The 72,089-nt window shown below is 36.5% G+C and overlaps 1 protein-coding gene, 2 long non-coding RNA genes and 1 pseudogene across 4 annotated transcripts; 3 read left to right on the top strand and 1 right to left on the bottom strand.

The window, feature by feature from the left end:
* The first annotated feature begins 4,532 nt into the window (after positions 1 to 4,532).
* LOC109192177 (basic 7S globulin-like) lies at positions 4,533 to 6,114 on the top strand. The gene has a single exon (XM_019342760.1). It carries the CDS (start codon positions 4,667 to 4,669, stop codon positions 5,858 to 5,860), a length of 1,194 nt encoding a protein of 397 aa, XP_019198305.1. The 5' UTR covers positions 4,533 to 4,666; the 3' UTR covers positions 5,861 to 6,114.
* A 17,684-nt stretch (positions 6,115 to 23,798) lies between these two features.
* On the top strand, positions 23,799 to 34,569 carry LOC109192145 (annotated as a pseudogene).
* An 8,198-nt stretch (positions 34,570 to 42,767) lies between these two features.
* On the bottom strand, positions 42,768 to 60,104 carry LOC109192169. Its single transcript, XR_002056062.1, has 3 exons — positions 60,091 to 60,104; positions 44,791 to 44,794; positions 42,768 to 42,921 (listed from the first exon to the last, which is right to left on the bottom strand). It is a non-coding gene; the product is annotated as an uncharacterized LOC109192169 (long non-coding RNA).
* Positions 46,946 to 48,290, top strand: LOC109192170. 2 transcript variants are annotated; one of them, XR_002056063.1, is made up of 4 exons: positions 46,946 to 46,961; positions 47,074 to 47,136; positions 47,638 to 47,723; positions 48,237 to 48,290. It is a non-coding gene; the product is annotated as an uncharacterized LOC109192170 (long non-coding RNA). The 2 variants fall into 2 exon arrangements; XR_002056064.1 differs by having other exon boundaries at positions 47,633 to 47,723.
* Positions 60,105 to 72,089: the final 11,985 nt, after the last annotated feature.

Below are 72,089 nucleotides of genomic sequence, written 5' to 3'. Positions count from 1 at the left end.
ATTTCACAATTTGTTTGCTTCAGGCAAACCATCATGATGTGAGTCAATTTTGACTTTTGGACAGTAGCATAGCATTAGAAGTAGAAGTTGCAAACTTCATTCATGAGTCATAAGTCACCATAAAAATCAATCCCATTTGAGGTATTCTAGACCTTTATTAAAAACGATCCGATGACCAAGCATATTGCCAAGTAGGAAATGCTCGGAACTCATAAAGTACAAAAAAAAAAAAAAAAAAAAAAAAAAAAAAAAAAAAAAAAAAAACTAAAATTTTGATGTCTTTTAAAAAACAATGACATTCAAAATACTTATTATAATCTGATCATGTACTGCTACAGGAGTACAAGGTGACTATTACATATGACAATGAGACTCACACTATTTTAAATAATTTTTAGTTATGTATTTCTACTAGAATACAACGGATTCTTGTACCATTTGAAAAGGTACTATCCAGGAAGTAAAACCCGTCCAGAAAATTAAACATAGAGAAGTAAATTCTGAATTATCAAATAATTCCGGGTGACCCACGAGAATTAACTTCTCAGATCATGCATCCATTTTGTACATTAATGGATCACAATAATTTATTGATCATAGGATCATACGATCCTTCAGGGATCAACTTAGGCTCTATGAATCTTTTCGATCAAATATTAATAACCGATGGTTTAGACTAAAAGGTGTCAAATAAAATTAGTGCTCTAAGTGTTTACCTTCTGGGCAAAACAATATTGAAAATATGCACTTTTATTGTGTTCAAATACTCACATTTGAAATATTCAAGATTCAAGACTCATGCCATATAATTTTATGATAAAAATTAGCACCATCAATATGCATGAATTTGGACAAATAAATCATTTGACTTCCAAATCATAATTAAGTCAATTTGACATTAGTCATATAAATTGTCGTAGTGCTATTATCCTATAATTAGTGCAATAAATTCGCCTTCTGGGCATCCGTTTAGTGATTGAGGACTTGAGATTAATACAATTGGCTTAACATGCACCCACACCACGTAATGTGCTTTTATGTACTTCAATAAAAGCATTCAAACTTGATTTCAGATTGCAGTACAGAAAATGACTCAATCATAACAAGTTGCATATTAAGAGTTGCATATTAAGACTATCAACAATATTGCACAAGCAAAGCAAAAACCAAACTGACCTCAAAGCTTGCCGCGCTGTTGAATTCCTTCACCTCAACTAATATATCAGTAGTTATCTGCTTCTTGACACATCACCTAGAGTCTAGAGACCCAACATGGCCATGAATTCTCTCGCACCTTTTACAAGTAGCTGAAGCAACTTAACCCCACACCAAAAATAAAATATTTCCAACAGAGAGGTATGTATTCCACATCCTCTCAAATAACCAATAAATCCAATAGGCTCAACCATAAAGAATATCACCTTAAATGTGTGTAATTGACAGCTATTGCGAGCATGTCTAAAGTATATTCTCATTAACAGAGCCACAACCGAGATATTAACACATGTATCCATATGCTAATGGATGTCAAACAATTCAAGCAAAGTACTGTGATTTGCAAGCGTGTTTGGTTCATTTTTCTCTTCTCCAAAATTTCTTCTGCAGAGTCAATGAACTCAGTGCAATCATAAGTTAGCTTAGGAATTTCATCTATCATGGATTCAAGTTGTTTAATAGAAGAAATTTCATCTATCCTAATTCTCAATCAACAAAGCAATTCTTAATGGCCACAAAACTAGCAGCTATAGAATGGTGATGCTCATGAGAAGCAGTTAAGCACAGAGAGGATGCATTAGCCGTACATTTAACACCATTTGCACCAATATTAGGTACAAAAGGTTTGACAAATGTGACAAACAGTAGCAACAGTAAATAAGCAAAACACATAACAATCCTTGATAGTATAAAAAAGTATGAGCAATACACACTGCCAATTAAGATCCAAGTTTGAATTATACAGATAATATCAAAGGACATATCAACTATCACCAATCTGGATCTATATAGATGTTAATCTGTTGTAAATGTTTTCCCAAGACTTTAAGATGAAAAAAAAACATAAATCAATAATTTGATTCTAATGGTCAATAGAATCTAACACAGTTCCTCAACATCAGGATTGGCAATACTGCCTAAATTTTGAACACCATTAGCACTTAAAGGATTAATAACAGCTTAACCCCATTACTAAGCACATTAATATTATTAGAAAACACCAAGTTGAACCAAACTTAAGAGCAGTATCAAAAGTTTAAGAATCAATTTGAACACTATTCAGACCACTGTGAAACGCAGCACCATATTAAACCAACTGGCAAACATTAAATCATGTATATTATGGCCAAAACAACGCAAAAGATATGCTATTATTATTCTTTAAATAACCAAACCTCGCCGGAGTAAGGAAGGTTCTCCGGCTCCTTTCCCGTCCAAGACTTTCACATTGTTTTTCTGTTGGGCCTCCATTTGCTATAGCTTCTATGTCCGCCTCACTTTTGAGGCTACGACGTTCAGACATCAGGGCTCAGGCTACGGTGGTCGGTGCTGCAGCAGTAGCTTCGCGGCGGAGGCGATGGATTCGCTACTCGACAGTCGTCACAATCGGTGGCTACGGCGATGATGATCCGAGGCCATCCCCACCATCAGCTCTAATTCCAGAGTCCCAACAACAATTAATGTGATTGGCACCTATTTAGGCCACAAATCACCCACGATCGATGGCGCCGACGTTGGCAGTGAGGGGCTACGAAAGGGCACCAAAAGAAGCTATTTGGTGACATCTCCTCCCATGGTTCTTCGCTTTGGGATTCTAAAATTCAAGATTCCCATAAATCACTTGCGACATTCGGGATTGAAATCCCATAATATTCAGAATGCAGTAAAATCATTCTAAATAACTTCTAAGTTCATCTAGGATGTAGAGCAAAGTACTGATAATGTGTTGAATAAAAATAATATAAACGCTAGTAAGGAGAAGATGGAATAAAGAATGGAGAGGGAAGGCTGATCTTTCATTCATCTGTCCAACTTCCATTACACATACAATACATATATATAATACCGAATAATGGCATACATAATGAGACATTAATATGTCTGCTACAAACGTTACAAAATAATGGTCATCATTAATAATATTTATAACACTAGATTTAATTTAATTATTTTAATTAAATTAAGGAATGTATCGGGACACCATTGTGTCCAGGTTCATCACTTCATCAAATTTTAAATAATATCAAATTATCCAATTTCCTAAAAATTATATAATTCACATATAATTTTAATGGGCCAAAACCAAGTCTAACTCGCAAATTAGTCAGCCCAATTAATGCAGACGAATCTGGTCCAACTCAATTAAATATTTCACCATCTTAGACCAAACAATCCAATATCCAATTACATTTAATTAAGTAATTAGACCAATTAATTACTTAATAGACCATTTAATTAACCCAATTAAATAAATAACAGTCTAATTAACTCAATTAATATAATTAATTTATCAATCAAATATCCACCACGACCCAATAACATTATTCAAATTTTCAAGACTTAAGTATCTCTTAATTTACACATCACCCTCCAATAATACACAAGACTTCTTTGTTTAGAATTTCACGCTATTGGCTAATTGGTCTTCTTTGTTTATAATTTCAGCATGACTAATAGGTCTTATTTTATTTTTTTTAAAAAAATAGGTCTTCTTTGTTTATAATTTCATATCACTAATTATAACTATTTTTATATGAGTTAATACCCAAAATCGTCCTCGACTATAGTGGTTTTTCTCAATTTCGTCCTAAACGACTTTGGTGACCTAATATCGTCCCAGACTTTTATGTTTCGCTCAATTTCGTCCCATACTTTTGTGTTTTTGCTCAATTTAGTCCCTCATTTGTTATTCTATCCATTTGGTGTTTAATAAATAGACAATTAAGTAATTTTAATATTGGCATCTCTTTACTCATAGACATGTGAACTGCGAAATCCTTTTTTTTTTTTACGAATTAGTCCCAGAATTACTCCTAAAACTGCGAATATAAAATTTGATTTGCAGGTCCGGGAGTAATTCTGGGTGTAATTCGTACAAGAAAGAGGAATTTCACACTTCACAAGTTGAAAGTAAAGAGAGATCAATATTGACATTATTGAATTGTCCCTAAATTTAACACCAATTTGACGGAATAACAAATGAAGGACTAAATTGAGCGAAACACAAAAGTCTGGGACGATATTAGGTCACCAAAGTCGTTTAGGACGAAATTGAGAAAAACCACTATAGTCGAGGACGATTTTGGGTATTAACTCATTTTTATATTAAGCACACCACTATATTATAAAAATCTCTCACCTCAGTTGTGTTGATGGTAGACTTTAAGCGGTAGAGACCTGTGATGTTCATATCACTTATCAGTTTTAAATATCATCGGGAAAGAATGGCATATCCGGATATAGATGGAATCTAGTCAGCATTGGCCTTATCCACACGTTCCTTTTTATTTTTTAGTTTTTTTGAAAGGACACGTTCCTTTTTATTGTTCGTCTTTAATTTATATTTATTGGCCGTGGCGCCCCTCCGCAGACCGTAGTAAGCAGACTGTTCCAAACAACCCTACCTTGCTTTTCTTCTTTCCCTTCTCTCTGGTTTAGCTTCCAATCTTCCATGGCTTACAATCCGAGCCTTCTTTCACTCTTTTCACTCGTTTTCTTGGCTACTATTTCTCTTGCTCAGAGACCCTTTTTCCCACGGGCCATTGTTATTCCGGTTTCCAAAGATTTCCCCACTTCACAATATGTTGCTCAGCTTCAGATGGGCTATAATCTTGCTCCTTTGAAACTGGTTGTCGATGTCGGTGGTCCGTTTCTCTGGGCTGATTGGGCTTCTTCGTCTCAGGGCTCCATCCCCTGTGGCTCTCTCAAGTGCTCCATGGCTAACCCCAAAGGATGCACCAGTAACGAGATCTGCGAGCTTCAATTCGAAAATCCCGTCTCGAAAATGGCCGGATCTGGGGTTTTGAAGGAAGACACCATAGCTGTGGAGCTCATAGATGAGCCCAACGCAGGTTCTTTTCTCTCTCATGTTCCTAATTTCTTGTTTTCGTTTGTCCCGAGTTTCTTGTTCCAAGGCCTGGGTAATGGCGTGAACGGGGTGTTGGGGCTTGGGAATTCTAGGATTTCGTTGCCGTCTCAGCTTGCAAACACTTTTGGTATTCCTAGAAAATTTGCTGTCTGTTTGTCCTCTTCTAATGGTGCCATAATCTCCGGTGACACTACCTATGATGTTTCGAGATCTATGATGTACACCCCTTTGATCTCCCCCCAAAATGGCACCACACAGGAGTACTACATCAACGTGAAATCAATCAAAATTAATGACAGGAAATTGCCCCTCAACACATCCTTGTTGGTCTTGGATCAAGAAGTTGAGGGAGGGACAAGAATCAGCACAGTGGTTCCCTACACAACCTTAAAGACCACAATCTACCACCCATTTCTGGACTCCTATTTGGAATCTGCTGCTTCCATGGGGCTCAGCAGGGTGGACCCTGTGGCACCATTTGAGGTTTGCTTTAGTGGTGTTGGGTCAGATGTTCCAAAGGTGGAGTTTGTGTTGCAGAGTGAGATGGTGAAATGGAGGATGAATTCAATGGTGAAAGTGGGTGATGGGGTGATGTGTTTGGGGTTCTTGGATGGTGGGTTGGGGCAAGGGGCTTCAGTTGTGATTGGAGGGTACCAATTGGAGGATAATCTTTTGGAGTTCAATTTGGGCACTTCTATGCTTGGTTTCACTTCTTTAATGGCAGGCACAAGTTGTTCTCACTTCACAAGATTCTCTATGGAGAGAGATTCAGCTTGATTGCTGGCCAATTTTGGAGAGATATCCCTTGTACAGGTGGATGGATGGATGTAAAATTCCTGTTTTTGTTACATTTGAGAGTCTAATTTCTATGTTTAACTGTTGACTAATATCATGCTTGTGATTGCCCTTTTTGTTACATTTGAGAGTCTAATTTCTATGTATGAGATAAATAGATGAATGTAGAATAAGTCTAAACTCCTCTATGGTTCCTTGTTTTATAATATCTTTGCCTTGAAGTTTTGTTATTGTAAGTTCGTTCTATCATCTCATTTTGAATGATAGCATATTGCAGTTGTTATATTGCATCAAGCAAGCAAAATACATTTATTTCAATTGATAGTTCGTTCAAGGCTTATAAAATTTGGTTATTTAATACCAAATTTTTGTAATTTTTAACAATTACTATATTCAGTTATTTATTTAAATGAAAGTAAAGTTCATCCAAATGCACAAATCACAATTACTTTGAATAACTATCCCACAAATAATATTGCCCCTATTTCATAATTGGAACAATCTCTGTGAGCTGAGTAGTTCGAGAGGTAACTACTTCGAATGGTACCTTTTCGAAAGATATCTAGAAGGTTTGAAAGTGAGTAGTTCGAGAGTTAACTACTCGGAATGGTACCTTTCAAAAGGTACCCGGAAGGTAATGGTACCTTTCGAAAAGTACCTGGAAGGTTACGCGGGCGCATCTTAAGTGTTCAATGAAATGATAAACTACATTGTTTGGTTGGAGGGAATAGCAATTCCCCTCGATTCATTGAATTGCAATTCAATGAATTCATCCCTACAATGACAAGGGAAAAGGAAGGAAATGACATATTTGTCCTTGAATGCTATTATTAATAATATTACACAAGGGTATTTTAGTTTTTATATCACTTTTCTCATTTTCATTATTCTTCCCTACCAAACAATGTAATTATAATTCCTACTTTATTCCCACCTTATTATTTTTCTACCGAATTACAATTATTTTCTCCTTTAATCCAAGGCCCTGTAAGTGTAGTACTAACGCACTTAAGTGTTAAAATGACGCAACTTAAATTTTAAAAATACGCACATTAAATTTTACAATCATGCACCTTAAGTTTTCAACAATACGCAAATTACCATAATGCCACCACATTTTTTTTTAAATTTATCTTATTATGGATTGTTGATTTTGACAAGATCACTGACTATGATTAATGTGCATGCTTCACCTAGCTTTCGCATCTGATCCATTATATATATATGAACTAATGCACATAAAAAAAAAAAAAATCGACTCCCTAATCAAGCAAGTATAATAAAAATGAAGAAAAGAAGACCAAGATTCAAAGCACGGCAGCGACAGTGTAGTGATTATCTCTAAAGTTGGCAGATCTCTTGTGTACTCTGTCATTTGGCCCTATGTTGAACCACTGAATTACCATGATTTACATCCTCTCACATGCTTCGTCAGGCTGGAGTGTGGGAGGCCCTTGGGCCTTGGGTTGAGATTCAATCTTTTGGAAGAAGTATAATAAAAATGAAAATAATAAGGATTGTTTTATTAACTAATAAAAAAATCTAGAGAAAATGGTCAAATAAGCTCCTAAACTTTACCCCAAAAGTCAAGTAGGCCCCTAAACTTTAAAAAAGTGCAATTAAATCCTTAAACATGTCAAATTGAGTCAATGAAATCCATAAATCGATAAATGACTTGTTATTACAGGTTATTTCAATTCCAACGACCGCGATGAATTCCGACAATCGGCGAAAAATTCTGGCGACTGTCGAGGACAAAGTTGTCGCCGGTCGCCGGAATTGAAATGACCTTTAATAACAGGTCATTTATCAATTTTTGGGCTTCATTGACCCAATTTGACATGTTTAAGGGTTTAATTGCATTTTCTTAAAATTATGGGGCTTAATTGACTTTTGGAGTAAAGTTTAGCGACTTATTTGACCATTTTCTCACAAATCTACTAATCTAGTTTTATAGTGTCACGATTGTCATTCATAATTATCTCTTAAAATAACTATTAATTCCTGCATAATTCTATCTTAAACTTCTTGTATGTCTTAATACACTACGTGTATACGTCACCCTTACTTTTATATTGGAGATGACAATATACAATGCTCAATGCCTAGATGTGCAACTTCTTTTTTTCTAATTATTTTTCCCATTTTTTAGTGTCTTTGAAGCACACTATTTTTACTCTGCAAAGGTCCATGAAAGTTGCTTTCTGGTTTAAAGCTTCGACGATGATGCCAACTTGCCAACTCAGTCCAAACCCCAACAAAATGCAGAGGAAATATCAATTTTGTCCCTAAAATAGCAAAATTTAACAAAAGCTTGCCATGTTTTTTAAAAAATCATTTAAATTGTCGGTGATATAATCAATTATTGGAGGTTACCGATTGGCGGGTTATTTTTTGTTCACTGTTGACTAATATATGATTGTGATTGCCCTACTATGCATTTTTGTATCATTTTAGATTCTAATTTCTATGTACAAGATAAATACATCAAAAGTTGATTTCAATTCCGCAACTTTTGAGGTCATCTCACTTTTGATACATAATTTTAATTTTAGTGCCTAATTTTATTACTTTTATCAGTTTTGGTTCTTCCGACCAAATTGACGGTAAAATGTTACTAGATTTTATATTTTAGGAGCAAAATCGACATCTCAATGAAAGATGTTCAATATCTAAACAAAAGAAAAATCATATTAAGAGAAAAAGAAGGGTTTAGTAATCGTCGACGCTATAAATTCTATATATTTATGTTTAGTTTCTATCCGTCTTTCTCATTATTCTCATTGATCAAACACCTATATATATAATTTTACAATGATTTTGTTTAGATATTGAAGATGTTTCATTGGGATAACAATTTTATCAGTAAAAATATAAAATTCGGCAACATTTCGCAGTCAATTTGGTCAAAAGGATCAAAACTGATAAAAATAATAAAGTTAGCACCAAAATTGAAAATTTTTAAAGTTGTGCACCAAAACTGATAGAACCTAAAAATTCGTGGGACCAAAAGGGTAATTAATTCATACATCAATTAGCAACTCATCCGAGTTGATCAGACAATTGACTTCGTACCCACAAGGTTCTAAGTTCAACTCTCTATGGGATTTACACATTAGACTTCTTGGTCTGAACCGGTCACTATGGGCTACCTAAGCTAGTTCATCTCCTTATAGTCTTTTACCAGTTAGATTTACAAAGAAGACTTCATTTAGGTCAGATAGCAACTGTGAGCTTTTTGCAATATAATTCAAAGATAAATAGATTAATGTAGTATGTTTAAACTCCTCTATTGTTAGAGCATCTCCAACATATCTTTGTAGAGGTTTCAATTTTTTTTTTTTTTTTTTGGCACATGGAGGGAGAGGGGAGAAAAAAAGAAAGAAAAGAAGAGAAAAAGAAAAGAAAAGAAAACACGAGTTTCAGAAGAAAAAGAAAAGTAAAATAAGTTATTTATGTGTCAACTGGGCGCACTTAGGGCTGAGCAAACGGTCGGTCAGTTATATAACCGATCGAAAAATTAAAAAATCGATTGCGATTTTTGACCGCTATAACCGACCGAAACCGACCAAAGATAATACTATAACCGACCATTAGTTTCGGTCGGTTTTCGATCGGTAACCGAAAAATCAAAATTTGACAAATTATTCAATAGTTTATACTTATATATACAAGTCTCTAAAAATCAAATACCAAAATATCTCAAGCTTTGGGAGTAGATTCTCAGTAAAAAGAGATTTCAGACTCAAAGCATGAAATATTTAAAATAGATTAAGATTCATGAAGCTATACCTAAGCAAGGTGGGTGACAGAGAATGCATTCTGGATTTCTGGAAAGATTGAGAATGATACAAATCATTTTAATATGGAGTCAGATAAGTATAAACATAACCCAAGGAAAATGTCAAACAATATGATTCTTCATGCATAAATACATGCATTTAAAGTTTAAACGCATTTTTCAAAAAAAAAAAAAAGAAAAGTTTACACGCATTAGTTTTGTCATGCTAGTAATTATGAAGTATTTTTCTCTTTTACTGCAAAGTAGTTTGCTTCTTTCCAAAAATGGCACAAATGCTTGCTATACAATGACTGGTCTACACCCATAAACTGTTTGTTTTGGCTAATTGCTTAACACAATAAATTGTTTCATAACATAGAAGTACAAGCAATTAGAATTTAACACAGTACAATTGATCTCTTGAATACCTAGGGGTTTAAAACAACAATCCATAGTGACACGATATTCTTTTTTCTTTTTTCATAATGGTATTAGTTAATGATAGCCAGTAATTTTCTTTCTTGTTTTCAGATAACGTGATCTGAGCAGAGTGTAAGAGGTTTAACATAGTTACATAGATGTTTTTATACGGAAGCTAGCTAAGTGAAAGAAGGTTTAACATAGATGTTCTCCAAAAATAAAATACCAAAGCTCCAAATATTTAAACTTATATATATAGTCGGTTATCGGTCACCGATCGATAACCGAAAATCTATAACCGCAAAATAATCGAAAAACCGAATAATCGAATTTTTTAAGATCAATAACCGAAACCGACCAAAAACCGACTTTTTCGGTCGGTTCGGTTATCGGTTATCGATTATCGGTCAGTTAACCGATATTTTGCTCACCCCTAGGCATGGTTGCAGTAGGCGCTAGGCGCTAGTCAGGCGGCCGGGCAGCGCCTAGGCGGATTCTAGGCGGCGCTAGGCGGACACCAAAATTTTTTTTTAAAAAATAGTGACAGACTTGTAGTTCGACAATTTTAATGAGGTTGTTTTCAACGTTCACTCAAATAACACATCTAAATAAATGAAATAATGATAATTTATAAGTCATAATAATATTAAAATCAATAATTAATGAAAGACGACATCGGTCAAAATCAAACAAAATTGGTCAAAAACGATCAAAATTAGACGAAATCGGTCGACTCGGCTGAGTTGGCCGAATTGACCAACTTGACTGAGTTGGCCGAGTTTGGCCGCCCAGGCCGCCTAGACGGCCGGCCGAGTTTTGGCCGCCTTTAAGCTAAAACTCTAAGGCTCGGTGCCGCCTAGCGCCTAGGCGCCTAGGCGGCCGAGTTTTGCAACCTTGCCCCTAGGCGCACTTGGTGTGCCTAACGCGCACCAGGCAAGAATTTCTTTTTTATCTTTTTTCTTTTTGCAAGGCCCAAAAAAAACCAATATTACTGCAAATATAAAATTCTCTCTCCCCTACACCTCACCTTATCTTTCTTCCACCCAAATCAAAAAAAAATTTTCTAAAAAAGGTCTCTTGGGGTTGCTCTTACTGATTTTATAATATCTTTGACTTAAAGTTTTGTTATTTTAAGTTCTATCTCATTTTATTTTGAACAATAGCATATTGCAATTGTTTATATTGCACCAAGCAATTGATATGTGGTCATTTTAGGCTAATAAACTTTGACAATTTAATATCAAAATTTTGTATTTTTGACAATTATTATCAATTATTTATTTAAATCAAAGTAAAATTCATCCAAATGCACAATTACTTTATTTGAGAATAACATGCATTAGCACAAATATCAAGGCTCTGTTTGGCAAACCTAGCTGAAAAGCTATAAGCTAGGAGCTGATAGCTGAAAAGGAGCTGAAAGTTGAAAAGCTATAAGCTCGGAGCTGAAAATTGAAGAGCTGTTAAGCTAGCTGTTATGATTGAAAGTGTTTGGTAAAATTAGCTTTTTGATAAGCTGATAAATGTAAAAAGACTAAAAAGGACATCTTTATAAAATTTAAATTAATTTGTTTACATATTAAAATTTAACATTTCGTCTTCCAAAAAAAGTAAACACTTTTTAAAATAAAACTATTAGCATGATCATGATCTAGCATCCCATAATGAAGTAGCAATATTGTTGCGAATCTCCTTCATCTCCATAGAGGTGTGACTTAAATTTTCTTTGATGGAGGTATTACTACTTGAATTTGAGATATTAGAGGTGTGACTTAAATTTTCGTTGACGGCTCTTGTTCAATTTGAGATTGAAGCCATATTGCTAATTTTAAAATAACATTAATAATAATAATAATAATAATAATAACAACAACAACAACAACAACAACAACAACAACAACAACAACAACAACAACAACAACAACAACAACAACAATAATAATAATAATAATAATAATAATAATAATAATAATAATAATAATAATCTATCATTATAATAAAGCACTAAGTTTCTACCTAAAACATCTTCCCGCCTAAAGAATTCGGCGTCGTTTTAATGATAGATAACACAATCAGTCTAATTAATTGTGTTCACATTGCCTTACGCTTTTCAATGTGATACTGCCGGCTAAGATTGTCAATTACCAATGTAATTACACTTTTAATAATGAAAGACTTCTAATTACATTGAGAAACTAACCTATAATCTACATTTATTTACATATATATATATATATATATATATATATATATATATATATATATATATATATATATATATATATATATATAGAAAATTTCAATTTTGGTCCACAGACTATTGGGGTTGTGTTAATTGCAACACTTGACTTTCAAAAATGTTAATTTAGTACTTTGACTATGCAATTTCTATCAATTTTGGTCACGCCGGCCAAATTGCCGGCCAAATCTCACCGGAAAAATTTAATGAGTCAAATACTGAGGGTATTTTAGTCATTTTACACAACACACCTTTCTTCTCCGATGAGCTTCTCCCTCATTTCCGGCCATTTCCGGTGAGAAATTGATAATTTTCTTGCATTCCATCCCCTCCTATTGCCACAAGATCTGACCCACTTCTTCATTCACACACACAATCTGAATTGAAATTGCTCAATTTATCATCCTACTACTCATCTTCCTTAGCGTAAAAATCAGTATTCCATTGATGGTATCCGCCTCTGAGATTTCTTGATTGCTCAATTTATCATCCTACTACCCATCCCCTCCTGGGTTTCTTGATTTCTTGAAATTCCGGCTTGTCGGCGGCGAAATTGCGATCGTATATGCGCTTGTGGCCACAGGGTCGGCAGTCTTCGTCGACGATGACGCCAACGGGGTCGAATCGGACGGTCCTCTTCACCCCATTGTTCATCCTGGGAGTTTTGTTGAGACACAACCACGACGTGGACAGAGGCGGCGGCTTGGGGTCCTCCAGCGACAGTTTAACGGCGGGTTTGGGCTTCAACAGAGAGGCATTGCTCACTTCACTTAGAACATATGCAAATTTGCCTCTACAGGCATATAAAAACAAACAGGGGGCTCATTTTGAAGAACATAAAGTGGAAGAGGGGATCGTATAATTAACGAAGAAGTTGTTCATCGCCGGAAATGGAGAAACTCATCGGAGAAGAAAGGGGTGTTGTGTAAAATGACTAAAATACCCTCGTTATTTGACCCATTAAATTTTTCCGGTGAGATTTGGCCGGCAATTTGACCGGCGTGACCAAAATTGATAGAAATTGCATAGTCAAAGTACTAAATTAACATTTTTGAAAGTCAAGTGTTGCAATTAACACAACCCCAATAGTCAGTGGATCAAAATTGAAATTTAATATATATATATATATATATATATATATATATATATATATATATATATATATATATATATAGATAGATAGATATATACAGATATACACATACATAAAATGCTTCGAAAAAACAATCTCTTTAATGTATTCTTGGGTCTTCAAACGTTTCCAACAAGATTCATAGTTCCAAGACAATATTCAAAATTGGAGAACAAATTTCAGCCTCTATATAAAGCTCCTTCATATCAATATTCACCCCCAAGTTCACCATCTCCCCGGTTTGAACCACCCGCAAATTAGAAACGAAGAACCAAAATCTGTGCGAAGATACCATGCCATCTATGCATATTGCTGTTGAAGAGGAACAACACAGTTGCTTGAAGATTAAGGTGAGGCTTAGAATTGAGAACACCTGCACATTTGTTAAATCTTTGTATACACACACTTAGCACAATGCTGTGAGTTTTAGAAGTGAAATAGTAACTGACAGTTACATGCTTATGGCTTAGGCATCAGACGGTAGTATTCATCATTTGCCTTTTTGTTTAGTTATTTTCATATACAAAGATTATTTCATCAGATGGAAACCAGTGAGACAGTTGTAATTTTCAATGCAAATACACACAACTAACCTATATTGTTGCTATGAAAATATATGACAAAAAGTGGTATGCATATATAAATATATAAGATTTTATTTACAAGCATGAATCACAAAAAGTTTTCAGTTGCAAGCAAGCAAGATGGATAATGCAGTACAAACAGTCTTGAAGAGGCATAAGGGATTTCACAATTTGGTAAGCATACTTGATTTTACCCTAACAAAAAAGTTTCTGTTTTGGCTAAATATTATACAGAGAAAATTTCAATTTTGGTCACATGACTATAGGGGCATTGTTAATTTCAACACCTGACTTTTAAAAGTGTCAATTTAGTACCTTGACTATGTAATTTTTGTCAATTTTGGTCACTCCGGCCAAATTGATGGTCAAATTTGGCCAAAAAAAATTAATCCAACATTTAGTCTATAAAGGATCAAAAGACAATTTTGCCCCTCAGATTATAGACTAAATGTTTCATTAATTTTTTCCAGTCAAATTTGACCGTCAATTCAGCCGGAATGACCAAAATTGACAAATATTACATAGTCAAGGTACTAAATTGACACTTTTGAAAGTCAGGTGCTAAAATTAACAACACCCCTATAGTCATGTGATCAAAATTGAAATTTTCTCATATTATACAATTTTTGCAGGTTGGTGATTTTTATGTTCCGGGGTTTAGGGTTCATGGTTTAGGTTGGTGATTTTTAATTCCATTAGAATAAGTTACTGAGTAACATTTACCTGTGTTGCTCTGGATACCATAGCGAACTCTCATTTTTTAACCCAATATCCTATTACTTCAAAGACACACATCCTGTATATAATAAAAGAACGTTATATAATTGAATAAAATGCATAGTTGAATGAAAGGCATAATTAATCATGTAAATTGCACATGTGCAAGGCAATATAGTTTTTTCGATTTTATATAGTAAATAGTAAATACAGAAACAGTACGTCGATTTTGATGAAAAGAAGAATGCTTTCCAGCCATCTATGTGATGTTTTGCTGTGGGTAGTCCTTACTAGACATTTCGTTCTAATCCTACTGGACATTGGTAACTTTATTCTGTTAAGTTCATGAACTTTTTTTGGGGTGCATGCATCATTGTTTGAAAAACATTCTTCTTTTCATCAAAATTGACAGATTAGAAGTTAAGTTGCAGTTTTTGAATCTCATACTTTAGATAAGTCATTTTACCCCATGATTAATCAAACGACTCTTCATTAAGAAGCTGTGAGAAAAACATTTGTGTTAAGAGGTAAAACAGTCTAAAAGAACTAAAAATTTATAAACACTTATATTTAAGAGCTAAAACGGACTAAAAGAAGATAACAAACACGAAAAGCTTCTAACTGACAATTTTGGATGTTATAGAAAGCTTTTGAAACTCAAACTTACTATTTACAGGTTCAATCTTATATTAAAAACCAGGAATCTTATATTTATCTAATATTAAAATATAGAATGTTTCAGAAAAAAAGTCTGATGGAGTATGATAACAAACATAGATGCCACACAAAAGCACTTCTATATACTGAACAGTTAATAAAAAACAAAACCCTTCAATCAAAATTTTAAGCCTAAAAAATATTACACTTAAAAAAAGGAAAATAAACTTTGTTGTAGGTTTCTGACATTCCAAAGGAATTGGAGTCATTAATTGGAATGCCAATGATATTTAAGATATCACTGAAAATGAGCTAAATGAAGGGAGCCAATCCAGCATATACTGTGACTAGGATTTTAAGGTATGAGATATTAATATCTACTTACTGTTCCAAAATTAAGGACAAACAAGAAAAAGATTTAATCTCGAAAATGATTGATGAGGATGAAGAGGAGGAAGAGGAATCTGATCAGGTAATTTTATTTACTTCACTATTTTTTAGTCTTTATGTGAGATTTTAAATTTTAATCATTTTTTTCTATTTATAGGAAGCTTCAAATGGGGAAAATGAAGTGAACAGCCCTAATAGTGTCTAGCAGTCCCAAATGGCAGAGAGTGAAACTGCAGAAGCTTCTGTTGTGAAGAGATCCCTGTTGGACCAGTTTTCTTCTTCCAACAAGCTTAAGAAGGCCAAGGCTGTGACTGCTCACTAAATGGTTCCTAAGTTCTTAATATTTGATATATTTCAGTAGACAATTGTCCACCTTTGTGTGGTTGTTTTAATTTTTGGATGTTTTTTTGGGGAACCATCAATCATTATAATAAAGCAGCGTCAAGAGTTAGTAATCCAAAGGGTTTAAAAATACTTATCTGTGATGAAAATGTAAAATCTAAAAATACGACTACAAATGTCGTATATAAAGAAGTTTTCAATAATGTCTAATAAATTGGAAATTTGTCTCTACCCTATTTGTTTTTTATATAATACTATATATTCTTTTCAATAATGTCTAATAAATTGGAAATTTGTCTCTACCCTATTTGTTTTTTATATAATACTATATATTCTATTATTTATATATATGGCCGTGCATCGCACGGGTGCAACTACTAGTAATAATAATAATAATAATAATAAGCTAAAGTTTCAACATAATTGTTTAGTAGGAAACAAGACTAAGGAAGGGATTGACGTGAAAGTTGGGATAGGGGAAGAGAAAGGGTTTTAATTCATAAGGTTAAAACATGTCATTACTTTAAAATAATAAGGGTAAAGATGGAAAAAAAGTTAGGAAGCTAGGAGCTTATTTTAAGCTAGGAGCTTGTTTTGGGAACATTACCAAACAGAACTTATAGCTTATTAGTAGCTTAAAATAAGCTATAAGCTCCTAGCTTAGCGTTGCCAAACAGAGCCCAAATGGCCATATCTCATCACCGTAGCTTTCCATCTAACTATGTTCGGTTTTCTAGCGTAACTGCCCCATATATCATTAGGATCGTATAAGAATATGTATTTCTATAATATAAAAAAAAAAAACAAAAAAAAAAGGTGAAATAATCACATTCATACATCTAGATTAATTAATGGTTGGAAAACATAGAGAAAAAAAATAAAAGAAACATTGTAGTAGGATTTTAGTAATTATTACAAACCTATGTTGTATATGAACTGTGACAAGCTTAAGAATACATCTTATGATAATTAAGAGTGCATTCAAGTTTGTTTGCATGGTAAGGTGTGTTCAGAACAAGTGTAAATTAGATTTTGATGATACCAAAAGACTTTTGAAATTATAGTCCCTAATTCGTTATACTCTTCTAAATTTAGGAATATTTAATTTGTTTTCTTTCAATTTGAATAGTTCCGAGGAATTCGAATTGTAACACGAAGAGTTACATTTCGAGCAGTAAACTTAGCTCTCAAACAAGGAGTCCAAGAAGACGAGGACCAACGAAGAGTAGATGAATCAGAAGACCGAAAGGTTACAATGGCTGAAGAGTGGAAGGGCCAACCTTACCAAGCAGTGGGATTCAAAGAGTTAACTTAGAGAATAGTTAACTTATTCGAGTAGTTGGAATGACTATTCGATAATAATCTCTGAAAGATTACAAAAGGGTATGATACAAAGTGTTAACGCGAAAGGTAAGAGTTGATCTCTCGGATCTACTGTTCGAGACATTCTTTGAACGAACAGTTCGAGACATTCTCTGAACGAACAGTTCGAGACCTTAAAAGTCAGAAACTTTATGCAAAATATTACCGAGGAAATTGGAGTCCTAGGTACACATACCAATGAGGATTTTCCTTAAAAGCCTAGACAAAAGGTGCAGTACTAAGAGTAAAGTGCAGCAAGTGAGGGCGTGTCAAATGGCTAGAAAATCTGAAATAAAGTAACCTTTCGTAATATCCACTGATCATTACCCAAGAGTTAAGAGACGTTTGAAATTTATCTCCCTCCAACAGATTTATTTCAAATAGTCTCATAAATACCTTCAATCAAGACTGAAGAAGGTGTTGGTCTTATTATTGAAAAATATAAAGTGATTCAAAGCAGTCTATGAGCTAGAAAACTAACCAGCAAGAGAAGAGAAGAGAAGCTAAAAATTCCAGATCAAGCTCAGACTTTGGGCAACGAGATGTGAGGATTCAAGTTCCAAGTGTACAACAAGTTGGAGGAATCAACAATCTGTGTTGAAAAATTGTATCTCTACTTGGTGAAGTAGAAAGATGCGGAGTAACAAGATGTGACCTGTGAAAAACTGAGAAACTTGAGGCCGACTTTGTGTTCAAGGCTCAAGTGTTCATTTGTACTAAGGAGTTTAGTGCAATCCTCCAAAATGAGTTTTTAAAAAACAGTGGACTAGGCTGGTTGATAGTCAAACCACTAAAACTCTCTCTCTCTCTCTCTCTCTCTCTCTCTATATATATATATATATATATATATATATATATATATATATATATATATATATATATATATATATATATATATATATATATAGAGAGAGAGAGAGAGAGAGAGAGAGAGAGAGTTAATTACCAAAATGGTCCCTTGACTATTGCGAAATTACTGATTTGGTCCTCGATTATCATTCTTACTCAATTAAGTCCTTAACTATGTAAACTTTACTCAGTTTAGTCCTCTAGTACTAACACTGTGAAGTCTCCGTTAGTTTTGAGGACAATGTGTTGGGTAATATGGTTGAAAATTCCCAAAAATAATAATAATCCTACGGAAAGATTAATATTATATGGGAAAACAGAAAAACTGGGAAGGAAAAGGTTGAGTGTTTGGGTATAGGTTTAGCACGAGTTCGAACACAAGGTTCTTTTCCTTAAAACCTTATTTGCTACCTTCCACAAGTGCTAGGAGCGTTGTAGCCTAGGTTTCCCAGGATAAAACGTGCTACGATTCCTTGTTTAAGCACCTAAACAAGGAACCCGGCAAACAAAGCAAAGCTTAGAACACTGGTTGGCTAAAAGAAGAGAGTAGAAGCAGAGTTTTGAGATGAAAAGCTAATGGAATTCCTTGTTGTTTCTCACTGTGTGTAAAATGCTACTGCTCTACCTCTCTTTATATAGGGATGTTGGAGTAATAGCATTCAACATGGCCATTAAATTGGTGTTAAAACCAATTGTGTAACACCTGTAACGGTCACCACTAAGTAGGATTAAACTCAGAATTAAAAATTAGAATTAAAACAGTATTAATTCCGTAACAGATGAGTTTAATCTGTACAACAGGCTGAACTTTCGAGTTTCAGACCGTTGGCCTGGGGTGCAGGTTCACACGAGAGCACACGGACCAGGCAACACGAGAGTACAACTCTCGTGCGCACTGTGGTGCAACCCGAGAGTGCACTACTCTCGTGGTCACAGATGCACGAGAGTTGTGCTCTCGGTGCACCACAACCACCTCTCGTGCTACACATGAGTGTAGGTGCTCTCGGTTCGATTTTGACCGAACCAAGTGGCTATATCAGATGGAAAATGATACCGAAGTTAGGCATAACTTAGCCCGCAACATTCGTGCCTGCAGGTGCCGGCGCACGCGAGCATCAAGCCTCTTCGATATCCTCTAGTTGGATTTTGATTTGCCCCCCCCCCCCCCCCCCCCCCCCCGCGCGAGAGAGCCTCTATGCTATACAATTCTACAAACTTGAAAAGAGCTCATGTATATAAGGGGGGCAAATCTTGTTTCCAAACCAATGTGGGACAAAGTCCTACATTTTCTCTTCATTTTCCAACTTAAATGGGTCTACTTTGAGAATCAATATCTCATTCACCCATTATCCGTTTTGAGCGTACAATATATCAATCTCTTCGTCTTACTACGAAGAACCCGAATCCACTTTGACCCGACCTAAATCAGAAGTGGACCCCACTGATAATTGTACCACAAAATAGCCACTTAATATGCCATTTTATGCCATTTTAAGCTAATTTTTCCAACAATCCCCCACATGAATGAAAATTGATTTTCGGGGTAGTTTTAAAACGGAAACAACTGTGTTCAACGGTCGATCCCTGCATAGTATAGGTAGGGTCACACCCTTTGAACCTTCCCTCGTGAAGATACATTTACTCTACTGACTGTACGGTAGAACGTGATGTCTTTGAACCGACTGCCGTTTGTGTAGACGATGACATATCTCACACAGGAACCTCCAAACCATGCTTTGTTCTCATGATTGTGCCCATTTTGGTCGTGGGTCACCATTCCTGGTTCTGCAAGAGTTTGTGAAGAATTGTGCCCGTCAATTCTCCTTTGAAGCGACCCTCACTTCTCTCTCACATAGGTGATTCTTTCCCGAGTATCCCGCATACTCACATATGTCAACCGAAATTCGAATCACTAAAGCATTTAACATGCTAACCTTGTGCGGGAGCCACTGTTTCTAACGAGGAGTGGTAGGGATCCGAGACCCCCACAGTGACACGCTCCGTTCCATAATTTAGTTGTCCCATTGAACCTAGGTGCCAGCTAGGTTGGGTGTCCACTATAGAACTTTATACCAAGGGCTTTAGACCCATTCCTCGTCTCAACTTCTCCACAGCTACTCTACATAACCCTTTGGTTAGCGGATCCGCTATATTGTCTTCTGACTTTACGTAGTCAATCGAGACAACACCAGTTGTGAGAAGTTGTCTAATGGTATTATGTCTACGACGCACATGTCTAGACTTACCATTATACATATGATTCTGTACTCGTCCAATTGCAGCTTGACTATCGCAATGCACACACATTGGAGGTACAGGTCTTTCCCAATTAGGAATATCCTCTAAAAAATGGCGTAGCCATTCAGCCTCTTCACAATATTTGTCCAAGGCTATCAGCTCAGATTCCATCGTGGATCTAGCTATCACGGTCTGTTTAGAGGATTTCCATGCAACGGCTGCACCGGCTAGTGTAAACACGTAGCCACTCGTGGACTTGGAGTCCTTAATATCGGATATCCAGCTAGCGTCGCTATACCCTTCAAGTACAGTAGGATATCTCCCATAGTGCAGTCCAAGGTCTCGAGTATACCTTAAGTATCTCAGAACCTTCACTATTGCCGTCCAGTGCATGGCACCGGGGTTACTTGTATATCTACTGAGCTTACTAACCGCAAAGGCAATATCCGGCCTAGTACAACTCATTAGATACATCAAACTACCAATAACCCGAGCATATTCTACTTGAGAAATACACTCTCCGTGGTTCTTGGTTAGATGAACGCTTCGATCTAATGGCGTCCTAGTCCCTTGATGATTATCCTTGTTAAAATTTTCAAGGATTTTATCAATATAATGTGATTGGCTTAACACCAGACCATCAGGTCTTCTAATGATTCTAATCCCGAGGATTAAATCAGCCAAACCCATATCCTTCATGTAAAATCTCGCATTTAACATGTTTTTGGTAGACTTGATCATTCGATCGTTACTACCAACGATGAGCATGTCATCTACGTATAAACAAAGAATGACATAACCGTCTATCGTTTCTTTAACGTAGACACATTTGTCACTTTCGTTTATTTTAAACCCATTAGTTAACATCGCATTGCTTAGGCGCTTGTTTTAAACCATACAGCGATTTAACCAACTTACACACTTTCCTTTCTTGGCCCGGAACCACGAACCCTTCGGGTTGTTCCATATAGATTTCCTCATCTAGTTCGCCATTTAGGAAAGCGGTTTTACCGTCCATTTGATGAACTTCCAAATTTCGCAGCGCGGCTATAGCAAGTATCATTCTAATGGAATTTATTCTCGTTACGGGAGAATACGTGTCGAAGTAATCAAGGCCCTCGCGTTGCCTGTAACCCTTGATTACAAGCCTAGCCTTATACTTCTCGATGGAACCATCGGGTTTCATCTTCCTTTTAAAGACCCACTTGGATCCTAAGGGTTTACTACCCGGAGGAAGATCAACAAGTTCCCAAGTGTGATTCTGTAAAATAGAATCCACTTCACTTTTAATAGCCTCTTTCCACATTGGTCCTTTTGTAGAAGTCACGGCTTCTCCGTACGTTCGAGGCTCTTTTTCTATCAAACAAGATAGAAAATCGGGTTCATTTTCTAATAAACAAGTTAGAGTACTCGAATCGTACTCCAACAAGTAAGTTAGAAAATCAGGACCGAATGATTTTCCAACTCTCGCCCGCTTACTGCGTCTTGGCTCGAGCTCGGGTTCTCTCTCGGATTCCCCACTATCATTATCCATAGCTTCGTCAAACGTTCGTTTTGACGAACTCGGTCCCTCATTGGACCTACAAGGAAATACATTTTCAAAGAAAGATGCATTCCTTGATTCTATTATCGTGTTCTCGTGTACGTCCGGATTATGGGACTCGTGTACTAAGAACCGATAAGCACTACTATTATGTGCATAGCCAATAAAGATACAGTCCACTGTCTTAGGACCTATCTTTACTTTCTTAGGTGTTTCCACCAAAACTTTGGCAAGACACCCCCACACTTTCAGGTACTGGTTAGAGATAAACAACCAACGGGAAACGGATATAAGGTTTTAAGATTGTTGGGTAATATGGTTGAAAATTCCCAAAAATAATAATAATCCTACGGAAAGATTAATATTATATGGGAAAACAGAAAAACTGGGAAGGAAAAGGTTGAGTGTTTGGGTATAGGTTTAGCACGAGTTCGAACACAAGGTTCTTTTCCTTAAAACCTTATTTGCTACCTCCCACAAGTGCTAGGAGCATTGTAGCCTAGGTTTCCCAGGATAAAACGTGCTACGATTCCTTGTTTAAGCACCTAAACAAGGAACCCGGCAAACAAAGCAAAGCTTAGAACACTGGTTGGCTAAAAGAAGAGAGTAGAAGCAGAGTTTTGAGATGAAAAGCTAATGGAATTCCTTTTTGTTTCTCACTGTGTGTAAAATGCTACTGCTCTACCTCTCTTTATATAGGGATGTTGGAGTGATAGCATTCAACATGGTCATTAAATTGGTGTTAAAACCAATTGTGAATTAAAAATTGGAATTAAAACAGTATTAATTCCGTAACAGATGAGTTTAATCTGTACAACAGGCTGAACTTTCGGGTTTCAGACCGTTGGGGTGCAGGTTCACACGAGAGCACAAGGACCAGGCAACACGAGAGTCAACTCTCGTGCGCACTGTAGTGCAACCTGAGAGTGCACTACTCTCGTGGTCACAGATGCACGAGAGTTGTGCTCTCGGTGCACCACAACCACCTCTCGTGCTACACACGAGAGTTGTGTTCACCGAACCGAAGTTAGGCATAATAGTCCGCAAGGTGCACCACAACCACCTCTCGTGCTACACACGAGAGTTGTGTTCACCGAACCGAAGTTAGGCATAATAGTCCGCAAGGCCAGCCCATTTCCGGACGACATTCGTGCCCGCAGGTGCCGGCGCACGCAAGCTTGAATCAAGCCTTTTCGATGTCCTCTATTTGGATTTTGATTTGCACCCCCCCACCCGCGCGAGAGAGCCTCTATGCTATACAATTCTACAAGCTTGAAAAGAGCTCATGTATATAAGGGGGGCAAATCTTGTTTCCAAACCAATGTGGGACAAAGTCCTACATTTTCCCTTCATTTCCCAACTTAAATGGGTCTACTTCGAGAATCAATATATCATTCACCCATTATCCGTTTTGAGCGTACAATATATCAATCTCTTCGTCTTACTACGAAGAACCCGAATCCACTTTGACCCGACACAAATCAGAAGTGGACCCCACTGATAATTGTACCACAAAATAGCCACTTAATATGCCATTTTAAGCTAATTTTTCCAACACAATGATATAATTTCACATGTTTCTTTACACAAAGTAGTCCTCTGAATGATGGCAGAGGCGCTCCTCTCTCAGACACTCCCTTCCGTGAATAAAAACTACTATTAAATGATGGCAGAGACGCTCCTCTCTCAGACACTCCCTTCTGTCCCCTTCACTGAATCAACAAAAATGTCCCTCAAATTCTCCACTTCCAACTCTCTCCAAGCCCTGAAGTTTGACAACGCTAGCCGCATTCACTCCCTCGCTTCCTTCGATTTGTGGAGGAGCTCCAACGCTGCCGCGAGGTTCCTGGAGAGGCGTGCTGGACCTGGCGCCGCCGTCAGCGGTGGTGGTTTGGTGATCGTCAATGCATCGAAGCAGGATCCTCTCCATGCAGTTGCGTTCAATCCGTTCGAAGAAGTGAAGAAGGAGCTCGGGCTCGTCTCCATCGATTCTCATGCGTCGCTCGCTCGCCACATGGTCAAGGATGCCCATGAGACCGCCATCAATGATCAAATCAATGTGGAGTACACTATTTCCTATGTGTATCATGCAATGTATGCCTACTTCGACAGGGACAATATTGCTCTCAATGGCATTGCAAGTTTTTCAATGACTTAAGTGAAGATTATTGATGCCTCTCTCTGATTTTGACCGTTAGGAGAAAGGAGATGCATTATATGCAATGGAGCTTGCTTTGTCACTTGATAAGTTAATAAATGAAAAACTGTTGAACTTGCACAAGGTTGCTGATGAGCACAATGATACACAACTGACGGACTTTGTTGAGGAGGAATTTTTGGCTGGGTAGGTGGAATCCATCAAGAAGATTTATGAATATGTAACCCAGCAGCGTTGAGTGGGCAATGGCCATGGTGTTTGGCACTTCGACCATATGCTCAACAGTAATGGCCATGTAGCATGGCGTTGCTAAACAGTGAGGATGAAGAAAGCTTGTGAATGACTGTTTTGCCATTAATTTTGACATTCAACAAACAGAAAATTGAATAGAAGACTAAATTGGATAAAAATTACATAGTTGAAGATTAAATTGTGTAAGAATGATAGTAAAGGACCAAATTGGTAATTACAGCATAGTCGAGGGACCATTTTGGTTATTAACTCATATATATATATATAATATATATATATATATATATATATATATATATATATATATATACATACTTTGCAAGCTTTTAAATACAAGTCTCTGATCCAACCAAACCTAAAATTTGCCAAACTAAAATTCTGCTTAAAAACAAAAAGAGTTCACGTATTTTCATTGTCAAATCCTTTACGAAAAGTTGTTCTAACTTAAGTTTATATAAGTCTAGAATTTCCTTTCAAATAAAAAAAGTCTAGAATTTCTGAATAGTAAAGATTTTCAAAATCTACAAAAGTATATTGACCCCCTCCCCCCACCTCTCTCTAGACTTGTGATTCCAACCCTTCAGATCAACAAGTTGTCTTGTTTTTACACTATCTTGTAATTAAATATCAAAGTTATAATACAAAATAATGGTATATATTTATTTACCAAGTATTTTATTAATACCATGGAAAAAATAAAAAACAGTTTGAAGTCAATCATATTAACTACTTGGCGATGATTTGTTAACAAAGATGTTATTTAAATAACCCAAGAAATTGAAGTGGGAAACTATCCGTAATATCTCTAGACTACATCATAGTTGTTCACTTTAACGGTAAATCGTATTTTTTTTTTGTTAAAATGATTCAAATGTATAAAATTTTACTACCTTATCTAATCTTATTCCTTAAATAAACTAAAGCATTTCTATATCCACAAGAACTCATTCAACAATAATGGTTGAACCAAAGTACCTCAAGCATAACACCTAAAGGACCGGTATACTTTTATGCGGATAATAATATGTAAATGGTAATTAGATAATTATCATATATAGATAAAATTAAAACTCATTATTAAAAATGTCAATGTAGGGCAATAGAACATCGTGACACACTTGGCGCATTGAAAAGATGCCGAGACTACAACAATGCTACAAACAATCTTGCAAATCCATAAATGAAGAAATTTCAAAAATAGCCACTGTTTCACCATTCATTGATCCTGTATGTAAAATACGTATTGTGCATCCTTTAAATATATTAAAACTAATATAAATTTACAATTCATTTCATTTTCTAGACTCAACCTGCTTTGATTAAAGGTAAAATCAGTATCAATTTTGACAATAAAAATACTTAATATAAGATATAACCACAATTTAAAAATGTTTATGCACAAAGTGATAAACTATTTGACTACATGCATTGTGATGAAAAGGTAGCAGTGGGTACTCCAAGATTAGTATCAATTCATCAAAAAAAAAAAAAATTACAAAAAAAAAAAAAGCGCACACACACACAAAAAAAAAAAAAAAAAAAAATCAAGTACTACACTCATTCACACTAATTCCAAAAATATAAAATTTAAAATGAACATGTGTAAATTGGATGTGGAAATTGTTGTTGATATTGGACACATTGCGACATCAGTATTTGGACTACTTTCATAGTAATTGTTCTTACTATCAAGTAAACAAGTTATGGAACTAGAACAAAAGGTACTACTCATGAACCTTCTACAAATATAGTAATTATTAATATTTTGTTCAATACTTTCACATGAGAATCTACGACAGGCATCTCACAACACATGAAACATGTAGGGGAAACAAACTACCACGGCCAAATATCAACAGACATTTGCAAGATCAAGAGTTCATAGTACAACTAAGATCCTAGTCATATACACAACAAGACAAATCCATAGTTTGCTACACCCTAATCTCATTGCATGACGATACCCTCTATGCTACCACCAGTAACCCAATTGCAAATGGCACACTACCAATAAAAAAGGAGAGGACAAGTACTAGAGATGAAGACAATGATAATGCTACCCAAAAGAGAATTACAAAGACTTCGAGAAATTCAAACCAAAAGTAGTATTTATTTAGACTATCATTTTTAGACTTGCGTTTTTACAAAGTTGCAAACATTTATTTTAATGACAATTATAATCAATATCTCATATATTATCTTACATTCATATACTTTGAATTACCGATTTAAATAAACAAATTTAACATTCAATTACCTATATCCATGAACATCTCCTATATAATCTTACATTGATATACTTTGAAATACATATTTAAAAATAAACATTAGGTATTGATGGAATAATTACGGAGCGGACCCAGAGCAAACTAATATGGAGCGGATCAGACCCGATACTGAGTAATCTGCGCACGCGGCATGACGAATCACCCCGGGGTCGGCTTACCACCCCTGAGGTCGGCCAACATGGGCTCGGCACCCCGTGGTTGGTCCACGTAGGCTCGGCCACCACGGGGTCGACCAACATGGGCTCGGCACCTAGGGGTCGGCCCACGTTGGCTCGGCCACCACGGGATCGGCCAACATGGACTCGGCACCCCGGGGTCGGCCCACGTAGGCTCACCCACCACGGGGTCGGCCAACATGGGCTCGACACCCTGAGGTCGGCTCACGTGGGCTCGGCCACCACGGGGTCGGCCAGCGCGGGCTCGGCCACCCGGGGTCGGCCTATGTGAGGTTGGCTCGACCGGGCTCCGGGCTCGGCTGAGGACGAGGTCTCCGCATTGTCCAAGTCATGCGGCGCTTGTTGTGGCCCAAGGCGGTTGGGGTCATCTCCAACGGTTTCTCCGGGGTTGTTATGGTGACAAAGGCTATAAAATCCCTCTTTGATGTCCTAATCAAGGCATCTTGTATCTTTACTTCCTATTGTCTTGTTATTATTATACGTCCTGAACCTCTGTAATAGCGTTACACATTCAGTTAATACAGTATCAGTCCTCGGGACTACATTTGTACCTATATTCACACCCCTATTATCATTTTGACCACATATTCTTTACATTTATTCATTCATTCGGGTTAATTAATCTGGACCCCCGATTTAATTTAATCCATCAGGTATTATTCCATTCGCGTAATACGCGTAAAAAACTAGTTATAACTATAAAGTTGAAATTATTAATTATTGTAAATTGAATAAAATAATAGATGATTTGTAAGAGTGTGGAGGAGTATGACCCACAAAAAAAAGGGGAGAAGAATTGGAGAGAAAATAGGAGATGAGATTATAGAGCTCTACTATGTATATTCTCAAATTCTATTCCCTTACTTTTACTTCATGATATGGCAAACAATGATTGATTATTTTTATCATGTTGGTCTCTAAAAAAGTATTTACATCAAGAATTTTAGAGCGGGAGTAGAAATTTTGAGCAGAAAATTAAAGTACACATAGTATTTTATGAAATTATATGATGATGTGGAAAAGTTGTGTGCAGGAGACAATGGGATAAAATAAAGGTTGTGGATGTCTTTTTTTTTTGAAGCAAATCAATTTAAAGTAGCATTCTTACTTATCTCTTTAAATAACTACTCCGTATTTGAGAAGTGTCACATTAACTTTTAAAAGTGGAGATGGCAATATACAATGCTCTATGCCTTTATGTGCAGCTTCTTATTTAATTTATCTTTATTTTTATTGAGGTCTTTTTCGCAATCATAATTTTAGGGGTCTTTGAAGCGCAACATTTACTCTACAAGTGTCCATGAAAGGTGCTTTTTAGTTTTATTTTAACCCGCAAATTATGCTGTGAGCACGTGCACGCACGATTCTATATTCATAAGTTTTATATTGTAGATTCATAATTTATATATTATAGATTCATAATTTCTATATTGTAAATTTATAAAATTTATACTTTAGATTCCAATTGTTGAACTCTATTTTTCACAAATCAGAGAAGTATATGTTCATAATTGATAACTATACAGTTTAGAAATTATAAATTTACAATTCAGAAATTATGAATCTACAGTACATGTATTATGAATTTGCAGTATAGAAATTATGAATCTATTGTATAGAAATTATGAATCTACTGTATTTAAATTATGAGATTTACGGTTTAAAAATTATGAATCTAAAGTATAAATTTTATGAATATACAATATAGAAATTATGAATCTACAGTATATAAATTATGAATATAAATTATGAATTTATAGTATAGAAATTATGTATATGGACGTGCTCACAGCACAACATTCCATTTTAAGCTTCCACGATAATGCCAAGTTGTCAACTCAATGTCTCAATCCAAACACACAAATAACGAAAAGAACCAGAAATATCACATTTGTCCCCCAAAATTTAATATTGACTTTGCCAGTTTGCCCATGTTAAAAAAAAATCATTTAAATTGTCATACCTTCAATCATTTTATTTTAATAACCCAGACATCACAACTTACATCAAACTATATTTTGGAGTTTGGACTCCCGTGACCCGCCCTTAGAGTGATTTGAAAAGATAAATTGTGAGTCACTCAAATAATTTCATAGATCTCTGTATAGTAGCCTGGACTCCCAAAATGTTGCCCTTAGAGCTATTGGATCGGAAGAGGTAAACCACAACCCGTTCAGACAATTCTCTAGATCCTTACCGCCTATACACTCTATACACAAGAAATCTTCACCATATTGGTACCCCACCACAAGTGCCAGCAGGATTCAAACTCCACCACACTATTGGAGCGAGACTAAATAATCATTGAAGGTTACCAATTACCGTATTACCTTTTGAAGTGGGTTAATTTGTTTAGACTTTTTTAAATTTGAAAATTGAATTAAACTTTTTTTTAAAAAATAATAAAAATCAAATGCCTATTTTAGTCATAATTCGTTTTTAAATTTTTTATTTTCTTTATTAGGAAACGTGACCACAATATTACAAGTTTGACTCCCCATGCATATTAGTATTCTTGGTTTGAGCAGGTCAACTATGAACAACCTAGACTGGTTTACCTTCTTATGGTCATTTACTTATTAGGGTCACCTTCTTGGTTTGAACTAGTTATGGACAACCTAAGTTGGTTTACCTCATTATGGTTCTTTACCGACTGGGCTGCGGTCACAATGTGAGGTTTATCTAGTGCAAACCCTCAATTACTGGCTCTGCGTTTTTCTAGTTACGCAAGAATGTGGAAATGACACATGTGACATGTTGAAGATGACATGCGTAATGAGTGAGTAGTCAAAGGTTGTTCAGGACCGAACCAGCCCTGAATTTACCCGGAAAAAAATTGGGCACGGGTTTCACCAGACCTAGCCTGAACCGGGACGAGCTTGTACATGGTTGATCCAAGTCTTATTAAAAAAAGCTCAAGGACTAGCTCGAAACTGGCCTATGACCAAGTCAAAGCAGGACTTAGGCCCGGACCCAAGCATGGACTTTGGCCCATATGAGTTTAATTAAGAAATAAAGTGTTTTCAATTTATTTAGATAATGTTTCTCATAACACTAGATATATAGACTTTTTTTTTTTTTTTTTTTTTTTTTTTAAATTTCAAACCTTACATTTACCTATTAATGGTCAATTATTGCTTGATAGATGTGTTGGTCCCGGTTGGGTGGTGAAAAGTCTAGAGGGATGTGGTGAATAGACTTTTCAAACTTTTTAATCTTTTTATAATACTTTACTAGATTAGCTCTAAGTGAATTAGACTTATGCAATACGTAAGAGTAATAAGTAAGATATATATATATATATATATATATATATATATATATATATATATATATATATATATATATATATATATAGGTAGAGGATCAAATGAGGTCATATTGCTATATGAGGTTTGTGGTCAAATCTTGACGCTTGATTTTAGTTAGATCTATGGCTATTATTTTTTGGTTTATTTTTAGGATGATTTTATTTCATTGTTGCCGCCACTTTGGTGGGGTGTTTTTTGTCTTTTTATTTTTTCCTTCCTTTAATTATTTATTTTATTTTGGGTGATTGCATGTTTGTAGTTGGCTTAAATAAGGCAATTAAGATTTTTATTGATTCCATCATATTTGTACCGTGTGTTTATATATTGTTGGCCTAGTTCTCTGGTTTCAGTTGTGTTGCTTTGTGTTTTATCAGTCTATATTGTCTCTTCTGTATCTCTGTGTGTTTTTTTTCGCGGTGGTGGCTATGGATTCTCCAGGTGTGTATTTTATTTGTCTCCAATATATTTTTGTTGTGCACCGTTTAATGTTGTTGTTGTCTATCTTTTTGTATTCCTGTATTAGTTATTTTGGTGTGTTATTGCTGGGGTTGATATGGGTGTTGACTCTTCGTTTTTCCGTATTTTTTTATTCGTTTCCGTACGTGTGGGTGTTGCTGATTATCTGTTGTAGGTGTGGACTTGTTTCAATGTATATTGTTTGTGCGTCGTTGTTTTGTATTTTTGTGCGTAGTTATGTATTTCCTTTGTAGTTGTTAGGTGTGGGTGTTGTGGGCTTATTTCAGTTTTTGTGTTTGTATGCTTGCAGTATTTAAGTTCATCGTGTTGTATAATATTGTTGATGTTTTTTTAATGTATTTATTATTATGCTCATTTTTTTTTGCGTTTGGAAATTGTTTCTTATATACATATACGACGGGTGTATTTTTTTGGGGTAAATATGTTTTTCGTTTGTGGTGGCTGTGTTTTTCTTTTTTTCACTTCATTTTTTCATTTTGATCTTTTTTGCAATTTTTTATTACTGGGTTGTTGTTTTGTACAATTTCGATGATTATTAGTATTCATTTGGGTTTGACTTTTCTTTTTTCTTTTCAAATACGTATAGTGTTTGATATTGGTTTGTATATTGAAAATTCTGTTTAGTGTGGCGGGGTGGTGGTGTGGGATTTAGTTTTAAATTAGGTTTTTCTCATTTTTATTTTTATTTTTATTATTATTATTATTATTATTATTATTATTATTATTATTATTATTATTATTATTATTATTATTATTATTATTTTGTATTTGGTGTTGTAGTGTTTGTTTACGCACTGTGCTTATATGGGAGTTTTCATTGTGCAGACAGTAGGTTATCTTTATTATTATTTTTTTTTGGTTTGTTGTTTCCTGGTTTTAGTCTTATTTTGTACCTACCTGGCTTTAATTTTTATTTAGGTTGTTATCGTTTTTTTTTTTTTTTTTTTTTTTTTCATTTGGTGTTTGGTGGGGGGGGGGGGGGGGGGGGGATTAGGTACGCAGTGTGCATTCATGGGAGTTGTCTTTGTGCAGGCAGTTTGCTCATGTTTTCTGATATGTTCCGCGTTTATGTTACATGTTTGTAGTCTTGTTTTGTACCTATTTGGATTTTTTTTTAAAGGTTATTAACGTTTTTTTTTGTTTGTCTGTTTTCCTTTTGTTCATATAGTTGTTGTTTACGCAGTGTGCATGTATGGCCGTTTTAATTGTGCACACAGTTTGTTTTGTTTTTTTTTTTTTTTTTTTTTTGGGTATGTTGGGCATTTATTCACATGTTATTAGTCATGTTTTTGTTTTTTAGTCGTGTATTGGGGTTTTCATTGTGCTCACATTTTTTTTGGCCATGTTGTGCATTTTTGAAACGTTTTTAATCATGTTGTTTACCTAGTTTTTGTGCTTGATGTTTGTGCAGTTCGTTCGAGTTCTCTCCAGGATTGTGTTATGGACGTGTCTGCCGATGGGACGAAGTATTGGAATCCTTCGTGTGATGAGGCTGTTCGGCCTTTTGAGGGTCAGCTTTTTCCTTCTCTTGATCATGGTATTGCTTTTTATAGGCATTATGCGTCTGTCGTTGGGTTTGTTGTTCGCCGTAGTTCCAAGCGTAGGGATAGGCACAGTGTTGTCGTAAAAAATGTGTTAGTTTGTTCCCGTGAGGGGTTCAAGCAATCTGCTGATGTGGTAGGGGTTGGGAATGATGAGTCTGATGATGCGCGTTTGGTTCAAAAGTGCCGTCGTGTTTCTAATCGAGTGGGTTGCAATGCGAAGTTGGTACTCAAGATGGTTGACAATGGTTGTTTTGTTGTTCATTTCATTGAACTCCGTCATAATCATTGTTTGTGTTCGGATGTTGCTAAGCCTTTTCTAAGGGGTAATCGTAAAATGAGTTTTCAACAACAGGTTTTTGTTATTAATTGTGCAAGGGCCAACATTGGGCCTAATAGGTCGTTTCGGTTGTCTAGGGAGCTTGTTGGGTCGTATCCTAATATTGGTGCGACATGTGTTGATTTTAAAAATTTAAAGCGTGATTTGATGGCATACATTGGTAGTTCGAATGCTAATGTTGTTGTGAACAAGTATGTTAAGAAGGTTGATACTTGCCCCGACTATTTCTTTCGATATGATTTGGATTCTGAGAATCAGTTACGGAGGTTGTTTTTGGTTGACCCTATTGCAAAGCAGAATTTTGCAGCTTTTGGTGATGTAGTGTCGTTTGATGCGACATATGGAACGAATAGGTATGATTCATATCTTTTAACAAATATTTACGTCACTTTTTTTTTCAATATTAATATGCTTTTTCTGTTTTTGTTTTTCTTTTTTTTTTTGGGCTGCATGTTTTTTTGTTTCTCCATTGTGTTACGTTTTTCATTTTTTGTTTTTATACAGGTATGGTATGGTATTCGTCCCTTTTACCGGTGTTGACAATCACAAAAAAGGTGTGACATTTGCTATGGGCTTGATTTCTCGCGAGGATGTGGACTCGTATGTTTGGCTCCTGGAACAGTTCAAGACTGCAATGGGCCGTGTTCTCAGTTGCACTATCACGGATCAAGATCCATCGATGCGTGTTGCAGTCCCTCGGGTGTTTAGTACTACTCGCCACAGGTTTTGTATGTGGCATATATTGTCAAAGGTTGGCGAGAAGGTCGGTAATGTTTTAGCTAAAGACAAGGAGTTTCGATCTGCTTTGAATGATGTTGTTTGGAATGAGATGTTGTCTGTGGAGGATTTTGAGCACGGGTGGATTCATGTTATGGAAAAATATAACCTCATTGAGCACCGTTGGTTTTGTCTTATGTATGATTTGAGATCGTTTTGGATCCCTGCATTTTTTAATGATGTTTTCATGGGTGGTTTGCTCCGCACAACATCTAGGTCGGAGGCTGCAAATAGCGTGTTTGGTAGTTGCACAAACCATCATGCTAGTTTGTCGGAGTTGATCAACAATCTTGAAGGAGCAATTGATGCCCAATGTCAGACGCAGGCCAAACTAAATGCGGATTGTGAGGGACATTTTCCTGTGTGCAAGACACCATTGTTGATTGAGAGGCATGCAGCTGCAGTTTATACTATAAATGTCTTTTATGATGTTCAGGCTGAGGTTATTGCAGGTTCTTTTTCGTGTCGTATGGTGAGTTCAAATGTCGATGGGATGGTAACCCGTTTTGAGGTTCAAGATGATGAAGATTTGGTGCCGCACATGGTGTTGTTTGACTGTTCTAATACCGGCGTTGAGTGCACGTGTAATTTGTTTACACGGAGGGGTTTACTTTGTCGTCATATTTTTTGGGTTTTCAAGGAGCGTAAGGTTGATTCTATTCCTTCTCGGTACGTAGTTGCACGGTGGACTAGGGATGCTTGTGTTCGTCAGTTGTTGGGTGTTCAACGCGGGGAGGTTGCAGATTTGGATGTGGCTATGGGTGCAGCATGGGCAGAGTTTTATTCGTGCATCACCATGGCTTCGAAGAGTGTTGATCATGTCCTGGCAGTCACGAAAGCTTTGAAAGACTTGAATACCGGGTTCACTGCGGAAAATGGTTCCAACGCTGATCCATCTATTTCTAAAAAACAACTTTTTCAGTCCTTTTGCAGTACTTCTGATGTTGGTGACGTTGATATTCGTCCCCCTCATGTCTCTAATAACAAGGGTTGTGGCAAACGTTTCAAACGTACGAGGGAGTTAGCTGTTGAGAAGTCGAAACGTCGTCAACGACAATGTCACACCTGTAACGAGTATGGCCATAATAGTCGTACATGCCCCATGCGCAATGATTAGATTTAAGTGTGCTTTTGCATCGGAATTATTATTTGAGTTTGGTTTAACAGTTTTAGACGTTCAGTTGTTTGTTTTTACTGTTTTCTGCCCATGCGAGGTGATTTTTGTTGTTCTGTTTTGTTTTAATAAATGTGTGGACCTAGTGTTTGAGTATTATTTTTCATGTTATTTTCGTGTTATTGTTAATTACCTGGGTACTATACCGGTTTTGCTCAACCGATTGCGATCTAGTTGCACAGTCGACATCTCCATAAACTTTACACTAACTATGTCTAGGTATTTCACCAATTTTTTCATTGTTATTACATTATCACCAATATAAACATTTACGTTCCACAATTCATTCAATTAAATTTACTCGGTCGTTTGTCGATTAAATTAAAATTGCATTTACATGATTACGCAGGTTGCACCTTTCATATATCTTATTTGTTATTTAGTTGCACAGCTTCTAAATTTTTAGTTGCACACTTTTTAAACGGGTTATTACCCATGTTGCCAATTAATCTTACATCACTACCCTTTTCACTTAAAATTGCAATACTATACACACCATGGTTGCACATTATTGTGGTTGGGTGTTCCCTTCGTGTGCACATTCAATGACGCCCTAGTTGCACGGTTCATAAACAATGAATTACCTTCGTGTGCAGTCCTCTTTTTAATGTTGTTTGTTTGTCTTTTACGGTGTCTTATATTCATGTCGTACATCATTATCCTTTTTGTACTTTTTATCAATCTGTAATTTTCAATACATTCACTTGTGTAGTTGAGCATACTGTCTATCCCTACTCTTGCACAACTCTGTAATTATCTGCCAGTGCCATTACACTTTCTCACGCCATTACTGTATTGTGCTTTCACATTCAAAGTAAACAAAGAAATCCCCCACTGTAAATTTTTAAATCCTACCCATTTTGAAATCTCTCGCAGTAGCCCCGTAGGGTTCCCTTTGTTTAACCACAGTCCAGTTCGTTGTCTTCCACTCTCACCCAACGATTTTTAAACATTATCAAATAAACCTAACTAATGCCTCGCAACTTGCAGTTTCACAGACTTTTACTACCATTTTGCATGCATTCGCTCAAAATCAAAACTGTAATCACAAGAATAATCACAGTTATGCTTACTCAGTCTACTCGTAGCTTCAATGGATGCCCGCCGTTGGCTTCTTCTTGCTGTGTTGTCGGCCATACGTCTTCGATTCTGTAGCAGTAGATTCGTCTTCTCAAAGTCCTCGGTCAATGGCTTGTGCAATGTTCTCTCTTTGTCGTTTGTGCGTTCAGGACAGGAGCTCCTAATCTTCCGTCTCCTCTTAACCCTAGGGATAATACCCGTTTCTTGCGTTCATTTCCTTTTCCGGTCACTTACGCGGTGATTTTAAATTACCCTATTACCCCAAATTTATTACTTCTTCCGTTACTTTTCTTTTTTACCAGTCTTTTCATTTTAATCTGTTGTGCAATCTTGGCCGTAAGATGGTCTGATTCAATGGTCTTGATTTGACCGTAAACCTCACCTAAACCCTTAGACACACTAGAACCCCAGCCTATATATATATATATATATATATATATATATATATATATATATATATATATATATATATATATATATATATGGAGTTAATACCCATTTTGGTCCTCCGTTACAAATTCCTTCCAACCACCGTTAAAGTGAGAGGCAAAAATGTCATTTGAATGTATAAAATACGTTTGCGGGCATTGCAATCACCGGCGCGGCTACTGCTAACGGTGGGGCTACGGTGAGGATAACGATGGATGAGGGCTGGGTTCCGACGGAGGTGCTCCACCACCGTGCGGCTTCAGACTCCAGAGGCGTCGTTGATGATCGCTCTTCATCCAGGAAGCGCCGACCGACTACCTTGAGGAAGATGGTTGGCGGCATTGGCTGGTCTCCGACGTCTTCTTCACCTACGATGAAGCAGTAGCGCTGTGAGGTGTGTCTCCTCCGAACGATCAACGCCTTTCGCCATGCTTCTCTCCTCTCTTCTAGATCTGTCTCCACGCCGTCCGTCATGCTCCTCCGCGCCCTTTCTCGCCCTTCTCATTTTTTGCATACCGGCACCTAAATCTTAGGTCTACACAGCCTCAATGAAACAAATCAACCGAGGAATCAGCCGGAAGCAAACATGGAACAGTAGAGGCGATTTCAGAGTTTAAAGGCTCATCTTCAACGATCAATTTTCTAGTCTGAAACCAATGAGTGGCCCTCGGGAATCTGGGCGATCCATCACGGATATGGCCCCCATTTCTGACTCATCAACCGGGAAGAACGGTCGCGTCACCGACAACCTCTCTTTCGTTGGTCTTCTTCATCCTCCGATGAAACATCCTCAACCGCCAACACCACCGAGGAGCTAGAATTCGGCACGGATCCAACCCCTTTCCCTTTCTCGTCATCTCCGTCCACCGCAGAACAACACCCTTTATCCGACTCCTCCTCATCATCTTCGTACCTTCATCCGGCGAATCATTTTGAGGAATAAACAAGTTTTAGAAATCAAAATGATGCTTTTGTCCTCACTTTAACAGTGGATTGGTGGTAATTGTAACGGAGGATCAAATTGAGTATGATTTTAAAAGTTAGAGGACTAAATTGGGTACTGTTAAAAGCTCGGGACTAAATCAAGTATTACCTAATAGTCGGAGGAACAAAGCCAACACCAATCTCACAACCTCAGTGCCTTGATCACAAAGCCAACACTAAGCACATGATTTCACAACTACGTGCCACTATCCTCTATCTACACTCAGTAGAGATGATTTTAGAAAGAAAATAATTTTTTCTTTTCTCTCCAACTCTTAGAGTCTTTCAAAGGAATGAATTTTTTCAAATTTCTAAGTCTCTTTTCTAAATAAAACTTGTAAGAAGCTTTATGATGTTTGTTGCTCTTTTGCACTTCTTACGTATGTCTCTCTATTTTCTCTTGCTTCATGTGTTATTCTCTTGTCTTCTCTCTGTTGGGTTAATGTTGGTGAAAACCAAATAATAATCCTACAAAATAAGGATTACTATTTTCTATAGAGAAAGGGAAGGAAAGATGAAGAGATTGGCTCGTGTTTGGTGTAGGGTTTTTAGCATGAGTCGAGCGATCACTCTTTCCTTAAAACCTTATTTGCTACCTCCCACAAGTGCTAGGAGCGTTGTAGCCTAGGCTTCCTAGGATAAAACTTGCTACGATTCAATGTTTGAGCACCCAAACAAGGAATCCAGCGAACTAGAGCAAGGTTTTGAACACAATTAGACTTAAGAAAAGAGTAGAAGGAGAGAGTTTTGAGGCTAGGATAATATGATTTTTGTGTTGTCAATTTTCTGGTGCCCAACTCTTTCTTATATAGGGTTGAAGGAATGAATAGCCTTTACTTTGGCAATTAAAACTGACATTAAAACTAGCTTTGCAACAGCTATAAGAGCAGACCACTACCTAAGAATTAAATTTAGAATTCAAAAGTTGAAATTAATAGAAAATTAATTCTGTAACGGATGAATTTAATCTCCACAACAGTCAGAACTTTCGAGTTCCAGACCGTTAGCATATAGGGTTCAGCCTCAGCATTCGACCTCACCTAGTTTCTGCCAGAAGGCCGAGACATCAGTTAGTTAGAGTACCCGAATTATACTCTAACAAGTAAGTTAGAAAATCCAGACCGAATGATTTTTTAACTCTTGCCCGCTTACTGCGTCTCGGCTCGAGCTCGGGTTCTTTCTAAGATTTTCCACTATCATTATCCATAGTTTCGTCAAACGTCCGTTTTGACGTACTTGGTCCCTCGTTGGACCTACAAGGAAATACATTTTCAAAGAAATATGCATTTCTTGATTCTATTATCGTGTTCTCATGTACGTCCGGATTATGTGACTCATGTACTAAGAACCGATAAGCACTACTGTTATGTGCATAGCCAATAAAGATACAGTCCTCCGTCTTAGAACCTATCTTTACTTTCTTAGGTGTTGGCACCAAAACTTTGGCAAGACACCCCCACACTTTCAGGTACTGGTAGGAAGGTTTCCTACCGTTCCACAGCTCATAAGGAATCTTATCGAGCTTCTTGCGGGGTACCTTATTTAAAAGGTAATTACTTGTCAAAATCGCCTCACCCCACATACCTTGAGGTAGGCCTGAACTTATAAGCATCGTATTCATCATATCTTTCAATGTACGATTCTTTCGTTCGGCAACACCGTTCCATTGAGGTGCGTAAGGTACCGTACACTCGTGTATGATACCTACACTGCACAGAAGTCACCAATTGGTGCTTCATACTCACCACTTCTATCGCTTCTAACCTTCTTAATTCTCCGATTAAATTGGTTTTCCACTTCATTCTTATAAATAATGAATTTATCAACGGCTTCATCTTTGCTCTTAAGCAAATACACATAGCAGTATCGTGTGCTATCGTTGATAAACGTGATAAAATACTTATTACCACCTCTCATTTGTATCGATCTAAAATCGCACAAATCACTATGGATTAATTCTAGTGGTTCAGTTTCCCTTTCTACCGATTTGAAAGGTACCTTCGTTAGTTTTGCCTCAACACAAATTCACACTTGTTATTTGTGTTAATTTGAAAGTTAGGAATATGGTGCATGCTAATTAATCTACGTATAGAATTAAAATTAAAATGACCTAGTCTACCATGCCACAAATTGGAAGACTCAAGCAAGTAAACAGAATTAACTTTGCTTTTATTGATAACAGAAATTACACTGAGCTTAAAAAGCCCACCAGTTACATATCTTTTACCAACAAACATTCCTAACTTAGACAAAACTACTTTGTGTTACTCGAACACCATGCGGAACCCATGCTTGTTTAGCAGCGAGCCAGACACAAGATTCTTCCTCAGCTCTGGAACATACAGCACGTTGTTCAACATCAGTTCCTTCTCGAAAGTCATCTTCAGAACCACTTCGCACATGCCTTCCACAACAGACTGAGCAGAATTTCCCATCCACACCTTTTCACCCTCAATGGTCTCAAAGGTGTCGAACATCTCTCGGTTGCAACACAAATGACTGGTTGCACCGGTATCGATGAACCACGCACGTGGGTTAGACCCACGAGGTTCACCTCGGTCACCATAGCCGAAAGGCTAATCTCGAACTCCTTCTGACTGCTGTCGCCAACAACATTGGCTCAGAACTCTTGTTCTTCTTCCTTGGAGCTTTGCATTCAGACGCTTTGTGGCCAGGCTTGCCACAATTGTAGCATTCACCAAGAAACTTGTTCTTGGTAACACCACCTTTCGGACCTAGCTTTCACTTGTCCTTCTTGTTCCTCTTGGAGCTTTTACCGTGCTCCACAACGTTGGCCTTAGCGCCACTAATGATAGGAGCTCTCCCATCATTCGTCCAGTTCCTTTCCTCAATCCTGAGTCACTGGATCAGGTCCTCCAGGTTCATCTCCTTTCGCTTATGCTTAAGGTAGTCCTTGAAGTCCTTCTAACTTGGAGGCAACAAGTGGATCACGGATCCCGCTTGAAAGGCTTCACTCAGCACCATGCCCTCGTCATGGATCTCGTCGAAGATTAATTGCAAATATTCTACCTGACTTAGCACGACCTTTGAATCAACCATTTTGAAGTCGAGGAATCGGCCAACCACAAATTTCTTTGAGTCGGCATTCTCACTTCGGTATTTATGATCCAAGGCTTCCCACGGCGCTTTCGTTGTGCTGATCTTGCGATACACATCGTATAACGCATCACATAATCCGTTCAAGATGTAGTCTCGGCATAGGATGTCCGAATCCTTCCAATAGCCAATCGCCATCACGGATTGGGCATCTTGTTCCTTCATCTCAGGAACTTTCTCGGACAAGAACCTTGCCAAGCCGAGAGTTGCTAGGTACAACAACATCTTTTGTTGCCACCTCTTGAAGTTCGATCCGACACCAGTGAACTTCTCCGGCTTTTCAGCCGATCCGCTCGGTACCGAAGGTACCCGAGTCATGGGAATATATCTCTCGGTGCTGCCACCGTCTTGTGAACCAACGTTCACTGGTGGTGCCTGGGAATTCACAACATTGTTGTCATTTCCTCCATTGTTGTCCGCAACAACATTTTCCTCCCCAAAGATTGGCAGTACGGGGTCCTCTATTTCTTCAATGAAATTAGAGACAAAAACCAACGGGAAGACGAAGGTATAAGGTTTTAAGACTGTTGGGTTATCGTTGGTGAAAACCAAATAATAATCCTACAAAATAAGGATTATTATTTTCTATAGAGAAAGGGAAGGAAAGATGAAGAGATTGGCTCGTGTTTGGTGTAGGGTTTTTAGCATGAGTCGAGCGATCATTCTTTCCTTAAAACCTTATTTGCTACCTCCCACAAGTGCTAGGAGCATTGTAGCCTAGGCTTCCCAGGATAAAACTTGCTAGGATTCAATGTTTGAGCACCCAAACAAGGAATCCAGCGAACTAGAGCAAGGTTTTGAACATAATTAGACTTAAGAAAAGAGTAGAAGTAGAGAGTTTTGAGGCTAGGATAATATGATTTCTGTGTTGTCAATTTTCTGCTGTCCAACTCTTTCTTGTATAGGGTTGAAGGGATGAATAGCCTTTACTTTGGCAATTAAAACTGACATTAAAACTAGCTTTGCAACAGTTATAAGAGCAGGCCACTACCTAAGAATTAAATTCAGAATTCAAAAATTGAAATTAATAGAAAATTAATTCCGTAACGGATGAATTTAATCTCCACAACAGTCAGAACTTTTGAGTGCCAGACAGGGTTCGGCCTCACCCAGTTTAAGATGTTTCGGCCCAAGGCCTCGCCATCAGTTTCAAGGCCGAAACAACAAGTCCAACTTGGGACTAAACCCGCAAGGCCTGCCAAGCCAAGACTTTTCAATCTCATTTTGGGATTTGATTTACACCCACCCCCTGTGCACAAGGAAAAACCTCTATGCTATACAATTCAATATACCTTAAAAGTGCTCTTGTATAAATAGTGGGGCAAATCCTCTTCCCAAACCAATGTGGGACAAAAGCTTCACTTTTTCCCTTCATTTTTCCAACTCAATGGGTCTACTTTGAGAATCAATATCTCATTCACCCATTATCCGTTTTGAGCGTACAATATATCAATCTCTTCGTCTCACTACGAAGAATCCGAATCCACTTTGACCGGACCCAAATCGGAAGCGGACCCCACTGATAATTATACCACAAAATAGCCACTTAACATGCCATTTTAAACTATTTTTTCCAACACTCTTATGTCATTCTTCATCAAGTCTTCATCTCCTTTTATAGCTGTAATTTCAAAATTGTACGTTGGAAATAAATAATTTCAAATTTGAATTGTGTACGTTGATCTTGTAGTAGTGATTTGATATGTTGAATTTTTAATACTGCTACTTTCTCAAATATTAGGTTGATTTTTGACTTTGTAAGATTTTTTCTGATTTTGCAAGAATCTCTAGAACTTTATTATAGCTTAAATTCATTCTTGGCGGTGATCCTTGGCTGCTTTCAACGGTTTCTTGATTCCTTAGCTGATAAATTTGGTCTTCTCGATTATCTCCTCAAATCCCAAATTTTGATTTAATTTGATTGCTTCAACTGAATCTTCAATTTTGCTCTTAGGAAAGCTAGGCTTATTTCCTTAAAAACCTTGGATCATTCATTAACAACCTTGGCTCATTCATTAAAAACATTAGCTCAAACCATTGTTTGTTTCCTTTCCAGCGTATTCTTTAACCAAACCTTAGCTCAATTGGAATCTTGGCTCAACAAGCAAACCTTAGCTCAATTGGAATCTTGGCTCAACAAGCAAACCTTAGCTCATAAGAACATTTAGCTTATTTCCTTAGCTCAATTGAATTTTATTTACTTCCTGAGAGATTCGAACTCCTCACCTCCCTTTTTCAAGCTCTTCTCCAACCTTTGGTTATTACCTCTTCTACTGACTTTGTTCATCTTATTTTACTCCGACTCTAATCTTTGCTCCTTTCCGATGGAACCCGCAAATATTGAAAGAACGACAATTATTGTTAACCAAGGAAAAAAATTCGTGGTAAAGGCAAGATACACTTGGCCCACAAAATTCGTGCTCGAAAATAAAAATATTTGAGGCACGGGTTTTCAGTAAAAAATGAAATGGATTCCGGTATAGTTTTCTAGAACATATTAATAAGCTAGACCCATACTGCGAGTTGTTTCATTCCATAAATAAACTCGGACACTCAAAAAATCTGTTGGACAAGCGGATTCACATCTCTTACAACCAACACAGTCCTATGTTCTTGGAGCGGAAGCAATTTGTTTAGCCTTACATCCGTCCCACGGTATCATTTCTAATACATCAGTAAGGCAGGCTCAGACACATTGAGTACATCCTATACATGTATCATAAATCTTTACGGAATGTGACATTGAATCTATAGAGTTCTTACTGTCATAAATTTTCGATCTAGTTCTCCAATCTTTTCTCAAAAATCCTTTTATCTTAATTATGCTTCAAACTTAAAATTCTTCCCAGAATTGATTGGTAACTTCATCTTCAACCGATTCTTGCGTCACTTCAAGGATTCTTCCAAATTTTGACACTTTGACTATTTTTTAATACACTTTTACAATAAAATTTTTGGGTAATTAATTTTTCAAAATACAATCCACTTTGCCTTATCAAAATCTAACTACAATTATTCCTAACAAGATGTTATACCCATATTCTAAATTTATGTGTTCAAGAAATACTTTAGTTTAAAGTTTCAGTGATTTTGTTGGATTGATTAGAAAATGTGATAAATGACTTAGATACAACAGAAACAAAAACAAAACAAAAAAAATACTTTAAAATATCGTATGCACATATTTTTTTTAAAAGACATTTTAGTTTAGATACACCTATTCCGTGAAATTCTACATATAAAACTAGTGATGCTAGCATAATTAGAACTATGTGGGTTTTGTTTCTCTAAATTATTGATAATACATATGCATTTAGTGTTTCTCAATATTAAGAGCAAACCCGATAAAAATAAAGAGCAAACGCAAATTAAAAGTCTTTTATAATTTTTAAAATTTATCTGTCTAATTAACGTAATTTAGTGACAAAATCAAATAAAATTGTAATACATTTTATAATATTTGTAAGTTATTATTATTTTTTTAAGAGGAGAAATCAATGCATTAAATCATCAATCAAAATATCCACAATGGACTCTTGGCGGTACGGTGTATGAAGCCCCTCGCCACAATATGACAGAGAAACGCCCACCCTAGCAACAATATTAGCAACACGATTCATAGATTATTTGGAAAAAGTGAAACATATATCAATGAGACACATAATCGTTTCCTTAACATCATCTACAATCAAGCCTAAAGAAGAATGGAAGGCGGAAAGAATTTAAAGCAAAATAAACTTGGTGGGAATCAGTTTCAACATCAAGATGATCCAATCTCAAACCCTTATTCCAACTCAAAGCTTCACAAATACTGGGCGCCTCTGCTTCTTTGGGCATGAAAACCCTTTCCCAACTCATTCCTTTAGCAGAATAAAATTCCCCATTTGAGTCACTTACCAGTTACCACCCACCCCAACCACATACACCTCCCATCCGACACAAATCGCTACATCAGTTAATTTTTTATTGAGTTAATACCCAAAATCGTCCTCGACTATAGTGGTTTTTCTCAATTTCGTCCTAAACGACTTTGGTGACCTAATATCGTCCCAGACTTTTGTGTTTCGTTCAATTTAGTCCTCCATTTGTTATTCCGTCAAATTGGTGTTAAATTAAGGGACAATTCAGTAATGTCAATATTGATCTCTCTTTACTTTCAACTTGTGAAGTGCGAAATTCCTCTTTCTTGTACGAATTACACCCAGAATTACTCCCGGACCTGCAAATCAAATTTTATATTTGCAGTTTTAGGAGTAATTCTGGGAGTAATTAGTAAAAAAAAAGGGATTTCGCAGTTCACATGTCTATATGAGTAAAGAGATGCCAATATTAAAATTACTGAATTGTCTATTTATTTAACACCAAATGGACAGAATAACAAATGAGAGACTAAATTGAGCAAAAACACAAAAGTCTAGGACTAAATTGAGCGAAACACAAAAGTCTGGGACAATATTAGGTCACCAAAGTCGTTTAAGACGAAATTGAGAAAAACCACTATAGTTGAGGACGATTTTGGGTATTAACTCATTTTTTATTTGAATGTGCCCTCACTCGGCTTCTGCCACCGCTCAACCTACTAATTCCATTAAGGCACTCAACAAACAAATGCATCTATGTTTCCATCACACTGTTACACACTAAATTACTTAATTATATCCTAACTAAATAAATATATTTTGTATGTATATTTCAAAAAATTAATATACAAAACGTATACAAAAACTTGATGTATATGAAACTTAACTTAATATTGTTTTAGGCAAAACAATCAACCAGACAGAGATTATAAAGGCTCTGATACAAAATGTTAGATATGAATAATCTAACGATATAGAATAATAGTATACGAGAAACCTGACATCGTATAGGCGGAAGCGGAAGCAATATTGATCTAATGATCTTCAGCCACAATTGATGTTCTTGTTGTGTTGTTTCATGAACGGTAGACCGTTAGCCATATTTTGCCTCATACTTGACTCTCATCATGGTGTATTGGTGTCTACTGAGCAGTATGAGTACCGTAACTGAATGTGCTATATAATGATAATCTTGTATCCCATCAATCCAAATTTATATTATGCACAAAGTCTAATTGACTAACAACTTCTAATCAAACTACTTAATAAGCCTAGTCAACTTGCACCACTTAATAAATACCCTAATATATACTCCGTAATATATAATATATATTATTAGGAAAATCTTACAACTGTTACACAAAAAACGTTGTATAAGTTATCAATTTTTATAATATATTAATAAAATTATTAATCTAACATAATTTAGTGATATAAAAAATCAAGTTCAAATGATATTACAAACATTACAATTATTTTATAAATTTTTTATATTACAAGTTCAAATAATATTACAAGTCTTTTATAATTTTTTAACTTAGTAACAAATTATTATTAATTTTTAACTTTGAGATTAATGGTTCAAATATTTTTTAACCAAAATATTAACTTTGAAACGGTATGTGTATACTTTTTATAGTATTAAGGAAGCCGGACATTGAACAGCTTGTACAAATATACATTTTGAATTTATACTTTTTATATAATGTGTTTTTCGAAGGAAAATCCTGTTTATATATTTTTGGAAAAAGTATCAAATTGGCCCCCTAAGTCGAGTGGATAGTGCAATTGGGTCTCCTAAGTGAAAAAAAAAACTTCATTCAAGTCCTCTAAACCTGTAAAATTGTTCAATTGAGTTCAAGTTGACTTGTTTATTAGGTTAAATGCATACGGTATTGACACGTGTTCTTATTTTATTTTTTTATTAAAAATATTATTTATTATAAATTAATTAAAATAATAATAAATGGAAATCCAATTGCACTATACACTCGATTTAAGGGGTCAATTTGACACTTTTTCCTATATTTTCTTTTAAGAGCTTTCAGATTCAATGGCATCTTCAGACTTCAGTGATGAATATTTAATTCATAATATTTTCTTTGAAACGAACCATGCGATAAATGCAAATGAAGAACACTATTTATTATTAGGATACTACTACGTATTATTTAATTAAATATATTAATTAATATAAAAATATATTCAAAATGTATCTGACCACAAACATATCCAAATTCATTATCTCACACAATTCACATGTTTATGTAATCCAAACGCCACTTGTTCGTCTCATATGCTCACGCCGGGAATATTTCTTAGGGATTTTTATATTGTGGATCGCGGTGCATGTGTGCACTGTGGTTAAAAACTACGCCTTTTTGTTTTTTAAAAGTAAAGAAACGGCGCGCTATTAGTGTTAACGGAGTGCGATTTTTTTGTATGTTAATTACCAACTGACACTATAGTATATCTAAATCGACATTGCCTCACGTATTATTTTTATATTATCAAATGAATCTGCAGTTATATCAAAATGATACTATAGTGTGGTAAAATGAAATTGCAGTGTATATAAAATGAAACTGAATAACATTTTACATATTTGAGTATATATATGTACAATGCAATTGTTATTGCCTGGACCATGGTCCAGCCAAGATGGGTGGACCATGGCCCAAAACGCGCCGTTAGATGCGCGACAAACGTCGCGCATATTTTTTTTTTTTTTTTCAATATAAAATCTGCTTCTCTCACCTCTCGGACGCTATCTTCTCCTCTCTGAACACCTATCTCCGCTACTGCAAACACAGAGGAAGACGATGGTTAGACTTCATTGCTGCACAATACAAGAGCTTCTTGAAGGTAAACATCTCATTCTAAACATACATTGCGATTAGGAATTCAAACAACACTGATAAAGTATATTTTCAACTATACGCTATTTTGATATATATTGTGTTTTTTAATATTATAGGAGATGTTAATGCTTTGATTGATGTTGAATTGAGTTCTCCCATTGATGTTGAATTAATTTCAGGTTTGTCTTTTGCAATACTTTGATATATTATGTCTATGGTTTGTTTAATTGGTTGGATAAGGGTACATTATTTCTGTTCAGTAGGTACATTATTTATATGCATTAGGTACATTATTTTAATCCATAGGGTACATTATTTCTGTTCAGTAGGTACATTATTTATATGCGTTAGGTACATTATTTTAATCCATAGGGTACATTATTTTAATGCATGATTTATGTGTTCTTTCTGATGTGAATATTGTGTTTCTGATTGTGGTACATTCTTTATGTTCGGTAGGTACATTATTTTAATACATACGGTACATTATTTTAATGTATCATTTCTGTGTGCATTCTGATTTAAAAGTTGTGTTTCTGATTAAGGTACATTATTTATGTGCATTAGGTACATTATTTTAATCCACAGAGTACATTATGTTTATGCATGATTTATCTGTACATTTTGTTGTGCATAAATTTAAAAATATTGTTCATTGTTTATATGTTGTTTTAGAGCAGGTTATTAGTAAATTATTCAAGCAGAAATTTAGGGATTATTACTCGTTTCTCTAAAGCATTAGCACATCCGGGACTAGAAAGTGAAGGTTTGCTCTGGATATGCTTTTAGTATTGTAATATGTATGTTATTCCATAGAAGCATGTTGAAGAATGACCTTATGTATACAGGGCCGGATTTTAGGCTGTGCAAGCTGGGCTACCGCACAGGGCCCCCAATTTTAGGGGGCCCCAAATTTTAGAGGTTCAATATTTAATTTTTACCTAGCTAATTTAGAAATAAAAATAAAAAGTTTTCAATTAAATTTAAAAGGTTTTATGAAGAGATGGTAAGAATTTGTATTTATTATATTTTAACTTGGAGGTCAAAGGTTCGAAACTTGCATGTATTGGTTTTAAAAATTGTTATTTTGGTAGGGCCACATTTATTTACCAGAACAGGGCCACAAAAACTTAAAATACGGCCCTGTATGTATATATGTATGTATACTTTTTGTGTTATATATACATAAGTATCTGATTGTGTTTTCTTTGTTGCCAATGCTTGGCTTATGATTAACAAGATTTTCAATTTCATTTGATTCATTTAATTTGAAATTCAGGTTCTTCAGTCGGTGGTTCCAATTAAAGATGAAGAGGTTGTGATTGGACAATAAGAAGGTTATAGGGATGGTCTAACAATTCCTAACAACTCAAATACTCCAAAATTTGCAGCAGTGGTTCTACGTGTGCACAAAGTACATAATTTTTGTTCATAGGGTACATTGTTTTTGTTCATAAAGTACATTATTTGTGTGCATAAAGATTAGGTGTATATAGTACATTATCTATCTGCATCATAAGTAAACAAATACATGATTGAATGATTGGAAGGAAAACTTGATGGTGGTAATTGACAGTTTTTTTTGTGTCAATTTAATAGTGGTAATTGACTATTAGGAAGAAAAGTTGATATTGATATGTCTTAACCTATTTTGTAAATATTTTATTTTGTTATAAAAAGTTTATGTTATAATATTCAAATTACATTATTTCATAAATATTCTTCCAAAAGGCTGAACCCCAACCCTAAGGGCCCCCCCACACTCCGGCCCGACAGAGCATTTGGGAGGATGTAATATTATCCCTATTGTACATTGTTATAGAATAAGGTACATTATTATAACCCACAAATTATATTACCAAATCAAGTGTTGGGCCGTTCATGAATACATGTGAAATTAACAAGAATACATTTATTAACTCATAGGGTACATTATTCTAACCCACATAGTACATTACCAAATCAAGTAATTGTATGGGATGCCGTATCCCCAATGAGGACGAGGATGGGGAAAATTTTTGGAAATGGGGACAAAGAAGGGAAAACCCCTCCCCTTATTCACCGCCGGGACGGGGACGAGGTTGGTGTTTCGGGGATGGGGATGATGGTCAATTCATGAACATGTAACCTTAACTAAGATACATTTTGATAACTCATAGGGTACATTATTTTAAAGTATAAAGTACATTATTCTAACCCATAGAGTACATTACCAAAATCAAGTGATAGTCGATTTATGAACACATGTGACCTTAAGAAGCATCCATTTTATTAGCTCATAGGGTACATTGTTTTAGGGCATAAGGTACATTATTTTAACCCACAGAGTACACTACCAAATCAAGTGATGGTAAGTTCATAAACACATGTGACCGTAATAAGGATACATTTTGTTAACTCATAGGGTACATTATTTTAGAGCATAAGGTACATTAGTCTAACCCACCGAGTACATTACCAAATCAAGTGATGGTCAGCTCATGAATACATGTGACCTTAACAATGGAACATTTTATTAATGCATAAAACAAAAAAAAATATGTTCATAATCGGTCAAGTGCAAATACTTTTTGTAATAACTCACAAAGCAAAAAACAAGTTCATAATATGTAAGTGCATATATAAGTAAACAAAATTAGTGCAACTTCTTCTAATTATCATTTGACTTGTTTTGAGACTTAGACCTGAAACAAACCAATTATGAACTAATATTGCCACTAGGATGAATTAGATACCCACTACCAACAATATCATAAACAATTTACTGCATAGAAATTGGACTATAGCCTTTGTGTTAAATTCAACCGTCTTTACATGATTCTTCCGACTTCTTGCTTGGTTATACCTTTTTTGTACTGTACTAATTAGCCCTGGATTACGGTCGCCTTTGGCACCACTTCGTAAAGGACTTTGTATACCACCGCTTTCCAAGGATCTTTCAAAGTCATCAAAGAAAATACGACCAGTCTCACCTTCAATCTTTCTTCTACCAGCTTCAATATTATTTTTAGTGAATATCAGATTTCTAAGTAGAGGGGGGTGTGGTGCACCTAATAAATCCAGTCATGCTCTACAAAGAAATAAGATATCCACTAAAAGAATGATCTGAATACACAATAGAAAGTATACATAAATGATGCATTAAAATAATGTACCATATGGATTAAAATAATGTTCCTAATGCATATAAATAATGTACCTCAGTCAGAAACACAATATGTACAGCAGAATGTAGTACACATAAATGATGCATTAAAATAATGTATCTTATGTATTAAAATAATGTACCTAATGCACATAAATAATGTACCTAATGCACATAAATAATGTACCTCAATCAGAAATATGATATTAGCTTGAAATGTAATGAATGATCTACATACTATATCAGATCATAGCTTAGCAGAAAGACTGAGTTAGTTGGAAAATTAATTAGTATTCATCTTAGCTTCTACATAGAAAAAGCTCAAATGCATATTGTGTTGAATTTGCAGGTGAGGGAAAAAAGTAAATTAAAATGACCATGCATATTGTGTTTATAGAGACATAAAAGATCTGGAAACTTGTTGGTAATCAGGTTATGGAAAGTCATTACTCAGAAATTCACTTGTTACATCTCACCTCAAGATAAAATGCAGATCATGCAAATTAAGAATTTTATTGATTTCTTAGTGACAAATATCAATATAGCACATGGTTTAATAGCCTAATAAGAGTGGAACCTATAAAGAAATTAATGAAATTATTCTCGTTTCCAATGCTTATGAAACTAAGGCCAAGAAAAGCAATGTATGATCAAAGGTTTTCATCATTGACATTGAATCATTACAATTCAGAAGGTGGAACAAAAGACCTTTAATTCCCATAAGAGTGGCACAAGCAAGATTTGTATTTTAAGTATGAAAAACAAAACCTCTTCAATACAGAAGATTTCTTGGGTTTGACGTTTATAAAGAATATTACGGTTTGAAGCTCAGTTTCAATACAGATCTTTTTTTTTTTTTTTTTTTTTTTTTTTAGACGAAGAACTCAAAATTCACATAAAAGTAGAGCTATCAAAACGGGCCCAACCCGTCGGGTTGGGCCCGTTTAACCCGTATTTTTCACGGGCTGGGTTGGAGGATTTTCAGCCCGTCCCGTTTCCAACCCGTGGGGGATACGGGTTACACGGGTTGGCCCGTGGGTTACACGGGCCGGCCCGTATAACCCGTATCCCCACCCACCCCACTTCTAAATGTGTTGCATAATTGGGTATTTTATTAATATTTAAAAACATTGTTGCTAACAATACTTAAACCTTTGACCTTTTATTTAAGTTATTATCAAATCATTACTATTGAAACCAATTACACTAAGAACACATGCTAAACATTTCAATATAATTATATATCTATTTACATCATTCACAAGCATTACTAAATATATATCTATATTAATTAATACAATTAATTGTATCGTTATATAAATATTAATTTAAAGTTTATTTATTATATAAACTACATAAAGTAATAAATTATATATCTTATAAACTTTATAACTTAATAGTATATATATTATAATTAAAAATAAAAAATATTAATGTAAAATATATTAGTATTAAATATAAATTAAATAAATTATAATTACATATTAAAAACTAAAATCTAATTTTATATGTGTATATGTCGTATGTGTATATACATATTTGTATATATATAAATATACATATTTGTTAATCATGGTTAATGTGATTGATTGGAAATAGTCTTAGTTACTAATTTAGAGGTCATGGGTTCAATTCCTAAGCAATATAATAATAAATATTTTAATCACGTAAATTTAAAAAAAAAAAAAAAAAAAAAAGAATAAACGGGCTGACGGGCTGGCCGTTTAGCCTGTCAACCCATCCTACACGGGTTGGGTTGGGAAAATCCCAACCCGTGGGAAAATGGGTTGGCCCATCCCGTACCGTTTTCAGTTGAACCCGAGACGGGCCAGCCCATATGGGCCGGGCTGGCCCGTTTTGACAGCTCTACATAAAAGCCTCCAAAATTTAACATGGGGAAATAATGTATCTTATGTATTAAAATAATGTACCCTATGAATTAAAATAATGTACCTAATGTAATGCACCTTAATCAGAATTCCAATATTCACAGTAGAACATGCAAATACTTTATCGTAACACGAAAAATATAGAATTGCATGTCTATGATCAACATCAATTGCAAAAATCAATTCAACAACAACCAAAGCATTCACATCACCTAAATCGCATGTAAAGACCTGTAATTCATTATCGAATTTGAATTCATAGCATCCATTATGTTGATAGAGAAGCAAGAAGCTGTGTGGACCATGCCAAATTGCGAAGAGATGAGCAATTGATCGCAGAGAGAATGAAATCACGGAGAACAACAATTCACGAAGACAAATTGCGAAGAAACAATTCGCATAGAGAAAGGGAGAGAAGAAATTCGCGATGGAGGTGGCGTCGGAAACGATGGAGATGCGCGCAGAAGATGGCGAAGACGATGTCGAAGATGCGAAGAAGACGTTCCGATTTTTTTTTTTTTTAAAGATGCGCGACGTGTGTCGCGTATCTAACGGCGCCGTCTCTCCTTAAGTGGAGAGACGGCGTCGTTTTGGACCATGGTCCACCCAACTTGGCTGGACCATGGTCCAGGCAATAATTTGCCTGTACAATGAAGCTGTAATTATATCAAAATGATCATGTAGTTGTGTTTTAATAAAACTAAAGTGTATATAAAATAAAATTAAATAACATTTTCACATATTTGAGTCTATAAATATCGAATGAAACTGTAGTTATATCGAAATGAAACTGTAGTTGTGTTGAACTGAAACTGCAGTGTATACAAAATGAAACTGAACAACATATTTACTTTTTGCGGAAGGGTGCGGAATGGGGGGAAACGAATGCCGTTTCTTTTCATTAAACAAAACGACGTCGTTTTGATGCGCGGTGCATAATAATGCACCGCGGTGCACGATATAATTTGCCATGTCTTGGGAATTGGGCCAAAGCAATTGAGACTCGAGCTTTGGTAATTAATTAACTTAATTAATTAATTAGACTAATTAACCCAATAACAAGTTAGGTAGGCACATTGATTCAAATTTAACTATCTTAATTAATTAATTAGACTAATTAAATAAATAATCAGATAATTTTAAGATAAAATGACACTTTTAGTCTATGACTATGACTAAATTATATATTTAATTCCTCGTACTCAAAAAAGAAAATTTTAATTCCTCAATTATTTGTGATGCATATTAATCTTTCCTTTACTATCAAAGTGGGGTGGCGGACCTAATCCTTAAAAGACCAAATTAGTCACTTTATTAAGTTAGGTATTGCTACAAATTCACCACTTTGTGTATATGGCGTGAGAGAAACAATAAAGCCTGGAGTGACTCAGCAGTGTGCTTGGAGGTGATGAGGCTTCTGAACGAGTTACAGGCGTTGGATGTTAGCCATGCACGTGAAAGTAGGCAACCCCCTAATTTGAATCATCTACGGTTGGTTCTAGCTGACGGATTTGCAGTGTATGTTGACGCAGCGGTGTTTTATGAGCAGGATTATGCAAGCGTTGGGGCGGTTATTATGGATAGCCATGGAAACTATTTTGCTGCGAAGAATGCCTCGGTTCGCTGCCTTAATGACGTGCATTTGGCGGTGGCGATGGGCCGATGGCTATAAAGGAAGCGTTGTCTTGGGCGATTGAACAAGGGTTACAGAAGATCGTGCTTTTCAGTGATTGTCAAATGGTTTGTCACATTTTTAATAGCTCGGCCATGGATTATTCTTGTACGGGTTGCGTTCTTAGCCAATGCCGTGATCTCAAACGACACTTTGAAGTAGTGTCCATTCATTATATTTCTAGATCAGTGAATAAGCTGGCTCATGTTATAGCTAGAGCTGCTCATTCATCTACTGGTCCTTCTGTCTGGCTTAATTCTATTCCTTCTTGTATTGAATCTTTGATTTAATAAAATTATGACGTTATTTTCAAAAAAAAATAAAAAATTCACCACTTTAATAATAATTGATGAACTAAATTCACACTTAAAATAATTGAATGACTAATTCTACATTTTGATCATAACGGAAGGACTAACAATGCTATTTTCCCCACTTTTAATTAGGTTGATTAATTCAAATATTAGTCTAATTAATATGATTTGGGTTGCACGAAAAACACAGAATACAAAACGTGTTGGTAAAGTAAAAATATTATATATATATATATATATATATATATATATATATATATATATATATATAGGTTCAGGTGCAGTTGTGCGGTTAAATCGGAGCTATTGATTTTGCTTAAATCAACATCTAGGATTATCAATTTTCTTTTTTTTTTTTTTTTTTTTAAAATGTGGTGTCAATTTGGTAATTTTTGCATCTAGGTCGAATTTAAGGTTTGTGGTTTTTCTTCTTAAGGTGCGTGATTTTTGAGCTTAAGGTGCTTGAGTTTTGTGCTTAAGGTGCGTGGGTTGTGTGCTTACTGTGGGTATTTGTTGAAACATAAGGTGCGTGATTTTTGTGCCTAAGGTGCGTGCGTTTTGTCTTTAAGGTGCTTGTGTTTTATGCTTAAGGTGCGTGATTTTTGTGCTTAAGGTGAGTGTGTTTTGTGCTTAAGGTGCATGGATTTTGTGCTTATTGTGAGTAGTTTTTAAAACTTAAGGTGCGTGATTTGTATGCTTAAGGTGCTTCAGTTGTGTGAAACTTACGGTGAGCCATTTTAAAAACTTAGGTGCGTGATTTGTGTTCTTAAGGTGCTTTGTTGTGTGCTTAAGGTGCGTGGTGATTTGTGTACTTAAGGTGCACCATTTTAATGCTTAAGATGCGTCAACTGCACCGGAAGCCTAACCCACTGCTAGAAATTATGAAATTTTCGACCACCTGAAAGTGAACTTAAATCAAGTCGAAAGCCTTGTTCCGACCACTTTTAGTATCCGGAAAAACCTTTGTTGCTATTTCCGACCAATTTTTACTTTCAACTTGATTTAAGATCACTTTCAAGTGGTCGAAAATTTAATAATTTCCAGCAAACCCATCCCTATATATATATGGATCAATTTACAAATAAGGCCAAAAACAGATTTATCAGCATTCAGCACATACATCATTTTCAAGTTTTTGTCATCTACAATTCCTACAAACTTGCAATTAAGGTGCAGCAAATGTGAAGTTGTAACTGGCGCACGATGTTTGGCTGAAAAGGAGTGACGAACTAACAGTGAAAAAGGTAAACAAGACATCTATGGAAGATTAGCTAGCTGTGCGCCTTACATGGACGGAAATACGTAATTGAAGAAGCGAAAAATAGTACAGTCCCCACAATTCAATGAATTACACACAGGTATTTGTAGGTTAAATGTATCAAATTAAACTCACTTTTGAAATCCAATTAATGAGATAGTTTTACATAACTTTCTTTGTCTCTGTTAAATTTTTTTAAGGAATTTAAATGAACACTAAAGAAAAATTTTAAGGTGTTAATTGATGTTGATGCCTATTGTATCCGGTATAATCTTTAAGTGAATGAGAAAGCCTTTGAAGGGGTGGGGGAAAAGGGATTAGACTATAAACAATTGTGTGTGGATTTATCCTAAGAGAGTACATCCATTAATTACACTGGATTCAATTCTAGGTCATCAACCAACTATAGGTATACTAACAACCAAATAGGAATAAATAATCAACACTTAAAAGGTGTCATCAACCAACTATAGGTATACTAACAACCAATGCAATCTAGCCAAATAATTTGCACGAGGAAACACTTTCTATACGATCGGATGCAGTTGTCTCCGCAATCGAATTGTTTCTGGAAACTCTAGCATATACAAATGATAACAACTTTGGGGGATCAATGAGGACTTACTATCGAGTCCGTGTGGCTATAGATGTTACCAAACCCTTAAAGAAACAGATGAAACTAAGAAAGGACAATGGATCATGGGCCATAGTTGATTTCAGGTACGAAAGGCTACCAACTTTCTGTTTCATCTGCGGGATCATCGGGCATAGTGATCGAGTTTGCCCTAAAATTGCAAATGGGGTAAACACCAAGGCTGAAAAACCCTATGGGCCGTGGCTTCGCGCAGGGTCACGTAGGAATACCCCGATAGCAGGGCAACGTTGGGTAGTGATAAACATTATTTATGTTATTATTTTTAATAAACTTTGTTAGAATTAATAAGATAATATTTAGTTAATCTTTAATTTTTCTTATATTTTATTAATAAATTTTGGTTGAGTTAAAGTTTGTGTTTTATTAGTATTATTATTATTATTATTATTATTATTATTATTATTATTATTATTATTATTATTATTATTATTAGTTTAGTGAATTAAATAGGTTAATCCCATTTTCCTTGTTCGTTCTTCCCATAAATAGTAGTAGACGGGCGAGAGACCAGAAAGAGCAACGTCCGATTCGTTTGGCATCAGTCCGTCTCGACAGCCGATTCGTTGGGCGATCCGATTAAACAGCAAGCGTTGGAAGAATGGTCTTCAATGGTGATTTGTGGCTCGCGTTCTCCTGCGGAATTGAACCAAGGGATTCAGAGCAATTTATGGTAGAATTGCGGAAGAATTTTGGTGAGGAGGTAGTATAAAAGAGGACGATTCTGAAAGAGGAAGGCATCAATTTTGCCCCGGACCAATTCCGGTGGTGGCGTTTGAGAATTCCGATCGGCGGCAGATTTCTGGGCAGCTTCAATTCAATTTCCAGATTAGCAAGTTTCTTAGTTTCACTTTCTGGACGACAATAGCAAGTTCAACTGTTTCTGTTCGGCGATTCTTCCTCCTTCGCACTACTCTGTGGTTAGAATTCAATTTTTAGGCTTCGGCGATTCTTCTTAGACAGCAACATTAATCTGGTTCCTTCTCTTTTGTCCTTAAATTGTGTTCCAATCTGTTTCTTGTAATCATAATTAGTAATCACCTTTTCAACTTAAACTTTCTTTAATTATTAATTGGCAATTTCTTAATTTCAATTTTATGAGTATGTACTGTGTTGTGTTGCTACGTGGATGATGCATACTTACCATGATAATGCTTAATTCCCATGCCCAATGCTTAATGATGTTGCTGATTGCAATTAGTAATTAAAACTTTGATGTCATCTGCCACTTATTGTTAATCATAATGAATTGCTAATTGATTTATGTTTCTAGCCTTCATTCCATTGATGTTCATTTCGGGGTTAATTATTTATCTTTTTTATTTTGTTTTCTACGACGTTTTATTATCTTACTTCTCTTGTTTAATTAATTTTGATTGTAATTTGGTTCACGTACCTTACATTATTAAGTCAATTACTCTTTTTAAGTTTAGTTATTAAATTGTATCGTATCAATTCCCTGTGGGTTCGACCCTTGCTTTGCACGCTTAAACTACAATTGACTCGTGCACTTGCGAGGACATTATAACTAAATTGTCCATCAATTTTTGGCGCCGTTGCCGGGGAATTGTTTATTTTGCAATTTAATTTTCTGCTTTTTTCGTTGATTGCTTGATATTTTTTTTTTCTATCCCGTCATTATTGTCTTCTCTTTCATTTTTAATCTTGCATTTTATTTTATTAATTCGTTCATTTAAAAGTGCTTTATACTTGTTTTTACTTTCACTATTCTCTTTATTTTTCCCATTGCTTGATTCTTTAATTCTATCACTTTATTATTATTGTCGTTTGATTATCCTTTTTAATATTGCTATTTATTCAAGTCATTAGTCCAGTTAAAAACTGCTTACTATTTCTTTTTGGTTTTCCTATTCTCATTGTTTATTTTTTTCCCTATCTTAATTTCTTTTCCCATACTTTTGTTTGCTATTTTTTTTTTCTCTCTTCCAATTTAATTCTTTCGCTTCCTAAATTCCAAATAATTTGCATTTGAATTGATCCGACTCAAGTTTTTTTTTTCCCCTCTTAATATTACCTTCAAAACAAAAGAAGTACTTAATAATTGTTTAACATTCTCCATTTCACTTTTTATTGATTATCCTATATATTTATTTGTTTACTTGTTTGATTTTATTTACTTCTTTGTTTATTTATTTTTGTTATTTTGTTTATTTATTTGATGGAGGGTCGTCGTTCTTTATATCCTAAACTGTTGCCTTTGGACAATCATATTGATAGAAAAAAGAAAGAAATATTACTTTTTGAAAACCTATTACTTTTTGAAAATCCAATTTTTGAACCGCAAGAAATATTACTTTTTGAAAATCCAATTTTTGAACCGCAAGAAATATTACTTTTTGAAAATCCAATTTTTGAACCGCAAGAAACAACTACAACCATAAATGCACTTCCTCCACCCTATAGGGATAATAATAATCAAAATGATTTTCAACCAATTGACCCACCCCAACCTGAAAAACCATCTTTGGAGGATACTTTACAGGAGTTCATGCAGGGTTACAATATCCAAGAAAATGAGGCTTGCTTTAAAAGAATCGAAGCACATTTAGAGAAAATTGCTAAATTTGTGCAAGAGCATGTGCCAGGTAAGTTACCTAGTCAACCTGAAAAGACTAAGACTGGTGATATCAATGAAAACAAGTCAGAAGATAATATCATTTCTAAACAAACTAAAATAATTGAAAAATTGCATAATGTTGTTGATGATATTATTGTAGAAAATGATGAGCCTCAATTGCATAAATCTGATAATCCTTATGTGCCCCCCAAGCTTTATGTGCCCCCAATCCTTGTTGATGAAAGCTTTGAAACCACCCCTATACAAAATGAAGATTTTGAGGGAGAAGAGCCTTATGTACCACCCAAGCCTTATATGCCCCCGACTCTATTTCCAAATAGGCTCAAAAGTTGTGTGCCTGTAAGTGCAGTGCTACGACAAGAATTGCCCACAATCCCTTTTGATGTTCAAAACGATAAATTGACCAAAAATGTGCTTGATGAAACTATTCAGTTTCAAATTTTTATGTCTATGAATTTGTTTGATAGAGCTAACCAGTGTTTTGCAGTTAAGGGGTTGAATTTTGCAGAGGATGGTAAGTTGGGTTTCGATAAACTCCATAAAGAAAATCTTTTGAATGGCGTTGATAAATCAGTTTCTTCTCGTTATTCTAAAATTGCAGGGCTAAATGAAAATTTTACTAAAGAAAATCTAATAAAGGAGGACTCTCTTTGTCTTCTTTTCTTTCCTCTCACAACATTGTGGGCAATGTTAAAAATAAGTGTGGGGAAGGGGTTCTACTCACAAATCACAAAAAATTAAAAAATTTCAAAATTTTTAATTTTCTTCTACCCACAAATCACAGAAAACTAAAGAATTTCAAAATTTTTAATTTTCTTATGTTCATTTTCTTAAACCTTTTTATTTTAAAATTCTAGCATTAGTTGAACTTTACCCTTATGAGTCTTTTAAATATTCGTTGATAGAAATAATGCAGGTTTTTGTCAATTCTGAGTGTGTTTATGGCATGTGGCTAGTTGTTAATTTCTTTATATTTTGAATAATTTTGTAAGTCAAAAAAAAAATAAAAAAAAATTAATAATTTATATTCTCAATACCCTGATGTGTTTTATGCATTTTCTTTGATGATTTATATGTTAGTTTCACCTTATATTACCTTTATCAAATTCTTAAACAATTTTTGAGTGCTATAAATTGTGGTGTAGCGTGTTGGTTCAAGGATCATCTTTATGGCATAAGTGAGGTAAAAAAAAAAGATTTAAAAAATAAATGAGAGTATTTTATTTATTTTATTTGCAATAAATTCAGAGATTCTACTCCGCTGAATCAGTCACCTATACACATGTACCATAATTAAATAAGTGTCGTGGTCCGGTTTATGAGTACACACAAAATTGAAAACCCAAACAAGTCTGGCGTAAAATGGCGAGGTTTTTGGGGAAGTTCTCTTTGAAAAAAATCAAAATAGAAAAATAGTGAGTGAACTTTGAAAGAGACGAACATTTGCATTTTAATTTTAATAAATGCCTCGATCCTTGTTTCCTTCATGTTTTGCACCTGCACTGTAATAGAATATTTCTGAATTTGGCTTAGGTTACATTTGGTGAAATTTTCATATTTATTTTATTGAGATTTTGTATAGTTCATATAAGGGGTGTCAGCACACGAGCACACGTTTTATATTTATTTTAGTTGTTAAAGTTTTTAATTTCTAGTCAAATGTTTTATACATTCTTTGAGTTGGCACTAACCTTGCATTGAGATAAATAAATTTGAAAGCATATTTGGGTAAAGCTCAATTTAAAGTTGGTTTTATTTTTGATTTTTTTTTCCTGTTAATAACGTCTTTGCTTGAGGACAAGCAAATAAATAAGTGTGGGGAAATTTGATAAACATTATTTATGTTATTATTTTTAATAAACTTTGTTAGAATTAATAAGATAATATTTAGTTAATCTTTAATTTTTCTTATATTTTATTAATAAAATTTGGTTGAGTTAAAGTTTGTGTTTGGGAGAGGTAGATGTTGAGACAGACTCACAGTTATGTTATTATGCTTTGTACTCGGACTCTTTTTATTCTGCTTTTGGTTTTATAGTGGATGATGTAAAACAAGTTGCCTCATTGATTAACGGGGTTAACTTCAGTTGTGTTAGGCGATCTGCGAATCGTGCAGCTCATGCTATAGCACGGGAGGCCGTTTCTGTGTCAGGTCCTGGGGAGTGGTTGGATTTACCACCCCATTATCTTGTTCCTATTCTTGTCAATGATCGAATGAATTAAGTTTTCTATTTCAAAAAAAAATTATTATTATTATATTAGTTTAGTGAATTAAATAGGTTAATCCCATTTTCCTTGTTCGTTCTTCCCATAAATAGTAGTAGACGGGCGAGAGACCAGAAAGAGCAACGTCCGATTTGTTTGGCATCAGTCCGTCTCGACAGCCGATTCGTTGGGCGATCCGATTAAACAGCAAGCGTTGGAAGAATGGTCTTCAATGGTGATTTGTGGCTCGCGTTCTCCTGCGGAATTGAACCAAGGGATTCAGAGCAATTTATGGTAGAATTGCGGAAGAATTTTGGTGAGGAGGTAGTATAAAAGAGGACGATTCTGAAAGAGGAAGGCATCAATTTTGCCCCGGACCAATTCCGGTGGTGGCGTTTGAGAATTCCGATCGGCGGCAGATTTCTGGGCAGCTTCAACTCAATTTCCAGATTAGCAAGTTTCTTAGTTTCACTTTCTGGACGACAATAGCAAGTTCAACTGTTTCTGTTCGGCGATTCTTCCTCCTTCGCACTACTCTGTGGTTAGAATTCAATTTTTAGGCTTCGGCGATTCTTCTTAGACAGCAACATTAATCTGGTTCCTTCTCTTTTGTCCTTAAATTGTGTTCCAATCTGTTTCTTGTAATCATAATTAGTAATCACCTTTTCAACTTAAACTTTCTTTAATTATTAATTGGCAATTTCTTAATTTCAATTTTATGAGTATGTACTGTGTTGTGTTGCTACGTGGATGATGCATACTTACCATGATAATGCTTAATTCCCATGCCCAATGCTTAATGATGTTGCTGATTGCAATTAGTAATTAAAACTTTGATGTCATCTGCCACTTATTGTTAATCATAATGAATTGCTAATTGATTTATGTTTCTAGCCTTCATTCCATTGATGTTCATTTCGGGGTTAATTATTTATCTTTTTTATTTTGTTTTCTACGACGTTTTATTATCTTACTTCTCTTGTTTAATTAATTTTGATTGTAATTTGGTTCACGTACCTTACATTATTAAGTCAATTACTCTTTTTAAGTTTAGTTATTAAATTGTATCGTATCAATTCCCTGTGGGTTCGACCCTTGCTTTGCACGCTTAAACTACAATTGACTCGTGCACTTGCGAGGACATTATAACTAAATTGTCCATCAGGTAGCACCTGAATTGGATGCTGAGCGTAAGGAATGGAAAACGCCTGACATGTTTGCGAATGATATTCTGGCAAACAATGAGGAAGGACCTATGTATGTGGCGTCTGATTTGAAGAGGAAGAGAGTTGATGGGGGCAGTACGTCTAGGGAGGCTGCTCAGAGTGATATGGAGACTGAAGATGGGGTTCCAAAAAACGGCCAGAAAGCGAGTCTTGCTTCGCAAGCCCGCCAAGAAATATGAGTCTATTGGCATGGAATTGTCGGGGGCTTGGCAACCCTACGGCGATTCGAGTTCTTGCGGACTTAGTTCGCGCTAAGCGGCCAAGAGTGGTTTTCTTAATGGAAACCTTCGTTAACAAACACAGAATAGAGATGGTGCGAGTACAGTTGGGTTTTGGCAATGTTTTTACAGTTGATGCAGTTGGGCATAGTGGGGGCCTTGCAATGTTGTGGACTAGCATAGTGAACCTCCAAATTACTTCTTATAGCAGCAATTACATAGATACAACGTTGAGTATAAGTGAGGGCAGCCCGGTTTGGCGCTACACGGGATAATATGGTTACCCCGAGAGATCACAGAGAAGGGAAGCTTGGCAATTGCTCCGTCATCTTGCGAGTCAAAGTCCTATGCTATGGGTAATTATGGGCGACTTCAACGATCTTATGTATCATAAGAGAAACGTGGGCGTGCCCCTCATCCACCGTGATTGCTAAATGGTTTCTGTGATGCGGTTGCTGACAGTGGACTGCAAAATTTCCCTTTTAGTGGCAATCAATTCACCTGGGAACGGTTACAGAGAACAAGCAACATGATAGAGGAAAAGCTGGATAGGATTCTAGTCTCGGATAATTGGCTCACTATGTTTGACAGGGCAACAACGTCTTTGGTTGTCCCGTATAGTGACCATTGGCCCTTGATGCTAACACCGGTGGCTACGGTAAGTGGCTATCGACGGAAGCGTTTCCTTGGTGATAATATGTGGTTAAGAGAGGATAAGTGCCGCGAGATAGTAGCCCACAGTTGGGAACGCACGATGGGTTTGGATGTCCTTATGCGTATTGAATATTGTAGCTAGGACATCTGGTGTTGGGGGAAGACCTATAACAAAGATTTCCAACGTCGGATTGAAAATTGTAAACGGAGGATGGAACTTCTTCGCCTACGCCGTGATGAGGACAATATGGTGGATTATGCTAATACTGAAAGAGAGCTCCTTCACTTACTACAGCAGCAACACCTCTTTTGGAAGCAAAGGACGAAGGAACATTGGTACAAATGCGGCGACCTAAACAGTAAGTTCTTCCACAATTTTGTAAAATCACGGAAAATAAGGAATAAAATTAAAAGGCTAAAAGATGAGGATGGGAACTGGTCCGAGAGGGAGGAAGAAATTGGGCATATTATGCAGAGCTATTTTGAAAATTTGTTTGAGTCGGATCAAAGGGATATGGCCGAGATAATTGATGCCATTTTGCCAAGAATCAGTGCACGGGATAATCTACTGCTGCTACGACCAGTGAACATGGAGGAAGTGAAGAAAGCCATTTTCCAGATGCATCCGGATAAGTCTCTAGGACCAGATGAGCTAGGTCTAGGTTTTTTTCAATATTGTTGGGGAAGCAGTTACTTCTTTTTGCAGGAATTTCCTTCAAACAACTTCCCTCCCAACAAAGGCTAATGAAACTTTTATTGTCTTGGTCCCAAAGAAAACAACCCCAGAAAGTATGAAGGACTTACGGCCGATAGCGCTATGTAACGTGGTTTACAAGATTGCAGGAAAGGTTTGTGCAAACAGGCTAAAATCATTATAGGAGGGAATAATCTCGCATGCCCAGAGTGTGTTTGTTTTGGGGTGTCTCATTACGGACAACATAATGCTAGCTTATGAGGCCCATCATTACCTACGCCGGAAAACCCAAGGGAAAGAAGGAGTTGTTAGTTTAAAGGTCGTTATGAGTGAAGCATACGACCATGTAGAGTGGGGCTTCCTCGAGGCTATAATGGTGAAGCTGGGTTTCGAAAGAAGATGGGTTGACATTATCATGGAGACAGTTCGGTCTGTGAAATACCATATCTTGTATGAGCAAAGTCAACTTGGCCCTATTATATCGGGACGTGGGCTGCGTCAAGGAGATCCCCTATCACCTTACCTGTGCCTGCTGATTGCCGAGGGTCTGAGTGTGATGATAGAGAAGTATATGAATTTGGGAAGGCTGCACAGAATTCGTGTGGCTCGGGGAGCACCGTCGATATCCATGGTTGCAGTAGGCGCTAGGTGCTATTCGGGCGCCTAGAGCCTAAGCGGAATCTAGGCGGCGCTAGGCGTGCGCCAAAAAAACAGTGGTAGACTTGCAGTTTGACAATTTTAATGAGGTTGTTTTCAACATTTAATCAAATAACACATCCAAATAAATGAATTAATGATAATTCATAAGTCATAACATCAAAACAATGGTTTTAAAAAAAAACATTAAAATAATATTAAAAATTAAAAAATACTCAAATACTTCAATCATCCAAAGATTCAAAGTATCAAACTAGTCTACGAGTGTATATATGTCATATTATATATATGTATGCGCGCGCGCACACACACACACACGCACACACACACACACAAACACACACACACACATATACATATATATATATATATATATATATATATATATATATATATATATATATATATATGTATATATAATAATAATAATAATAATAATAATAATAATAATAATAATAATAATAATAATAATAATAATAATAATAAAATAGGTCGAGCCGATCGGGTTAACTCGACCGAAATGGACGAGTTAACTTGACTAACTTAGACGCTAGGCGGCCAAATCGGCCGAGTTAGGCGCTAGGCGGACGCCTAGGCGACCGGTAACCTAGGCGGGCTCCTAGGGGGGAAATCACCACGGTTTAGAGGCGCCTAGCGCCTAGGCGGGGCCTAGGCGGGCGCCTTGACAGATTTTTACAACCCTGTCGATATCACACTTGCTCTTTGCGGACAATTGTTTTTTTGTTTTTACGGGCCAACAACCAGAAAACTGAGTGTATGAAGTATGTGCTGGACACCTACTCGGTCGGGACAGAGGATAAATTATGAGAAGTCTATGGTCTGCTATAGTGCTAATGTTACACAACCAGTGCGTAACACAGTCACTCAATCTCTTGGGGTGACCGAAGGCAATACAACTAGTAAGTATTTAGGGTTACCATCCCTTGTGGGGAAAAGGAAAAAGCAGATACTGGGGTTCCTGAAGGATAGAATTTTAGCGAAGGTAAGAAGTTGGAATGCTAAATTTCTATCAAGAGCTGGGCGTGAGGTGCTATTGAAGAATGTCATCCAAGCAATGCCTAGCTATGCGATGATGGTTTTCCTGTTGACACTAGGAATATGTAAGGATATTGAGACCCTGATGAATCAGTACTGGTGGACTGGCACTGTGGGGAATGTCAGGGGTTTAAGATGGAGATCATGGTCTGGCTTGACAGCTCCAAAAGCAGCCGGGGGAATGGGCTTCCGATCTCTTCGTGAGATGAACATGGCTTTACTAGGAAAACAAGCTTGGAGATTAGTTACAAACCCCACATCTTTGGTAGCGCAGGTATACAAAGCCCGTTATTACCCAAACTGTTCATATTTTGATGCGGCTTCAGGAAGTAACCCGTCCCTTATTTGGAGGGGTTTAATAGAGGTTCAGGATGTGCTCCGAGAAGGTTGTAGGCGGAGTATCGGGAATGGGCTGGACACAGTTATTGGAAAACATCCATGGTTGCCAACAGATAGTGGACTGTGGATAACAACACCAGTGTGTGGGATGTGAATCGTATTCGGGAAACTTTTGATGACCAAGACGCCAAGCTAATTTTGAATATACCCATATCTGTTAGAAAGCCGAGGGGCTCGTGGTATGGGTAAGGTGAATATACCATCAAGATTTGCTATAAGCGGTTGAAGGGTGAGTAACTGATTACCGACCATGGTCTTGTTTATGGAATGTTAATGTGCCGCCAAAAGTCAAGCACTTTTGCTGGCAGTTGGCCTCTTCTTTCTTGCCAACTAGAGATGCCCTTCATTCCAAGAATATTCATTGTTCGTTGGTGTGTCACATGCGCAGGAGGGTACCGGAGAGTGCATATCACATGTTTGCACAATGTACTGAAGTTGCGAAAATCTGGAGTCTTATTGGCGTGCCATCAATGGGTGCAACACATAGGAATGTAATTGACTGGTTTTTTGCCTTATTAACTAGTTTGAATGGTGATCTCTTAGCAAGGCTTATAATGGCAAGTTGAGGACTATGGCAGAGTCGTAATGATAGTGTATGGAAAGGAGTTAATTTTGATGCTGAATTATTGTTGCGTCGTGCATTAACATACTGGAGTAGTTGGTCTCACATTAACAATGATAACCATGCAGGCCACCGATCTGGGGAAAACGTTGGCTGGACACGGCCTGAAGGTGGAAGACTGAAGTTGAACACGGATGCATCGCTTGATGCAGCAGCTGGTTCTATGGGGTTTGGTTGGGTCCTACGAGATCATGAAGGGGCTTTTTGGTAGCAAAGAATATGCATATTCATGGGTCTTACACCATCAACGAAGCTGAAGTAATTTGCCTGAGAGAGGCTCTAAGCTGGCTGAATGATACAGGAATGGGCAGTGTTGATGTGGAAATGGACTCACAGAACGTTTTTTATTCTCTTTCTAGTCCTTCTTTTAATTCTACTTTTGGTTTTATTATAGATGATGTTAAAGAATTGGCATTAATGATTGATGATGTTAAATTCTGTTTTGCTAAACGATCTGCGAACTATGCCGGCCACACTGTTGCTAGGGAGGCTAGTTCTGATGCAGGTTGTGGGGAGTGGTTTGATATCCCTCCTCCTTTCATTGTGAACTATCTTATTCGTGATTTAATGCATTGAGTTTTAATCTTCAAAAAATAAAGATGATGTGGAAATTCAAGCGTGTGTAACGCACACTGTAACACCCCGTGTTACGACCCCTAAAACCAAATTAATTAATTAATTACTCACCCTAAAAAGGGAATTAAAATCCATTAATTTACAAAGAAGGGTCTACCATAGTCCATGAACCCTTATCTCTAAAACCAACCCCTTAGTCCTATAAGAAATAAAATTAGCAAGCCCATACCATTTAGACCTTAATTGGGACTCTTAGATATATAAATAGGGACATAGGAGGCACCTAGAACTCACACCACAATAACTTTCACCACACAAGAATTCCCAAGAATTCCCATAGGAGAAATCAAGAAAGAAGAGTTCTTAAAGAAAGACCCTTCATAGCCAAGGAATTTAATTAAGGCTAAGAGGTAACCCATGTCTCAACAAAACCTATTTTCCTTGCTATAATCTCCTTCTTTGGCTCCCTCTATATGCTTGTGTCTTGATGAATTCCTTTATGATAATCGTGATATAGTCTTATTTGATTGATGTGATGATTTTATGTGTGATCTTGATGATCTTAATATTAAAAAGAGGTTCTTGATATTTATATGATGATTCTTGATAAATCTTGATGTTTCTTGATGTTAGAGATAAAATATGATCTTGATAATTTGGATGGGAATTAGAGCCCTAGATTGGGTTGGAAATTTGTATTGTGACGTTCTTGATTTATATTTGGGTGAGAATTCGCATGTTCGGGTGTTGTTATGTTTAGAAGTCATGTTAGGATGTGTTCAATATGATTCTTGCTTTTGATCCGTTAATTGCCTATATGGTGTCGTTATTTGCGTTTAAAAGTGTCCAAGCATGGTTTCGGGTTCCACAAAGGATCTCGAGACGTGATATTTGATGAAAGAGTCAGTGGGGGATAGGTGGGGGTAGGGGGGACCTGCCACCTACCCGCTGCCCGAGAATCACCGCCACGCAACGGGTAGCCGGCGGGCAGACGTCTGCCTGCCGGCCACCCGCTGCCCGGAAGACCATCGCAGGCGGGTAACACCCACCCACCGGCTAACCGCTGGTCTATTACCCACCCCGGGTCCTCGGCTTCCTCGTTTGATGTTCCCCATTCCCCGTGGTGTCCCAACGGACCCCGTTTGTCGTGCTTGAGTCTAGTTTGATGTTTCGAGTGTCATTCGTTGGATAAAAGAGTCTTAGGAATTGCATGCCAGTGAATTGGTAACCCGTTGGCCTAGGAGAAGAATGCATGAACCCCTTAGGACTACTCTTAGTATGTGAATGATCACACGTAAGTTTATTTATACGTCTCCCCCTTCCCAATGTGCTATTATGTGCTACAATGTGTTATGTGATGCATGATTCCCCAATTTGGTTGCGATCAAATTGGTTGTTCCTGAGCTGCGGTTCAGAAGTTGGCTGCGGTCAAATTGGTTGTTTATGAGCTGCGGTTCATTTTCCTGGCTGCGGTCAGTGATTCACTTCTTGGGCTACAGCTCGCGGGCCTCGTGTGCGGATGGTCCACCGACTGGACGCGCCAGCGGTGTATAGGGCCACCAGCCTGAGGAAGGCCATAGCCCACCGAATGAGTGATCAGGTGGTGTGTAGGGCTATGGTCGGCTACGATCCACCGAGTGAAGGGCCAGCGGTGTGTAGGGTTATAGTCTCCGAGGATCTTCGCCCACCGACTGAGTCCCTCAGCGGTGTGTAGGGCTTAATTCTCTACGATCCCCCGACTGTGCTCATCAACGGTGTGTAGGGTCGTAGTCCCCAAAAGAGGATCGCAGTCCACCGACTGAGCGCGTCAGCGGTGTGTAGGGCTGTGATCCGCCGTCGAGCTATCGGCGGTCTGTACGGTTAGTTGCGATCAATCCCTTCATGCTGCGGTATGAGGTAGGGTGCTGCGGTGTAACACCCCAGATTTTTAGGATATTTAAAACTTATAAAATAAAGGCGAAATCCCATTAAATCCCAAAACATACACAAGAGTATGGGGTGCTATGCCACACCTGAGCTAGAGAACTCAGGTGCACAGGCTAACTAACTAATGTCCTCAAATAGTATCAATACTAAATCATGGCATGCAGGCCGAAAGGGAAAACTATCTAAGCTATGCCCAAGCTTCTAGCGCACTCCAGTGATCTACTCGTCTGTGCCTGAAAGCCAAATATATCTGTTCAGCGAGAGATGCTGGTAACCCACTCCAACGCGTGAAAATACATTACATATAGAGATATATATAGATATACGAAAACCATTTTGAAGCATGAAGATATATCCTACGAGACTCTAGCTTTTAAAACCGGGAATGACTCGACAGATAAGGCTAGACACAAGCAATAGTTATAATCAAGCATATACAATCCACAACAGGCAAGACAGATAAAGCTGATCACGAATAATAATCATAGCCCATCATACACAATCCCTAGCATAAATCTCATAGTCAAATCCCCCAATATACTCATAAACACAACTCATCCATATTTCATCAAATAGCACACTTTGATGGCGCCACAGGACCAATCGCATGCCCATACATGAGGGTCAGCGCATATAGCTCTGACACGGCCCCGCAGCACCCTGCCCCGTCTGACATTACGGAGGAGCCGATCGCAACCGACTGATGGACCTTTGTCCTACATAATATTTATATACCTGACCGGTCTTTACCAGCCTGGTTAACAGTTGAGATGGTTCTCAGCCCATTCAACTGCCCGTATAGTGGATCTTTGTCATATATAATATTCATATACCTGACCGGTCTCTACCAGCCTGGTTAACAGCCGGTATGGTTCTCAGCCCATCCGACTGCCCGTATAGTGGAACTTAGTCCTATATAATATTTATATACCTGACCGGTCTCTAACAGCCTGGTTAACAGCCGGTATGGTTCTCAGCCCACCCGACTGCCCGTATAGCCCGATTGATCTTAACCAACTCGGGGTTACATGCACACATAACACATAGCAAGTACATGCAGCCCACATTAACACATTGGGAAGGGGGAGAAAACGTATAACAAAACCTATGCGTGATCCATCACATACTAAGAATAGTCCTAAGGGGTTCATACTTCTTCCACCTAGGTCAACGGGATACCAATTCAACTAGCATAATAGACTCATAAACCTACAAATGGTACCCGAAATATCAAACTAGACACAGGCACGATAAACGGAGTCCGTTGGGACACCACGGGGAACGAGGGAACATCAAACGGGGAGGCCGGGATCCCGAAGTGGGAGAATTTCCTGCGGGTAGCCGGTGGGTGGGGGGGCCACCCGCCGGCTGCCCGCTGCCGGAGATACAATTTCCGGCCGTGGGTAGGTGGCGGGTCCCCTACCCCCCACCTACCCCCCACTGACTCTTATCACACAATTTCGCCCCGGGATCCATTGTGGAACCCGAAACCATGCTTAGACACTTTACAACGCAATTAACGACGACACGTAGACAATTAACGGATCAAATACGAGAAACGAACGGCATATAACCTATCATGCTTTTCTAAACATAATCGACACCCAAACATGCGATTTCCCCACCCGATAAACCAAGAATAAGATCATACGATACAACCTATGGTTCTAATCACTTTTATATCAACAAGAATACGGTTCGTCTTCTAATTACAAGATTCGGTACAAATAACACATAAGCATTAAGGATTCCATACAATAATCAAGAACGACATATAATCATCAAGAACTCCACATAATCATCAAGAACACCATAATTATCAAGAATCTCCCAATATCAAGATCACCCATGGAATTATCCCATCAATCATCAATAATAATATCACAAGTCACCAATACACAATAATACGGGGAAATCCTACGGGGGAAATCATAGCTATGAAAATAGGTTTTGTTGAGACATGGGTTACCTCTTAGCCTCAATTAATTCCTTGGCTATGAAGGGTCTTTCTTTAAGGTTTCTTGCTTTCTTGATTTCTTCTAGGGGGATTCTTGGAGCTCTTTGGAGAGGTGGGGCGTTATTCTTGTGGGGGGTTTCTAGGTGCCTCTTAAGTCCCCTATTTATATATTTAGGAGTCCTAGTTAGGAACTAATATTATGGGCTTGCTAGTTCTATTTCTTTTGGGACTAAGGATTGGGTTTAGGGATAAGGGCCCGTGGACTATGGTGGGCCTTCCTAATTAATTATTGTGATTTAATTCTTTCTTTTGGGTAATTGATTAAATGATTTAATTGATCTTAAGGGTCGTAACACGGGGTGTTACATGCGGGGCCATGTTAGTGTTATATGCACTAACCCTCATGTTCGGGGCATGGGATTGGTCCCGTGGCGCCACCAAGGTGTGCTTGTGTGATTTGAATGATGATTGAATGATGATGTGGATGATTTGAAAGTAAACTGTGACCATAGATACATGTTCTTTATGATGTTGTCTCTATATAACTGTTTATCATGGTTGAATATGCTTATCCCTACTTACCGAGTCTATCCCTGATTTTAAAGCTAGAGTCCCCTAAGTATATCTCTTCCTGCTTCAAAATGGTTTTCGTATATATATATATATATATATATATATATATATATATATATATATATATATATATATATATATATATATATATATATATATATATATATACCTATATTGTATTTCAACGCGTTGGAGTGGGTTACCAGCATCATTCGCTGAACAGATATATTTGGCTTTCAGGCACAGATGAGTAGACACCGGAGTGCGCTAGAGATCCAGAGCGTAGATTAGTTAGTTTCCCTTTCGGCCTGCGTGCCATGATTATGTATTGACATTGCTTTGAGGTTGTTTAGTTAGTTTAGCCTGTGCATATGAGTTTTCCAGCTCAGATGTAGCATAGCACCCCGCACTCTTATGTTGATTTTGGGATTTAATGAGAATTCACCTTTATTATATAAGCTTTAAAAGTTTCAAAATTTCAGGGTGTTACACACACTCCCCTTAAAACCGATTCGCTACCCCCCGATGGTGTTAGGAGTGTTGTAGTGTCAGTCTCTCAAGATAAAATGAATTATTGTAATATAGTTGAGTATTCAAGCTATATTATTACTCTCGGCAAATTAGAATAATAGGAGAGCACTTCGAAATTTATAGATAGTGTTGGTAGAAAATTTCAAGAAAAAATTATTTTTCAAGAAAGATAGAAAAACAAAAAGATTTTGAAGTTCTCAAATCAGCAGGTTAACAATTATGCCCAACACCAAGGTTTTTGAAAGAGATGTTCAAATAATTAGTATTAAACTTTTCAAAAAAAAAAAAATTAGTATTAAACTTGCATTA

This window comes from Ipomoea nil, unplaced genomic scaffold (genome assembly GCF_001879475.1).
Source record: "Ipomoea nil cultivar Tokyo-kokei standard unplaced genomic scaffold, Asagao_1.1 scaffold1769, whole genome shotgun sequence".
NCBI lineage: Eukaryota > Viridiplantae > Streptophyta > Magnoliopsida > Solanales > Convolvulaceae > Ipomoea > Ipomoea nil.
This window is presented reverse-complemented; position numbering and strand designations above follow the sequence as displayed.

Coding starts and splice junctions, on each gene's coding strand:
- LOC109192177 (XM_019342760.1), top strand. CDS start 4,667: ATGGCTTACAATCCGAGCCTTCTTTCACTCTTTTCACTCGTTTTCTTG.